We start from the raw sequence: 72,089 nt of genomic DNA, 5'->3' as shown, positions 1-72,089 counted from the left end.
TCAAGATATTTTTCTATTACAGTTCTGTACAAAACTAGGAGGAGATAGCAATGAAAGATGTAACACCCTATTTTGGAAGAAAATAAAGCTTTTAAAAATCAGATTGCTCTAATCAAACACTAAAGGCCTTCATTACAATCGGAGCTATTGTGGGGCAATATGTGCGTGTGAGTGAACATTTTTTCTGTGTTTTAACAGCTCACTATAAACTTTACAGTTCCTGTTTTACAGTTTTTATGTGGAATTAAAAGTATAGATTGTATCTAAATGAATTATACCTGAATAATTGCAATGGACAAATGTTTGCAAATAGAGAAGGTATGCACCTTACATTGATTACATTATGCATATTAATGCATATTAATTCAAGAGGGAAGCAAAGAGATGAATAGATTCCTGGTGCTTTAAAGACACATTCTTGCCATCCTTCGTGAGTTCATTTTAATGTGAATTGAAGTGGATTTCTTGTCGTGGAAGTTTGTTTTTATAAAAAGTTGCTACGAATTAGCATTTTTCAGTATTAAAAAAATATTCCTAGGGAGCTTACAGTTGAAAGCATCTAAGCACAAGAGAAAAAAAAGGCTGAAAACCTGCAGAAGCACTACGTTGCTCCTTCTCGAGTATTTTGAAATGTTAATAGTGTCAAATGCACATCCACCAGCCCCAGACAGGAGGATTCTGATTTCAAGCTGTCGTCTGCCTGCTGCACGGCTCCCCGCACCTCCCTTTATACAACCTGATTGCGGCAGGTCTTCGGGACAAGCTCTTGCCCTGGGTGGGCTGATCTGCTCTCCACAAATACAGCAGTGATTGTATTTCAGGCTTAGCTGCTGGGTGAGCATCCTCACCCTTGCTTTGGGAGATGTACCACACCTCACCCCCGGTGCCGTTCGTGCCATTTGTGCCCCAGAGCCGCTATATGGGGTGACTCGGAGAAGCCTCATCCCTGCCTCCCTTTCCAGACCCACATGTCCAGGCAATACCTCCTCCTCTAGTGCTGGCTGGTGGCCTGAAAGCCATGCCGACCCAACAGGATTAAACTGAGGAACTGTCTTTTACAAGGCATTTGTCTAAGGCTGAAGGCATTATGGGCTTTGTGCGCATTAGTACGTTAACAGGGCCGAGGCTGAGCTCTGGTATGTGCTCACCATCTGCCAAAAGGTTTGCACAGACTTTTGGCCCAGTTCTGGCCTTGGTCAGATAGTGCTTCCCAAATAGTCTCTGGGCTTGGGGTGGTCAGCACAAGCCAGAGAGCACTCCCAAACAGCCACAGTAATATATTAAATTTTATGCGTAATGTTAATATTAGCATATTAATTCACCATCTAGAATATATTTAATAAAGACGATAGATTTATATCACGTATAATTATTAATATATTTACTATATAATAATATTATTAATCATGACTGTATAGGTAACATACTATATGTTCTATGTTTATATAATCATTATATTATTATATAAATTATATGCTATATTGATATATTAATATTAATTATATATAATAATATGATAATATATTAATAATACTCTCTATATAATGCTAATATAACTGCTTTGTTCAGGGCGGTCAGAGGGTTGAGCTGCACACCTGCGCTACGCTGTGCTCTTTGTCTCAGAAGCACGGAGCAGCTCCCGCTCCACTTCACTTACCGATGCGGGTGTGAACACAAAGCCCAGTGACTGATCTGTAAGCAGAGCGGTGGTTTCTAAGCTGCTGTGGGTTCTATTGAGGTAACTCCGGTCGGTTTATGACACAGACGTGAACGCTGCTGTTACCCACCCATAGCCAGCAGCAGGTTTCGGGGTCACTGGGGCATCTTCCCGCAGCCACGGGCACCCCGGGAGCCCGCGCTCGCCTTGTTACTTCTTTTCTGTTGGGATGCTTTTTCAGCTGGCTTTGTTTGTATTATCATTAACATTCTTAGGAGCGCAAATAATAAGCAGCATTTCCATCTACAGAAAAGAAACATGCAGCCTTGTCAGCAGCTCTGTGACGGGTCAGAATCTGCACCTGTGTGCAACACTGCTGAGAATCACACCAGGTCTTTCCATAATCCACAGGAAAAGCAGGGCCAGAGACTAGTAAAACAGTACTTGTTCTGCCAGCTTTCCTCAAAGACGCTTTAATCATTTCCCTTTATCAGGCCTATGCAGACCTCGTTTGCTCAGAGAAATTAGCTGCAACTAATTTACAAGCAGTGAGTAATAGGCGATTTATCTAGAAGCTTACAACTGTTGCCTGGATACGACTCTGTTCAAATGCTTTTATATATAAAATGCTTTTAGGGTATTTGCAGCAATTTGTTTTGATGACAAATGGCCAAAGGGAAAGCCAGGACACGTGGCATTACTACCTTAACCTCCTGTGTGACACAAAGTACCGGCCCTGTGCTACCGCTGAGTAGGTACAATAAGGAACAGTACCTTGTCGAGCCCTGTTTGGTGAGAGAATCCACAAGGCCTGTTAATACGGTTCTTGATTTGCCTCTAGATGATTAGAGATCTGCGAGTGCAAAGAGTGGAATTTATTTTAACCAGCTGACTCCATTTATTAGCAGCTGCTGTTATTTTGCAAGGTAAAACATTGGAGAAAACTATTATTAAAAAAACCAAAACAAACAAAAACCAAAACCCAAACCCCCCCAAAAAATTCCATTGAAATACACTGAGTTAATAAAGTGTACTCACTGTATCTCTTAAAAGTTGAACTCTTAGAACTGATTGCAAGGATGTTAAAAATCTGTGAGCGGGAACTAAAAATTGCAAAACAGATTATTATACAGTCTGGAGAGGTGTTTTGAAACAGCTTTTTTTCTCCTTCTAATATGTGTGTTTGCATTGCCAAAACCAGCCTGTGTAGAGATATGTGTAAATCAAATACTGGAATTCCCGAGGTAAATGCTAAGCTGCATCCACATGTCCAGCTGCTGAACTTCGTCCCAGAAACACAAGACTCTGGTGGGAAACAAGGAAATCTCCTTTGCGGAGATTTGTTGCTCACTCTGATTAGATCCACGCTCTGCTTTTGGTAGAATGAGTAGTCTGGTATAACTGTAACATATCAGGTTATGAGCTAGAAGATCTATTATTTTTTGGCAGAAAAAGAAAACAAAGTGGAAAAAAGAAAGAGGAAGGTAACTCAGATATGAGGACAGCTGTGAAGCTTCTGTTGCATTCTTCCCTCTCAATTGATCCCCTATGTTTTTGAGCTTCATCAAAGAAAGGACACCAGTGTGTCCTTCAAGAGTCTAGGACCTCTGGGTGAGGAACTTACTTTTGGTAATTTGTAATACTGCTCAGGTTCCCTTTCCCTGGCAGCTTCCCGTGCAGAGCATGGGCAGACTGAGTAGAACAAGCTGGTTCCCGTGCCTAAAATCTTCTGCACACTACTATAGCTAAAGAGAATTTATATCAGTTTATCATGATTTTTTTTTCATTTTAGAAGTTTCTAACAATCATGATTTTCACTATTAAAAACCCTAGTTAGCATTTTTACAAACTTCAAGCAAACAAGCAAAAAAATGCAAACAGATAAAGTAATTTTTACTCACTGTATTAGATTGCTTCCCTCTGCCATCGTTGGCCTGTGTCCACTTGGTACACATTTCCTCTAGGTCTAAAGGATCCAGATGGTCACATTCTTAAGAGAATCGCTAACAAATCACTTTGGCCATAGCTATGTAAATATAGGAGAAATTAAGATGTAGGTCAGGCATATGTTGTGCTCCTAGTTCTTTGAATTCCAATTTGAGTTTTGATATCTCATGTTCCTGTTGGTGTTTGCAGCTGTATTATGTAGATTAGCAGCAGCAGCACATCAAGTTAATATGGTGCTTAATATGGTGCATGTATTGTTTTAAACAGCTTTTATTCTGTTGGGGTGTTCTGAGGAGGAAAATGACTGTGCTGTAAAAATCAATACAGCCGTGTAAAAACTGCCTCTCTTCTGCCTCCCAGAGAAAATAAACTTTTTTTGGTGATGTTTAGAAACATTGTCCCAGTGGTCTCCTTTCTTCTAAAATGCAGTCAGCTCTGCACGACTGATGAAAGCGTTGCCACTTGGCACAAATACTTAGCCAGTATTCAGGGCCTTGCTTGGAAGATAAGTTCTTGAAAGATTCAAGTATTTTTTCAGCACAACCCTCTTTATCTGCAGAAGTGCAGCCAGCAAAGCATTTCCCGCAACACAGACGGGAGGAGCAGCAGGAGGCAGTTTTCAGTGTTGTGGGTTTGGTGGGGTTTTTTTTCGCAGCTGATCCCATAGAAACATCTTTACCTGCTTGCCTTACCTTCTATTTTGCCGAATAAAGCTAGTTTGTCAACCACTACTGTTTAATTACTGAACAAAGAGTAACTTTCTTACTTTAACTTGAATAAGAAGAGGCTGCTGTGCCACCCTTTCAAGGATGGTAGATCAAAGGCAGCACCTGTCGTCACTTCAGAGCATCGAAGAAATTGTTCATTGGAACAACAAATTTTGGCCGTATGTCTTTACGGTACGATATGGCTTCCACAGCTTGAAATGAAGACTCACCTCGAAGCTGAAAAATACTTAGCCAAATTTCTAAACATAAGAACACAAGATGTTTTATTACAAGCCAAAGTGAATTATTCAAAAAATATTTTCAAGATAATTTTATGTTGTGTAAACCAATGGCTAAAAATTTAAAGATGAGATATTAAGATGCAAAGCAAAAGCCCAACCTTTTCCTGCAAATGGCAAAAACTGCTAGTGAGTGATCAGACAGTAAGAAATGAAGAGAATAATAAATTGAGAAAAAGCATTACCACTTTTATTTTTTGCTTTCTTCCAGATCTGTAAAGCCCTTAAAAAACCTGTATTTAAAGGACGAAGAAAAGAGGTTTAACCAAGTTTGGGAGAGACAGCTGAGACACCCTGGGAGGGGAGGTGCGGGCGGCACGGAGGGTCCGCTGCCTTTGCAGCGTGTTACCTGGAGCTACGCTGCCTCACCGCCGGCGCGTGCGTGCGTGCGTGCGGAGACCCGCAGGCGTGAGGGAGCGCGGCCGTTTGCTGCTGAAAGATGGTGAAGGTTGTACCGAGATGATGGAGCCCGTCAGGAGCGGGGAAGGGTCAGGAGGGAATCCGGCACGCTGCCAGTCACCTTCCTGCCCAGCACAGCTGGCTACGGCGGGAGGTGGGTGTTCGAGCGATGCTTAGTGGTGATGGTGCAAAATTTCTGGCTGTTTGGTGCGGGTTGGGGTTGGAAGGTGAAAGGAGATGATGGTCCCATTCTTATGAGAATCAATTCACTTTCTTTATGTCTGTAATTGATAGCTTCAAGATTACTGTTGGTATAAAATGAACATTAGGAAAAGGAATCGGCTAAAGTGGATTTTAGGGGCTGTCTTCTTCCCTGAGAATGACTAATTCATGGCCTGTATTAGCACTGTTTCAGGTTTGGGAAGAAAGAGTAAGCTTTTGTCCTGCAGGAATTAAATTTTGTCACAGAAGTAGTTTTGATTAGCTAATAGTCTTTAATATCTTCCAGTCTCATGATAGACTGCATCAGCAAAGGATAGCAAAAATGCAGCTTGGAATTTACAAGTCACTGTAGGAAACTTAAAATGATACTTTAGTTTACTAAGTTTGTTCCCTGAAAGCAAAATATAAATGGAAAATTGACAAGGGTGGACCCTCTGGGACAGAGAAAATCTTAATCCTAGTGGATGCACATTTCTTAAAGTTACATGGGAAGTGCTGAAGCAGACTACATAGATATGAGCTTATTAAGTTCAATTTCATGGCATCAATTCCTTTCTTTGCCTGTAGTTTGATTCAAGTTTCAGGAGATACTTGCTTTGATACTTTGAAGAGACTTCATGACAATACAATGGGTTTAATACTGCACACACAAACCTATTTTCCCATATTCTAAAGCATGTGAGATCAAGACTGAATTTTTATTTCTGCAGAAAAGAAAGCTATGTTTTATGGCTCCTTAACAGAGCAGCTTCAGAATTATTGCTATCACACAACGCTATAAGCAAGGTTATTTTTTCTCATATAAAAAGTATGGAGGACATGACAAATGCCCAAAAGTTTTGTCCTGCAAATATTCTTTCAATGTTTGTATGTATTGTCATGAATGGTCCCATCGAAGTCATCCTTAAATGTAATTAAAAAATAATAATTAATAATTAATGCATTATTAATAATGACTAGTATTAATGTATGCAAAGTCCTTTGAAATCCATTTGAATAATAATTTTAAAGTTACCATAATTACAATAAATTTGTGTCAGAACATCAAATGATTGTAGCAGCTCAGGCCAAAGGTCCACTTAGCCTGGTGTTCTGTCTCCAACAGTGGTCGTAAGTGCAGGAGCATGACAAATGTATATGACGCTTCCCACCTACCCCCTGGATGTATTTTACTTACTTAGCGAGTCTAAGCAGTAGAAAGGTGCCCAGCAGGTGTCTTTCCAATTCACCTCCTCTTGAATCAGCTAGACTAGTTGCACTTAAAATGTCCTCTGCCTAAGTTTCATGAAACTGCCTGTTCTAAAAAGGTTCTACCCACTGCAGGAAACACTACCTCTTTTTGCTTAGTTCAGACATTTGCTTTACAAAAAAATAATAAAAAATGCCAGTAATTTGTTTTCCTCTACAGTATGTACCTATGTATTTTTAATCTGTCTTGATGGCATGACACCTGTAAGATTGAAACCTACCATACACTGCAGATTTGACAACCAATCCAACATGGATCTCCACGGCCAACATAATATCTGAGCATCTCCTACCTTTTAGAAGGAGAAACAAATAGGCCAGGTTAAACTCAAGAGCAAGGCTTGACCCATGTGGAAATAACCTGTATGGCGTATTACACCACCTGGAGCAGGTCTCCATTGGTGGTCTTCTCCCTTCCATGTGCAGATGAGAAGGGCTGGATCCCTCTCTGGCTTTTGCCTTGCAGGTGCTGCTGCCAGCGAGTGCTGTGGCTCTTCAGGGGTGGAGAAAACTTGAGTGCTGGAATTAATAGATAAAATGCTACAAAACATCCTCTTTCCAGGTGGATAGAACTGTAGATCTACAAACTCTCATTTCAGAAATTGTTATTCTTTGGCTACAAGATTCAGATGCAAGAGGAAGGACTCGGCAGCCCATGGAGATGTACTGGGAAATTACAAAGCAAGCAGCAGACATCCTGGCACACACATGTTCTTCTGAAGGTGGCAGCTGCTCTAGTCTGATTACCAGCTGTGAAACTGTTTGGTTATAAGACAGACTGATAAACAAAATAACTCTTTCAATACCAAATCTGCCTTTAGATGACAGAACGAAAATATATTAAATAAATTGTTGTTTATTTTCTAGTCCTACAGCACATATATTACTCTAAAACAAGAGTAAGGCCCCATAATGCTGAAAAGTGCTCTCTGAATGTAGTGGATTTTTTTTTTTTTGGAACTCGGAGACGAATAAGTACATTAGTTCAGACTGTTGAATGAGATCAGGATGACCTTGGTCCAGCTAGTCAGAAGGGATCCTCATTTCCCCTTCATTATGAATATTGCTGGCTGTCAGCAGTGTCCAAAACTGTTTTCATTTTAGCCTTTCCAGCTAAGCTGGGCTGCTGAACAGCTTGATCCCCAGAGCAGAACTAACATGATCCTAGGTACAGCGGTTACCCAGGACTATCTAGGTTGCCTATAGGAGCTGCAAAAGCTGAGTACGCTAAAGAGTGGCTCCCCTAAGCTTTGGCACAGAAAGGATTTTATGAAGGGATAACACTGACTTCAAAGATAAGCAAGTTGCTATGAAAATTAAATCCCATTGAGTATGACGACAGCTGGCAAAATCAAATAAGAAGATTAGTTGAAAATGTAGTAGTAGTAAGATTTAGCAAGTCGGCAACTCCTATTTGATCCTGGAAGGTATTTTTGAGATGATGGAGAAAATAGCAACCCAAGGGTATTCCCTAGGTACCCTCCATTGTGGTATAAACTCGATCTACACTTAAATATTGATGGTAAAGAATAAAGGAGGACACTAGAAAATGTGAAATCTTACAGAAGGGGACAAGCTATCTGAAAGGCAATTTGTTCTCAGTGAAAATTCAAACCAAAAGAGATCATATATAATTAGTGCCCACTGAAACACCACGTCCTGGGGGTTTGCACATTGTCAAAAGCTAAACCCTAGCCCCATCATCCCGGCACAGATCCCTTAGTCTGCTGGAGGTGGTAAGCTGCTGTCTGCTCCTTTTGCCCAAGTGTTACCATGTCTTGTTGATGAGCTTGGCAGCTGCTCACTTGGAAATCATGCTGTGCTGCTGGTGGTGATGTCGGAGGAGAGCTGCTCAAGCAGAAAGGCTCTTTGTGTGGAAAATAGTGTTTATTTGCAGCCTACCAGGCTTCGTAAGGGTAGCTCAGGCTGTCAAACAAGACAGCTTGCATATTGTAACAGCCATGCTGCTAAAATCAGAGATTTTCTTTAAAATCAAGTGTTCACAGTTATTAGTAGTTGTGGGTGTGTGACCCAATGAAATAACTGGAATGGCATATGGGAAATAAGAGGATTTATCAATGACAACATCTTTCTCTCTCTTTCCATCATTTAAGTTATCTGGGGCATTTCAGTCATTTCTGGGCAAATACTGTGCTAATTAGTTTCAGTTTCCCTGGGGAAAGGATCTGACCCTTTTTTTTTTTCTTCCCCTGAGAATGTTTTCACACTTTTAACCAGAATATGCTGAGACTGCTTCAAATCACAGGAGGATGTCACAATATATAAAAAAGCCTGGAAAGTGGTAGTGGCAGGTTGGCTTTTTGGTTTTATATTTCTTGGCATTTTTACCTTTAAGGAAAAAAACTTCAACCTGTACATGAATATGTATCCTGATATACTTACAAATCATGGGTGGATATTTTGGTGCTTGACTTCTCAGACTGAACTAGGAAATGGGCAGATAAAAGCAGGATTTCGAGGCAGCCCTGAGGGATGCTATTGGAAGTAGGATTGACACTGTTTACTCCAAAGAATATAAACTGATATTCAGGCCCTTTTTACTCTACCATTGATATTTCTCTTTCAGGATCAGCAGCACAATCTGAAAACAAAGCAGGGCTTAGTATGGGAGGATTATGCTCTTCCACTGCCACCGATTCAAATGGATGTTCCTAGTTTTCCCTTAATCACACTGAGATGTCTCTAATGCCATGACAACTCCAAAGCCTGCAATAGGCTCTGCTACCCTCTTGTTCTCCAGCCTTTCACCTACTTTTCATTCCTTTTCTTGCTAAATATGGCAATGGGAAGATTTACAAAGGAATTGTAAAAAAGAATATAGTAAGTAAGTATAGTAAGTATCTATGCGTTAGCAAAAATAAGGATTTGTGCCAATTCTGAGAAGCCGTGTAAAAGAATAGAGCACATTTTCTCTTTGCATTTTCCCCTAACTGATGCAGGTACGGGATAGTGCATGGGAGTCTCTCCCATATTTCTGATGTGTTTTGCATCATCATGATGCTTTCCTCCCCTGGCAGAGGCAAAGCTCTGCATGCCATCTTAAAATCAAAGTGGCATTTTTGCAGCCTTAATGTAGTAGAGCTGGGACATGGATGGAAACCTTTGTCATTCTTGTTCCATGTTATTTTCTTTTTCCTTGATGACACATTCTCATCAGTAGCAAAACCAAAGGATATTTAAAAAAAAAGTAATTTAAAAATCTTCCACCAAAAAATATGGATTGCCCGGTCTATACACTCTTGTGTGAACACAAGCATGCCTTTGTACCTATATTATAGTCAGAAATTATAAGCAGGGACACCTGCCTTTTTTTTCATGCAGTGTTGGTGTGTGGAACAGAGAGTGTTTTGGTGTGCTACTACGGGCCACGCCAGTACCCGGGGATCCTGTCACCTCTCTGCTCCTGATGCAAGCTGCCCAGCTTGGAGAGTCCCATTGCATCAGGTAGGAGGGCTAGAGCTGCTTTGAGAGGGAAGCCGCATTAGGTGACCTCCAGAGGCCTGATAGAACCAACATTTCTTTGTTTTTGTGGTTTCGTGATTTGTGGGTGAGATACTAGACTGGCATTTGGAAGATCTGGAGCTTTTTCCCAACTTTCCTAAGGGGATCCACCTCTCTGCGTGGCTCTCAATTTATAGAATAGGCATGGTAAAATCATCTTTCTTTTACTTGCTGGTTGATTCTTCTATTAGATTAATTACCGGGTACGTTTGCAGGGCCCATCACCCCTGCGACATATGTTCCCTTCATAATGGTAATGAAAATGAAGCCAGTGGGCGGTTGTGCTGCGGTTGTGATGGGTCATGGGAGATGGAATTTGGATCAACGTTTGATATTTTGTGTTACTCTGGGCCTCACTCTCTCTTAAACCACTTTCAAAATATGTTTAGGGCATGTTTTATAGTCGCCTCAGGATCATGAGTTAGTTCCTCTTCTCTTAAGTTTTTCATATTAGCGTTATGTTTTTGGCTTAAGTCTTGAATAAATGTTTTCAGTTATAATGCTTTTCATCAGTCCTAAGAGTATTGTTTCCCTTTGCATCAAACATTTAGAACAGAAATGTGTTATGCATTAAATTAAATGTTCTGAATATTTATTATTAACAATTACACGTAGAAGGAATATATTACCCATTTAGGGGCTTTTAAAATAGGCAAAGGAAAAGTGAAATGCCAACATGCATGTTGTACATGGGATTTTTGTGGAGCTGCTCTAAAAGCAAGCAGTTGGCAATAAGGGAATAATATAACTTGTTAATGGTGCAAAACTTGCAGGTTATCTTTGCCAGGATTCCTGTTCTTGTAGAGCTGCATTTTGCATATGGTATTTACGGCAGGTCACTGTTCCCGCTTTTCAAATGAATAAAATGTTTTCACTCTGGAAGGGAACGTTTGCATTTCTTCCTTTAGGAGCTACTTCACAGTGACTTCTTTTCAGCAGCAGATGTGACACCAAACTCAGCAGAGTGCAAATATTTGTCCTTTGCTGGGGTCACTCTGAAGCCCTTTGCAACAAGCTCGGGTCACAGTTGGCTGGGAGGCAGCTTCTGGTGCATGGTGACTTTGCCAGGAATTTTATTTCGTGGGGGATTGCAGGCTCTGATATATCTTCAGGGAGAAGAGGGATGGAGGAAGCACTGAATATATTGAGGCCAATTCTCTTGTTATTTCAGACCTACATAAGGCTTTCATGAGTATAGTGCTTGAGTGCTTTGATACTACACAGTGTCAGATGACAAAGGTGCTAGCTCTCTCTTCTTTATTAGAGGCATTTATAGTGTCTTCCCAGTCCTGAGGCTGTAGAAACTGTGCTACCTTCTCTTAGCAGCTCTTGCTTTCCCTTTCGGGGGGCAGGTTGCAGGGGGACGCACGCCTGGGGTGGCTGCTGTGGCTCCAGGCCACCGGCACAGACCATTAGCCTTGGCACACCACTCCCTGCCTCTGGCCAAGCATCTCAGATCCACTGAGAATAAAAATGATTACTGGCCAGGTTTGTAAAGACAGTGTGATGTATAGCACCTAAATACTTTTAAAAATGCAAACTTTAGTCTTTAGCTTTTTCTTAAGAAATAAAAAGACTTGAGAAAAGGGCAACAGTATGAAAAACTATATATTTGGCGTTACCTACATCTTACTCTGTGCAAGGGGGTTGGGGGAAAGGCAGCGAAAATTTGTAGTCCTTATTTTGCATAAGGGAGTTATTACAGGGCCCTGCATTAGAATCATGGAATCATGGTATCGTAGAATAGTTTGGGTTGGAAGGGAGCTTTAAAGGCCATCTAGTCCAACCCCCTGCAGTCAGCAGGGACATCTTCAACTAGATCAGGTTGCTTGGAGCCCCGTCCAACCTGACGTGGAATGTTTCCACGGATGGGGCATCTACCACCTCTCTGGGCAACCTGTGCCAATGTTTCACCACCCTCACAGTGAAAAATGTCTTCCTTAGATCTAGTCTTAAATCTACACTCTCTTAGTTTAAAACCATTACCCCTTGTTCTATCACAACAGGCCCTGCTGAAAGTCTGTCCCCATCTTTCTTAGAAGTTCCCTTAAGTACTGGAAGGCTGCAATAAGGTCTCCCTGAAGCCTTCTCTTCTCCAGGCTGAACAACCCCAACTCCCTCAGCCTGTCCTCACAGGAGAGGTGCTCCATCCCTCTGATCATTTTTGTGGCCCTCCTCTGGACACACTCCAACAGGTCCAGAATTAGGAAGAACAGCAATAAGTTTCATACGTTGGACTTAGTCTCTGGTGCATCTTCATGTTGTTTGTGGGACTTAACACAGGGCTGCCTGTCTCAGCCTGGCTCAGGGGATTTCTTTCACAACAGAAATGGACTTTTGCTGTAAAGCACAGGAAATGGTCTGTGTGGTGAACAAAGACTATCAGGGTTGATTTAAATTTTAAAAATTCATGACTCTACTTTTGTTTATAGTCTCCACTCAGATCCCTTGAAAACCACAAATCTTCTGGGAAGAAAAGCAAAATGAAAAGGCACTTAATGCTTTTAATATCCCTGCAGTTCTAAAATATTATTGGCTTCTGCTTTTTCTCTAGAGAGCTGCAGAAACATGGACTGTTGCGCAGGTGTCGATATTCATTTCAAATTTGCCATTCACGGCTATAGCTTGTCTGAAAGATAACTTGTTTCTCTTTCAAAAGCCATCAATTTGCTCATTAGAATGCAGGAAGGGGAATTTCCCAGAAGGCTATTGATCCTGTCAAATTTTGAGGTAACGTAAAATAGTTGTTAGAGACAGTCCTGCAAGAAAAGGCAGGACATACTATTCTGTTGTTATTTCACTACTGCTTCATGCTCCACTGTTAAAAAATGTTGTAGAAAAAATAAAATGCATTTTTACCATAAATGTTGGGAAGCAAGCATATGTTGTTTTTAATGCTCAGAGGAAGAAGATGGTAATATATCTGAGACTTATTCTAGCAACATTATTTAAAAATTTTCTTGTTTTTAAGTACAGTATCTTGAGTGTTTTGTGGGTGTGCGTGTGTGTGTGAGAGTAAAAATCCCCTGCTTCCTAATCAGTTCCCATCAGTTCTGCATTGTGTTCATATCAGTGCATGACACTCCCTGCATCAGTTCATCTGCAATGAAACTTACCTTATGCACTCCTATTTTTAATTGTTCTTAAACATACTTATTTAAAAGGCAAAGAAAAATTGTCATGGCTAGCTAAGACATCATTCAGGAAGCTTACCATATTTCTTCAACTGTCAGATTATTTTTTCCTGTAGTATGTAACTAGTAACTAGAAAATTAAACAAACCTTGCAGGTGTTTAGAACAGGCGGTTCTCACAATGTGTCCCAAAAGTTTTCCAGCTTTTAGGGCTCTTATGCTGGGGGCTAGACCAATTATTTCCTGTATTATATTATTTCTACAGCTGTTGATGGAGAAGGGAAATATGTCAATTTTCAAAATCTGTATTTGTCAAAGAAACAGATCAAATAAATAGAAAAAACCCATAGTTGTGTTTTTATTTTTTATTCTTTGCCTTTTATTCTGCCATTCCCATATATTATCTGCTATAAAAAATGTGGGAGATGGAGCTGCAGACCCCCCAGTGGCAGATTATTATTAGCAAAATCCTTTCAGACATAACGAATAGATTCTTTTAAATTGTGGTGGGTTGACCTTGGCTAAATGCCAGGTGCCCACTAAACCTGCTCTACCACTCCCCTCCTCAGCTGGACAGGGGAGAGAGAATATAATGAGAAGCTTATGGGTCAAGAGAGGGACAGGGAGAGACCATTCAGTAGTTATTGTCACGGGAAAAACAGACTCGACTTGGAGAAATTGGTTAAATTTCTTGCCAATGAAATCAGAGTAGGATAAGAAATAAAACCGAATCTTAAAACACCTTCCCCCCACTCCTCCCTTCTTCCCGGGCTCAACATACTCCTGATTTCTCTCCCTCCTCCCCGAGCGGCGCAGGGGGTCGGGGAATGGGGGTTGTGGTCAGTTCATCACACGCTGTCTCTGCCGCTCCTTCCTCCTCAGGGACAGGACTCCTCACACTCTGCCCTGCTCCAGCGTGGGGTCCCTCCCACGGGAGACAGTCCCCCATGGACTTCTCCAACGTGAGTCCTTCCCACGGGCTGCAGTTCTTCACGAGCTGCTCCAGCCTGGGTCCCCCACGGGGTCACAAGTCCTGCCAGCAACCCTGCTCCAGCCTGGGCTCCTCTCCCCACGGGGCCACAGGTCCTGCCAGGAGCCTGCTCCAGCGTGGGCTTCCCACGGGGTCACGGCCTCCTTCGGGCATCTTCCTGCTCCGGCGTGGGGCCCTCCCCGGGTGCGGGTGGAGACCTGCTTCCCCGTGGAGCTCCATTGCTGCAGGGGCACAGCTGGCCTCCCCATGGGCTTCCCCAGGGGCTGCCGGGGAACCTCTGCTCTGGCGCCTGGAGCCCTCCTGCCCCTCCTGCTGCTCTGACCTGGGGTCTGCAGGGCTGTTCCTCTCACATCTTCTCACTCCTCTCTCCCGCTGCAAATGCTGTGTGATATTTTTTTTTTCCCCCTTCTTAACTCTGCTCTCCCAGAGGCGCTGCCACCGTCGCTGATGGGCTCAGCCTTGGCCAGCGGTGGGTCCATCTTGGAGCCGGCTGCACTGGCTTTACTGGACACAGGGGAAGCTTCTGGCAGCATCTCACAGAAGCCACCCCTGCAACCCCCTGGCTACCAACCTGGCCACACAAACCCAGTACATAAATGAAATAGGTTAAAAAGATATCCTGTTCATTAAAAAAGACAACGCCTAACATATTTACATTAGCTGGTGGAAGATAATTCACCTTACCAGCCAAGCGGCAGTCAAAGGAAGCTGAGGATTTCAGTGTAATGAGCCACGTGTGTCTCCATACCCCGTGATTTTATGTGTGAACCTGGGGTAAGACAGAGAGATGGAGGCTGAAAGCAATGCCTGTCACAAGCCACAGGCACCTGGCAGTTTGGCGAGGGCTTTTGCAAGGGAAAGCTGTGTTCCCCAAGTCCTGAAAGGAGATTTGTGTAAAAGGTGAACAAAACCAACAAATAAAGGTAAATAAAGAGTGTCTGCAATCCTTCAGTCCACATAAAAAACTGCGAATAAAGATGTAAATTCATTTCAACTGTTAAATAAGGAATAAAATACCCGATGGTATGCAAATAAAAAAAAATTATAAATATTTTAATTGAAATCTCACGAAGTGGATAATTGAAGAAGTAAATTAATGTTTTTAATGCTGAAGATGTAAAATACAATTTAATTTGGATTCATGACTGTGATCTCATCATGGTGAATTATATATTTAAAAGTTCTGAAATTAGTCATCTGAAATACAGCTGTGGCTGAGCTCAGGTTCCTGTAGCAACTCTCAGATAAGTGTAAGTCTGTAAAATATTTTTAATTAAAAATCTAATTGGGGCTTGTTATTGCTTCTAATTAGTCTACATAAACGAAATGTATTTTGTGCTCATTATCTGCATCTTTCTCTTATTGCAGCATTTCTTATCCCAGCAGGTCTCAGGAGCTTGATTTATTGGTCTCTCTTTCACCACACGAAGGAAATTCAGCGTTTCCGTAGCAGGTGGGGTGCTGAGCCTGTTGGGGGTGAATCGTCGTCCCCCTTTTAAGGGACTATGCAGATAACTGAGTTGTGGAGCTGCTGCATCGCTAGTGAGGTGCGGATGCCTTTCTACAGAGGTTGGTTGTGGCTCTGCCCTGAAAAAAGAGCCTGCTGTTGTACTCACCCTTATCTAGAGGCAGCAGGACATCCACTCTCTTCCGAAAACGCCTGGTCAGCCTGCTGGAGCCAGCCCTGGGGAGGCTAATTCAGTGTCACGAGAGTCTCTCCGTAGGCACCGAGGCAATATGGGGTTGTTGCTCCGTAATTGCCAGGTGCCTGTGGCTGGAGCAGCCTGTTCCTGAAGGTCGGCACCCGTGGGGGGACCCAGGCTGGAGCAGTTGGTGAAGAACTGCAGCCCGTGGGAAGGACTCACGTTGGAGAAGTCCATGGGGGACTGTCTCCCGTGGGAGGGACCCCACGCTGGAGCAGGGCAGAGTGTGAGGAGTCCTGTCCCTGAGGAGGAAGGAGCGGCAGAGACAGCGTGTGATGAACTGACCACAACCCCCATTCCCCGCCCCCCTGCGCCGCTCGGGGGGAGGAGGGAGAGAAATCGGGAGTGAAGCTGAGCCTGGGAAGAAGGGAGGGGTGGGGGGAAGGTGTTTTAAGATTTGGTTTTATTTCTCATTACCCTACACTGATTTGATTGGTAATAAATTTAACTACTTTCTCCAAGTCGAGTCTGTTTTGCCAGTGACGGTAATTGCTGAGTGATCTCTCCCTGTCCTTGTCTCGACCCACAGGTTTTTTTTTATACTTTCTCCCTGTCCACCTGAGAAGCGGAGTGACAGAATGGCTTTGGTGGGCATTCAGCATCCTGGGTCAGCCCACCACAAGCAGTCAGATGTCTCTGCCTACAACCAGTTTATGCTATTCAGGAACAGTGCAGAGCACTTATGTCTGATACGCACCTTGTGAGGATGCTCTGCCGCACCGAGAATTGTGCTATGCACTATGTACTGCATGTACTACGCCTAAGGCAGGCATCTGGTGAATCAGTTTTCCTGCTTGTCCAAATTTCTTACAGAGATAGAAGTGTCTTTCAAAATCTTCAGGAAAAAAGGCTCTAACTAAATAAATGAAATATGTGAGCACAATCCCCTCTAGAAGCTTTGCAAGATCTTCCTCTTGCCACTGGCTCTTCAGGAAATTAAGGCAGAATTTGGAAGGACGACTGTGCCAAGCTCCTTTATATTAGTGTTTAGTCTTCCCAACTTGTCCCTGTCTGAGACTAGAAGTGATCTACCCTTTGAAATACAAGGTGAGATTAATTTCAGGTAACTTCAGGTATTTATATCATTCATATCTATATCTAAAATATTTGTCTAGATCATCTCCGTGGCCATCGTCAGTAGATAAATAGGCATTCCTCAGTTATTTTTTTCTTCTTCATACCGAATATAGCTTAATTGAGGTGCACTGTATGACAGTGGAACAGGTTGCCAAACAAAGTTGTGGATGCCCCATCCCTGGAAGTGTTCAAGGCCAGGCTGGATGGGGCTTTGAGCAACCTGGTCTAGTGGAAGGTGTGCCTGCCCGTGGTGGTGGGGTGGAACTAGATGGTCTTTAAGGTCCCGTCCAGCCCAAACCATTCTATGATTCTATGGAGACATCCAGAGTCAGGCAAGGTACTTCTTTCAGGAGGCTGTGGTGGAGTGGCTGGATTTGATCAGCGAACAACACACTGAACACCACTTTCTGTGTACCCAGAGAAGTTGCAACCCCTCGCCCCACCCACTGTGAGGCTCATTTATGCCTCTGAAGCCAGCGTTCACCCTGACATGGCTCTCTTCACCATCCGGTTTTGCCATGTCACTGTTTCGCATCCCTGTTCCATGAATTCAGATACTTCTAACCTGTACTGTAGTGCCCTATTATTGATTGTATTTTGAAAGTAACACTGGAGTAAGCAAGAAGAAACTTACTTGAATGTGTAGGACCAGCATTCCCCTATTCCAGTGTTGTTTGTATCATCTGAAGTTGTGTATTCTTGGAGCAAAGTCTGTCCCACAACATTTTAAGAGGGGATTATGCCATGCATAAAGCTGTTGTGCACGTATCTTCCCAGTTTCAAAACCACGGCTGCAGTACTTGAGTAGCAAACCAGACACCCTTGATGAAGGGTGTGATTAAACTCACACCATTACACTGATTAATATGCAAATAAGCAATGCTAAACTGTTTATGGGATTCAAACATTAATCACTGACCCACTTCAACAAACGAGGAATGCAATTGTGCTCCACGTAAGGACAGTAAATACACCTTCTTTTGCCACTCACTTGAGCAGAAGGCTCTCGAATTTCATGTTGTATGCTCAGCATATAAATGAGTTTCTTCTTGTCTGACACTTTATTTCTGTAAGAATGAGAACAATTAGACATACTATTTTGCTCAGGTACTTTCTTTCTTTGTTAAAGATACATTTGAGTTGTAAGGAAAAAATCCTGCATAGTTAATCTCTTTGCTTATATTTCAACAACGAAATGAAAATAAAATGCAGGGCTTTCGTCTGACTTCTACAGAGTGATCCAATTGCACCACCTGCTGTTTATAGGAAGGACTGCCGCTTTATAGATATGCGCAATACCGAGATCTCTAAATATCTAAATGTATTTTATACAGATCTATTCCAAAAGCATCTACACAGTTTTACCTCTTAGAATGGATGAGACAGAGGCTTCTAAATTGCTTTTATGCTTTCAGAAATGCCATTCCTTTGGCCATTGTGCTTTGCAGGAAGGGCAGATATTAAAACGGTAGACTTTTTGCAATGTACTCCGTAATTTTTAATAATGCCAAGAAAAAGTCTGTTTAGAGGTCTGACTTTTATTGTTTTATTTCTGGAAAATATTTTGGCAGAAACTCACATTGTCTCTGCAGCAGTAAATGGTCTGGTAAGCTAGAAATCCTTTACAATGGTTTAATTGAAGGAGAAAATAAAGCAGTGATATTTTTATACGATTTAGTGTGACTAAGATTCTAAAGCATTTTCAGAGATCCCTTGAGGTTGCAGAAATGTAAATCAGCTTGTAAGCAGTAAGTCATAAAATTCTCTGGTAAACAAGCAAAGAAAAATATATTTTTTGGCCAAATCTAGGTCAATTTTTAAGTCATTAATGAGCATATAACTTGTCCTTTCCCTTTCTTTCTTTCTCTTCCTTGTTGCCTTGGTGCTGGTAATTCATGCCTCTCCAGTGCATTACTGGGTTTTTCCTGTAGCTTTGAGCTGCGCCAGGCACGTGGGATCCCAAAGAAGGGGCAGTGCCTGCAACTGGTGTTGCCTCAGCAGCACAAAGAGATGTCCCACAAGAAGGCACTTTCTCCAGGCAGCAGCCCTAAATGCCCAAACCCACTCCTTCCTCCCTGTCCCCACACATGACCCCGAGCATCTCTCACAAAGCTCCAGGGTGCAGGTGCCATTTCCCCTCTAGTCTTATGACACGGCACAAGGCTTCCTGCTTGTGGCATTTAGGGAAGTGGAGAAGGTCTAAGTCACACAACGCTGAGCTGCGTCTTACACCTTTCATTGAGGCTGGATGTGGACTTTGTCTAGTTCTGCCTGGATGGTTAAAAAGGTGTCAGCCTGCTGCTCACGGTATCTCCTGGGTTTGCCCAGAAAGCAGGTAGGTCTTTCCTGGCATCTCTTACCGGGCAGATACAATGACTCACAAAAGCAGGATCTGGGTTTCAATGCCCTTCTGTCATTATGAAGTTCAAAACATCTAAGAGTGTAAGAATTTCAGAACTTAGTGAATTTAGAAATAGTATGTCCTGCTGAGCAGAGTCTGCCACTGTCATTGACACAATTAACTAATTATGGCTGTAGGAATCCACAGCGTGCAGGCAACCCCTGCCGGCATGAAGCCCTCAGCTGGTGACGTGATGGGGTCCTTGGGTGTTAGATCATCTCATTGCAACATGGAAGGGTTGGGCTAGGCTCTGCCTAGTGCTTTGCTGAGGCAGCACTGGGTATGGGCTGAAGTTCAGGAGTGCAGATTTGCATGTATGACAGTAACCTGCAGTTAAGCATCATTATCAAGTAAGGGGAGGCATCAAGCTGTACACAAGGCAGTTTGGACCAAAATGCAGTTAGGTATGAAGGAAATCAATCTGTTACAGAAGAACTTAGAAGATGGAAGGAAGTCTGATTTTTAAAATGCGACATGAAGCTTCAAGTTTACAGATGAGAGAACAGCATCTAGCATGACTTTATGAACTGTGTCATTAGAGCCCAGCAGCAATGCACTCAGACAGGGGGATCACTTCTTGGTAGGGTGCCTGCCCATGGCCAAGGTGAGCACAGCTGGACCCGACGGCACCAGCCCAGAGCACCCGTCGTCATAGACTAACTCGAGCAAAAGAGGACAGAGAAAATGAATTAACATAGATAGCATTTTCAGTAAGCCCATGCCTGCTGCTCATTTTTCTAATTTAGGAGCCAAGTTTCAAAATAGGAAAGGGTTTAAGTGGAAAGGAAGAATAATTACAACTTCACATGCCCCCTGAGCTGCAAGATGGGGATGGAGAGCACAATATACTCCTCATAATCCAGGAGGAAGCAGTCAAGGACATGCTAAACTACCTGGACACCCACAAGTCTATGGGGCCTGATGGGATCCACCCGAGAGTACTGAGAGAGCTGGCGGAGGAGCTTGCCAAGCCACTCTCCATCACTTATCAGCAGTCCTGGTTAACAGGGGAGGTCCCAGAAGACCTGGGAGGAGGCTTGCCAATGTGACGCCCATCTACAAGAAAGGCTGGAAGGAGGATCCTGGGAACTACAGGCCTGTCAGCCTGACCTCTGTACCGGGGAAGATTATGGAGCGGTTGGTCTTGAGAGTGCTCACAGGGCATGTGCAGGACAACCAAGGGATCAGGCCCAGCCAGCATGGGTTCATGAAAGGCAGGTCCTGCTTGACCAACCTGATCTCCTTCTATGACCAGGTGACCCGCCTAGTGGATGAGGGAAAGGCTGTGGATGTTGTCTACCTGGATTTTAGTAAAGCCTTTGACAGCGTCTCCCACAGCATTCTCCTGGAGAAACTGGCGGCTCGTGGCTTAGACAGGTTTACTCTTCACTGGGTGAGGAACTGGCTGGATGGCCGAGCCCAGAGAGTTGTGGTGAACGGCGTTAAATCCGGCTGGCGGCCGGTCACAAGCGGTGTTCCCCAGGGCTCGGTTCTGGGGCCGGTCTTGTTCAATATCTTTATAGATGATCTGGAAGAGGGAATCAAGTGCTCCCTCAGTAAGTCTGCAGATGACACCAAGTTGGGTGGGAGTGTTGATCTGTTGGAGGGTAGGAGGGCTCTGCAGAGGGATCTGGACAGGCTGGATTGATGGGATGAGGTCAACTGTATGAAGTTTAATAAGGCCAAGTGCCGGGTCCTGCACTTTGGCCACAACAACCCCATGCAACGCTACAGACTTGGGGAGGAGTGGCTGGAGAGCAGTCTGGCGGAAAGGGACCTGGGGGTGCTGGTTGCCAGCCGGCTGAACATGAGCCGGCAGTGTGCCCAGGTGGCCAAGAAGGCCAACAGCGTCCTGGCCTGTATTAGAAATAGTGTGGCCAGCAGGAGTAAGGAAGTGATTGTGCCCCTGTACTCGGCACTGGTGAGGCCGCAGCTTGAATCCTGTGTTCAGTTTTGGGCCCCTCACTACAAGAAGGATGTTGAGGTGCTGGAGCATGTCCAGAAAAGGGCAAGGAAGCTGGTGAGGGGGCTGGAGCACAAGTCTTATGAGGAGCGGCTGAGGGAACTGGGGTTGTTCAGTCTGGAGAAGAGCCGGCTGAGGGGAGACCTTATTGCTCTCTACAACTACCTGAAAGGGGGTTGTGGTGAGGTGGGTTTCGGCCTCTTCTCCCAAGTAAGTAGTGATAGGACAAGAGGAAATGGCCTCAAGTTGCGCCAGGGGAGGTTTAGATTGGATATTAGGAAAAATTTCTTCACCGTGAGAGTGGTCAGGCATTGGAACAGGCTGCCCAGGGAGGTGGTGGAGTCGCCATCTCTGGAAGTGTTTAAAAAACGTGTGGATGTGGCACTTCAGGACATGGTTTAGGGGACATGGTGGCGCTGGATTAATGGTTGGACTTGATGATCTTGAAGGTCCTTTCCAACCTAGTGATTCTGTGATTCACTGCCGTAAAGGAGAGTAGAATGAAAAAATCCCCTGTAGCTGGCACTGCATTCAGAATGAGTTAAATAAAACTTCACACCCCACCTTATAAAGAAGATGGAAACCCAGGGTAAATGGGCTCCAGTTTATTCTAGATGGAACTATATGGCTTGTAGACACATTTAATAGAATTGGTGGAATTTGAATGAAGAGCTAGGAGAAAGTCAAATGCCAAATTCCTACAATAGCCAGCTGACAGTGGGAAAAAATACAGCTTAACATTTCAAGAGGTGAATTAAGGTAACAGCCCACATCTGTTAAATCTGTGAAGTGTTGAAGTAATTAATTGTATCATTGGAAACAGGCAGTCAAAAGTTAGAAAAATGTTGATGCAAATGCAAAATTGTTGAAAGATAAATAAGAACATTTAACTTGGATGAAGATAAGCTTCATATGTTACAGAAGGAATGATGGTTCAATGTACTACTTTGATGCTGGGCTGCAACTGCACAAAGGCGGCTTCCTTTGGATCTCAGGGAATAATATAGCACCTTCAGGAGTCCGTAAGTTTAGTGAAATAAAATTGTATGCAAAGGCTGTACAGCTTTATGGTTAGGAAACACTGAAAACAACACATACATGTAGCACCTAATTTAGTGGTATGTGGCAATTTCCAACATGGTGCTTTTCCTTCCTTGTAATGATTAGCCTGAGTAATTCAGCCACCAGCATATCATCGAAGCAAAGGACCTAGCTGTATTTTTCTGTAATCAACAATAGCCAGCCATAATACTACATATTTTAAAATGAATACAAAAGGTGTCTGCCTAAAACATTTTATTGGAATCAATTTGCAAGTCCTCTATAGAACATAGCATTAATTCTGGTCTACCTTCAAACTGCTGTGTGGAGTTTCAGACTCTTCATTGCTACAAGACTGGTCCTGAGAAAGGCTACATAACAAACCATCTTGTTTTCAGGCAAACTCTGGCTTTTTTCTGAAGTTTGTGATGCTGTCTGCTGCAGAAACCATGAACCTGGATGGGCTGGACACACCAAGATGGGATGGACACACTATGATCTGACACACTGAGAGAAATCACGACACATTTACTATTAAGGAAAACTAGTAAATTTAAACCTAAAACTGTAAAGCTCTAGTTGAAAACACCAGGTTAATAAACTGTCATGTTACTTAACATCTACTGGTAGATACCTTTGCTTAAGAGTTGTAATATCCTGCCTGGTAAGAGAATATGGGTTACTTTAGGCAGCACCTAGGCAATAGGCTCTGTGAGAAGAGCTAATTGTAGGCTTTAATAATGACCTATTTGACACAAAAACCTGTGTGTAAAGAAAGGCAGAGGGCCTGTTATGTCCAACCCAGGCCCACTGGACCAAATCACCCTATAGCAGTGGAATTTGTAGGCTTAGTGACACGCTTGTAGAGTTACCGAGTTTTTCTGCTATAGTCCCAAGAAACTCCATAAAAGAGGAAAATGGAGCATGTGTTTTACCCCATGTTTAAAGACATCTATGTCACAAATAACATTCTCAATTTTAATACTGGAAATTGTTAGTAAAGGCAAAACTATATCAGAAATGTAAACACCATGTTAAAAAAACCTCTATTTTTTTCAGGAATAGAGCTTTTCTGAGGCAACAGCTTCAAGTGTTGTAACTTTGGCTGTGTCTGAGCTGTCATTGCTATTCAAGACTTACAGCGGACTTTTGAACTGGGTGGTAAGTCTTAAAATACAGTGTTAATAGAAGATTTGTAGTGAAATTAACAACATTTCTAAAATTGCCCAATCATTTAGCAGTTTCATATAGCCTTTTGTAAATCACTTTGAAAGATCTCTTACTTTATAAAAAATTACAAAATGTACAATTCAGAGAGGCCGCCTGGACAACATTTATAAGATTGGACCCTGTATAGCAGCAAAGTTTCTAGAGGATACAGGACAACCCCTTGCGATTTCAGAGCACACAAGACAGAACAGGCGTGTTCTTTTGTTACAAGGACAGCACAGTAGTCAGAGGGGAAAAAAGGAGCATGTCACAGAGTCCCTGTAAATAATTCATCAGATCATAACTGACCTTTACCTTCTTTAAGAATTCTCCCAAGCATATTCTGTGCTTAAAGCCTGAAAGAAGTTAAGAAGTTGAAGGACAAAACAGTGGTTACTGATACAGACTAACCTCTTACAGCACTGCAGACCAACTTCTACGCAACTGCTCTGTAAGTTCCAAAAATTTTCTGAAATTCAGTTTTCTAGTTTGCAACTTGTTATCTAGTTGGAGACCAGCTTTGTAATTAGTGTTGCTTGATCCTCAATTCCTTATCAAAAGATTCCCAGAACAGTTTAGAACGCGTCTGATAGAGAATACAGGTAGCAGGCTGCAAAGGCACCCATTTGCTCCAGTATCAGACTGAACTGGTTGTGGGGACACACCTGTGAATCAAGGAAAATATATCCAAGTCCCTCAAATAATCTAATAATTGTAGAATAGAATAGGCTAGACCAGTTCAGTTGGAAGGGGCCTACAATGATAATGATAATGCAATGTACAGTTGGACTAGATGATGTAATACTAGTTCACTGTACTAGATTGTACAGTGAATTCTAGATGTAAGGGGTGGCATGCAGAAAGTATCTAAGCAAATTAATTTTCCTCAAAATGAATTGTCAGTATCTTTCTAGTGTAGTGGTATCCTGTGCACTAGAAACACTTAATAAAATCAGTACAGGGGAGCAGATTTCTAGTCTTGTAATTCCATATCTTGAAGAGTAAGATATAGAAAAATAACTAGCCAGTTTCTGCTACTTTCACTAGCAATTTGCTCTGCAAAGCATTGTTTTCTTCAGTGTATTATTAAGGGTATATGCATTACGCAGCAAAAGACTGTAAGATGATTGATGCTGAGCAGGTAACACTCATTGAATAGTTAAAAGTTTTCCCTTTTACTAAGCAGCAACACTAACACTATTTAAGATGGTTCTTTCCATTTAAGCTGAATTGCCCCCCAAAAAAAAAGAGATGGACCTGTTCACTGTAACAATATTCTTAAAGAATCTGTCTCTAGAACTAGATGAAAGGAAACACCTTTTACTGCAGAAACAATTTTAATAAGGCCAAACTGTACAAAAAACTATCAGAACAAATGTTAGATGAACAGAAGATTAAGGAGTAATTGTGGCTTCACTGGACAACATGTATTACTCATTTGAAAGAGAACTGGAACACTTTTTTTTAAAACAATAGTTTTATAATTGTCCATCCTACATGCTTATTCTGTCTGTTTTACTGCTGCCTCAAATGCAGGAGCTGCACCTTTCAGAGGAGCCTGCAGCTAGAAAAGTTTAAGTTTTCTTTACTGATTCAGTTAATATACTTTTTAACAAAACTTTAACAGGTTTTATTTTCTTTTAAAGCTTACTTGCAAGTCATGTTCTATAGGCAATGTTCTACAAGCTAGCTTTGGTAGCGATTAATGTAACCTTTTGAATAATATTTGCTATTCACACAATTTGCATTAGATGTTTAAAATACCATGACTGAAACAAAAGTTTATTGTACAGACAGTCAAAGAGGCTAAAAAGATATTTTAGAACAATCATTGAAAGCCTTTACTGAATCATAGTCACTTCAAGTGTTGTAAAGCAGTTTTCTACAATCTTCAGCTTTTCTTCAGAAAGCAGGTTTTCTTGCTTCAATTGTCCAATAAGAGCTTCCAAGGACCTGAGTCTCCCCAAAGTTTTTATCTCCTGCATTTCAAGTAGAGTGATCTTGGAGTGGAGCTTTGAAATTTTTTGCCAAAGGTGATCTCTGTCTATGTCTTGTTTGCAGTATGAATGCTCAGTTTGTAACACTTCACTTCCACCATATGCATTCATATACATAGATTTATCTGTTTCTGTCTCCTCTGTGTCAAGAAACTCTTGCTTAATAGGCAGGAAAGAACTATTAACTATTTCAGACTCTTCTGGACTCTCAGATGGCACAATGATGGCAATGACAGATTCTTCACTTCCACTGAACTGTTCAATAGTTTGTGTGACTGTACTCAGTAAAACTGCATTTTCACCCGTTGGCTGTACTTCAACAGAACAGCCTACAACACGAGAGTTAGGATTTTCAATTGCATAGTCAGTAATTGAACCTAAAGCATTTTTCAGTTTCAGAGATGAATTTAAGTAGTCAGGGTCTGTAAATTGCAAGACTGTAGCTGTACAACCCACTGGATCCTCTACAGAAGTATGAGCACTGGTAGCTTCCACGCTCTGGACTGTTGCTGCCATTAAAACAGGATTAGGTTGATGTATATGCTGCTTAGATGAATTATCAAGAATGACACTGTCTGCCTGGAAGTCTTCTCCATCTTGAAGTTGCAGTTTTTGAATTTGTAAAGGTTTACTCAGTGCAGTTGAGCAACCTACTTCTGCTTTTTCATCTACATTTTCTGCAGTTACAGCATTTTTCTTTGGTGTACAAGGTTCAAGTGATACAGATGCCTTCTCTGACTCTATGTTTGTATTTGTTTCTTGCCAGACTTCTCTCTTCATCTCTTGTGGGGTGTTCTGAGAAGAGTCTTTTCCCTGGAGAAAAAAACCCACCACAAATCCAACCACCTTGTAACTAGGAAATCACTTGAAAATTAAAAAAAAAAAAAGGGGGGGGGGGCAAATCTCCTTCTATAGCATGGTACTGCCTAACTAGTAATTTAGATGAGCACCATTTAAAAATTACACCAGAGACCTGAAAATTTATGTAAGTGTCTTTCATAACTTTGCTTCAGGTCCTAAATGTTGAAATATTATTTTACAGCTCTAAAGGCAATAGCAGTTTTTTGCCTTTTTCAAATTCTAAGGAAGTTTAGCAATTTACACAAGTCATGGTAATTTTAAAAACACTTGAAGAAAAGTGGCTAGAATCTCGATTACCACCTGAAATGTATTAAACATATGTGTATTAAATATACACAGTACGAGATTTTTGCATTAAAGATGCAACAAAGTTGTTTTAGCCACTTTTGGCAAATTTTTAGTCATGTGGTCCACCCCAAAGAGAATTTAACAACAAAAAAGATTATGAACGCAGGCTTGCAGAACAGTGAAAACACAATCATGCACAAACACACAGGTGGATTTTTAAACAAACAATTCAATTCTGACAACTAAACTTCACAATCTGGCAACTAAACTTCACAATTCTTAAAAACTGAGAACTATTTTTACTATTTTTTATTAATAGAAATTTTAACAGAAGGATAAAATTTTAACAGGACTTTAAACAGAAACTGTTACTGAAAAAGGGACAATATGAAGTTTATCCTTTTTTAGCCACCTTGTTTTCCCCTCCTCCACATAAACTACATCACCATATGATTAACATTTAAGATCAGTATCCAAACAAGCTTTTTGGTATGTCAATCAGTGAAACAAAAATACACTAACACTGAGTGTCTTAGTTTTTTTCTAGTAGGCTTGATTATGAAGAGAGCAAGATGCAGAATTTGTACTCATGTGAGGCCTGTGGACTAGGAAGCAAGACCAAAAAAACCCAGAACAAAACAAACAGAACAAGGATGAACCTCAACTTTGCTAACTAAATATAGGTCAGGCAAAAAAAAAAAAAGGCTGGGGGTGGGGAAAAGAGGCCAGGCTGAAGAAAAAAAGATGATGATGGAAAAGATAATTTCAAAGTGTATATTCACAAAAGTATGTATGCAGCCTGAAGTACCCTAAATGCATAATACTTAGTAATTTGATTTTATACAAAACTTCAGTGTTAAAGGGCTGAAAAGTTTATTAAAAAAATAGAATTAATTTGGTTACCTTTATCTTTTCAAAGGTGATATTTAACATCACACCAATCTTAGGGATTTTGAGAGAATGAAGGATTTCCTTTTCTCTGTTCTACCAGCAGCTGGGAAAGGCCTTATCAGACTAAATCTTTTAACTAGAGAAATCTCTTACAAAATAAATTAGGGAAATGTCCCCCAAATCCTTGCCTGTCAAAACGGCCATTAAGGTTGAAAGAAAGGCACCAAAACACGTCTCTGGATAGAGCTGCCTGAAGACCTTTATTTTCATTGAAAAGCTTCCTTGTCTATCTGTCCCTGCCCTCACACTCTTATGACAGTCTTCAAAATAGAAATGCTTGCAAACTAATGTAGAATGGTTGAAATGCAGGCAACTAATGCTGCTCATGAGACAGAAACATTCTTTACTTAGAAGAAGAAATAATTAAATCATTAAGCACTTCTGGGAAGATATCCTTCACTTGGTCCGTAACACAGAAAGCAAGGTGCTGGAGATCAATACACAACTCTCTTTGCTGCTCTCAGTTTTCCAAACCAAGGGTCTATAGACAAGTGTTAAAGGCAGCTTGGGACTTTAGTTTCTTGTTCCTCTACATTAACTTGGGAACGTAATAAGAAGGCATTCTCCCCCAGAATAAGGACAGCTCTCTCCCATGTCTTTGTGCCTATTCAGTCTATGTAGAAACTTTGGTTTTGGAGCAACTACAGAACCAGTGGCCAAGTCAATGCATATTGCTGATGGGCTGAGGTCGTCAATGACAGGGTATGTGCAGATGTTTAGAAAAGCAGACTCAGAAGAAAGTAATGCCAGAGAGAGAAGTGAGACCCCAGGGAAGTAAGTTCACTGTATCACAGATATTAAGAACTGGCATCTCTTTTCTTTTGATAGCTAGGAAGTGATGGATACATTGAAAGGAAGCATATTCTTTTCCCAAACTGCATAATTTTTTCAAGGATTTTCCATATATATTGCTAATGCAAAAATAATTTACAGAAGCCATGGTATGTTCTTGGCAACACCACTGCATAAAAAGTTTACTAGCTTTGTAATTCTACTGTCCACCTTTGTAGGTGGTACTATGACTGGCCTATGGTCACATGCAAAACAAGAGAGAATAAAGAGGTGGGCTCCTGAGCTCTTAGGTGTTAGAGAGGTTACGGGCAGGAAAGAGAAATGTGTGGTTTGAAACTAATACATTCCAAAGCCAGTATTTATGTACAGTTAATAGAAGGCCTTAAAAGAACATTAAAATATTAATTAAGAGTAATTGCACAGGAAAAATATTTAAAATCACAACATTCTCACAGGAAATTAATTTTGTTATGGGAAATTTCCTATAGGAAATGCTTCTGCAATTTCCAATTAAAAAAGATATTGAACCTCCAGTCAAAGTATGGGAAGTTGTTCTTCCTTTACCCTATGAAATCACATATTCATTTTGTGTCAGTCCTGTTGACAAAATATTTTGCTGGACAGGAATTTTATTTAAAAAATAAAATATGAATATATTACAGATAATTAGAACATCTGTATTACACAAATAGTTGGTTAGCTTTGTACTAAATAAAAAAGATAGGAATACATTACCTCATCATCTGGGGAAGAGAAAATTGTTGGTACAGCAGTATGTTTCAAGTATCGTATACCCCATCGCACATCAAGGGAATCGGGGGTAAAATGATCACTACATAGAAGCTGGTGCTTACTTGGAGTCCATGCATCTCGTTTCATATTCCGCAACCATTTCTCAAGTCTCTCTTTATCATGAAGTGGAAATCTTTTTTAAAGCAGTTGAAAGAACAAACAAAAACACAAACAAAAAAACCTGTTATTTTTTTTTTCTTGCTTCTTTTTAAATAAAGAACATGTCATTGTTCCTTACAAGGCAGTCTTTCCTCACAAAAAGATTAAAATAATTGTTTCTAAAAAATTTAAATATGAAATGCCAGTCAGGAAGTCAGTTATTAATACAATAAGTATCCAAATTATTTCTAGTTGGATATTTGCTCCAGAGTTCAGCGGCATAACTTCTATTGATTTCTGCTGGCCAAATGTTTCAGAATCCATGGCCAAGATGTTTTAAAAGGCTTCATCCTGCAACATTTGCTCAGAAAGTAGTCCTGCTGAAGTCCAATGAAATACTCTGACTTCATTTAAAAAGAGTTAGGGCTGGTCCTCATTTTAGAAATAGTATTTGTGGAGCTTTTTTGTCTTACTAGACAAAAGTACTAGCAAAAACTTTTGTCATGATTTTTTGTTTAACAGAGTATGTCTTAATATATGTCACACTTTGGATTATCTTCTAACTTGGAAATATGACTATTTCCACTGCAGGATTTAAATCTTGTTCAAAAAGTAAATACATGCAAATGCAAAGCATTTCTATATTTTGTGTTTCAGTAATTAAGCTTTCTTACAGCATTGAGAGCTCACATAATATTATGTAATCTGTAACTATCTTTTCAACCACCAAACGTACTTGAACAGGAAAATTAAGAGTATACACATTCATAGAAAAAAATTAAATCAGTTTTGAAACTACATGCAAACGGTCAGACAAATTACATGGGAAAGAGAACTAAATTAAAAGAAAGTGGGTGAAGATACGTAATTTACTTAATGAATCACGATACACAAATTAAAGGGAAATTAAAGGTTCATTATAATGCCTGTACATTCAAGTTGTTATGGTAATGGCAACATGAACATTCAGACCACTCTTGGCTCTCATCTCTTACCAGAGAGGTATCAGGGTATTTGTAATGTGCTTAGAGGTTTCTCTGGTGCATATCAAGTTTCTTTCAACTCTAGCATATAACCACATATCATATACATAAACAATAACATGAATTCTGAGCACTGTTAAAAAACTACTGTTAAGAAAGCAATATTCCTTAGAATCATGAACAATAATAATTAAAAATTAATAATCTATGCTTTTGTGTATATGTAATTGTAAGAGACAGATTCATGTGGTCATTAAACCTGACCTGATCCTAACTGTAGGATGTAAGTATTAGCTGTTGGCAGTATGATAGGCAACAGAAACATCCAGATGTGAACAAGTGCCTACAGCCTCTTTTCAAGAGCCGTTGTGTTTTACTCCTGTCATGGTTTAACCAGCTAAAACAACCACACAGCCATTCACACTCCACCCCACCCCACCCGGATGGACGAGAGAATCAGAGAAAAAATAAAGGTAGAACTTGTAGGTTGAGATAAATACAGTTTAATAGGATGGAAAATTATAATGATGATGATGATAATAATAATAACAAGAACAACAACAGAATCATAGAATCATTTGGGTTGGAAGGGACCTTTAAAGGTCATCTAGTCCAAACACCCTGCAATGAGCAGGGACATCTTCAACTAGATCAGATTGCTCAGAGCCCTGTCCAACCTGACTTTCAATGTTGCCAGGGATGGGGCATCTACCACCTCCCTGGGTTACCTGTGCCAGTGTTTCACCACTCTCATTGTCAAAAATGTCTTCCTTTGATCTAGTCAAAATCAACCCTCTTTTAGTTTAAAACCATTACCCCTTGTCCTATCGCAACAGGCTCTGCTAAAAAGTCTGTCCCCATCTTTCTTAGAACCCCCCTTTAAGTACTGGAAGACTGCAATAAGGTCTCCCCAGAGCCTTCTCTTCTCTGGGCTGAACAAGCCCAACTCTCAGCCTGTTCTCATAGGAGAGGTGTTCCATCCCTCTGATCATTTTTGTGGCCCTCCTCTGGACCCACTCCAACAGGTCCATGTCTTTCCTGTGCTGAGGGCTCCAGAGCTGGATGCAGGACTCCAGGTGGGGTCTTCACCAGAGCAGAGCAGAGGGGCAGAATCACCTCCCTCGCCCTGCTGGCCATGCTGCTTTGGATTCAGCCCAGGATATGGTTGGCCTTCTGTGCCATATGGCCATACGGCCCACTGGGCCATATATCATCATCATCATCATCATCACAACAACGACTATGATAAAAATAATGATAAAACAATATACAAAACAAGTGATGCACAGCACACACCACTCGCTGATCAATGCCCAGTTAGTTTCTGAGCCACAGCGCCTCCCCAGCCAACTCCCCCAGTTTATACGCTGAGCATGACATTGTATGGTATGGAATATCCCTTTGGCTAGTTTGGGTCAGCTGTCCCAGCGGTGTCCCCTCCCAGTTCCCATGCACCCCCACCTTCTTACTGACAGGCCAGAGCATGAGAAGTTGAACAGTTCTTGACTGCTTAGCAACAACTAAAAACATCAGTGTGTTATCAACATTATCTTCATCCCAAATCCAAAACACTGCGCTATACCAGCTACCAGGAAGAACAGTAACTCTATCCCATCTGAAACCAGGACAACTCTCTAAACAGAAATGGAACATACCTAACTCCATTTCTCCTCCCTTAGTTCTTTTTTCCTTTTAATTAACAATCAGTTCTTTTGGTTATGCTTATTACCATATGTTTATGGAACTTGAATGCACAAAAAAATTGGTATTCCAATACAACAGAAGCTGGGGAAAGAGCCTAGAGTGCCCAGTGTCATCTGAACACTATGAAAGGCACCAATCAGGCAGGCTATTTCTTGGCAAACCCTAGATCCCACCCTCAAATCCCTGAAGCTGCAGGTTTCCTCCAAGAGCCACAGACAGCAATGACTCTCTTATGTGGGCCCACAGTGTTTCAAAACTGCAAACTTAGCCGATTTTTAGAGAAAGGTACCTGAGATACCCAATAGCAGCATTACATAAATTATACAGCATGCCCCATAAGTAACAGAGCTTAGCCTAGGATGTTACTACATAGGTCCAAAGGTGGCTCTCAGCAAGACGATGGCCTCCTTCAATTGAAGGTCACTCCACCAATGACACCCTCTCCATGTAGGGCTAGAGAACATTTTCTTCCACTCCTGTTACCCTTGCAACACAGCACTCATTGCTTTCCCCACAGTCAGCCAGCTTCAGATGGGAAAACAAAATAATCTGTAGTGAGAGACAATGTATGATAGCAAAATTTATTACTTTAGCTTAAGGGCAACTTTGCCAAAACCTCTTCCTGCTTTAATAAACCCTTACTCATCAACAGAATCTGTTCTCTGGTGTAAATGAGACACAAAAAAAAGTAAAATGGAAAGAGGAAGTGGATGAGTTTATTCAGGAGCTGCCACCAATGCACAGGTCAGAGAGGTGAAGAAATAAAACAAAGGCAGGCAGTTAGACCAGCTGAGGTTAGATCACAGTCAAAAAGTTCAGAAGGGGCTCGGACCCAAAACCACAGAAGAGCACAGGATGTCTCTGGGGTGGTAAGAGGCAAGGGACTAAAACCTGCAATTCACATCAGTAGCAGTTGCTAATGTAGGGCAAGAGATGTCTATAAATCAAATCTCAGCACCCCTTCTATGGGACCGTGGTACTTATAATGCAGCACAATTCAATGGCTAGATAAAACAGTTGTGTTTTTGCAATCATCTTTATACTGATGCCATACAGTTCAGTACAAATATGTATCAGCACTCAAATTTGTTTTGATCATCCATGTGACACATTTTCTAAAGCAATATAAATAATTTATTTCCCCTTGTTTTAATGATTTCTTTTTGATGAATCACACATTAAGAGACACGCCAGGAAAAAAGAGCTTTCCTTCAATTTAACGTAAAATCTCTTTCAAAGCAGTCTTCCTGTGGGTCTTCCTACATAGCCTTCCTGATTTTGGAACAACAATGACTACACAGCAACTGACACACACTGACAAATTAGTTTGAGGTACAAATTTTACCAAAACAGATTTTGAGGCTAGTTGTGAAATTTACTCTTCAGATTTTTCTTAAATGCTACAAAATTCCTTCTGTTGACAAATGCTTATCATACTTTTATTCAACAGAAACGCATTAATATTTAGTTACTTCCACTGTGCTCCCCTCAGGGTTGAGAAACACTGTTTTTAACTCACCGTTCTGGGAATCAACAGCCACGTAACCGCAGCAGTACAGAGGTTACCGCAGGCCTGGGATGGCGACTGATCAATCAGCTGACCAGATAGTGCTGTGCGGCCACCATAAACGGGTGTTTGGCAACTGATCCGGTTATCTTCCAGCTAGCTCAGCTGCCTCCAAACAAACCAGCAATGCCTCTATTGGCAGTGCAGGTAAGATATAAGATAATTGCCACTAGAAGTGGTAATATTTAGTTTTAAAGAATCAGTGAGTATTTACTTTCCTACTCTGTTAGGCCCTTCGCTTAGCTTGCAAGCTGTCAGACAGAGGATACTCATGAAGTCCATGCCTTTGCTGAATGCTTGCCTTGCTGAAACATCTCTTCCACAAAGGCAGCCATGCTTGAAAAAACAGGGGTAACCGGTGCTACTCAGCTCTAACAGCTAAACAGCCTCACGGTTATAAGCGCAGATTTTATTTTTTAATCCAATCTCTTTGGTTTTCACTTCATGAATCCTCTGCACCTCTCCCCCCCTAAGCAAGTACCGTCCGTTTTCGCGGAGGGGCGATTAAATACTCAGGCTCCCGACCCTTTTTCCCGACACCTTTCCCCCCTCACAGCTGACAGCGTTATTTCCCTCTAGCCGCTGGGGACCAGGCTGGGTTCAAAGGCGGCTCCCAGCCCCTAAAGTTAGTTTCTCAGCCATTTATCCCCCGCCCGCCCCGGCTCCTGAGGGGCCGCTAAGGGCCTCGCCTCACTCGGGGTTAGCCCCTCTGGCGTTCGCCATCCCCAGGGCCTGCGCTCACCCAGACCCTGCCGCCCTTCCCGGCCACTCACGGGTAGAAGCTCAGCTTGCGCTGGTCCCTGGCGCTTTGGCCCCCTCGGTTCTTGCAGCAGGACGCGGCGCAGTACCGGGGCATGGCGGAGCGGAGTGGCCCCTGCGCGGGGCGGAACCATCTGCTCGGTGGCAGCGGGAGCGCGGGGAGCGGAAGTCACGGGGACAACGGCCACCGCCTCCTGCCCCCCACCCCTCACATACGGGGAAGAAACTCCGCCCAGCAGCGGCAAGCAGCAAGCAGTGTCCACCCCATTGCGTCACGTCACGTGGGGCCGAGCGACCAATAGCGCAGCGCTTCGTGTAGGAATCGCTGTCGAGACCGAGGGGGGAGCGGTGGGGGAAGGTTTAGCGCGAGCGCCGGTGGTGGTTGGGCGGGAGCGGCGTGCGGGTCGCTGGGAGGCAGCAGCCTCTGTGCTGGCGGCGGCGAGTGAGGACTGAGGTGAGGGGCGCGGCGGGGACCGGCCCTTCTCCCGACGGGGAGAGGGGCGGCAGCGAAGGGCCTGGGCCGCTGTAGAAGGGCTTGGGGGAGGCGGAGGGGTGCCGAGGTAGCTGGAGGGCAGGCGGAGGGACCAGAGAGGTTAGGGGGCGCTGGAGCGACTGGGGGAGGGGGGCTGGGGACGGTGTGGGAAAGGGCGGGGGGACACTGGGACACGGTCTGGTTGATTTATTTGCCCTTTGGGCCACTCTGGGCTCTTATTTCTCGCTAGGCCCATCTGCTGTGGTCTTTCCCAAGCCTGGCCCATTTGGAGGTGGGACAGCGTCACTTCGTGTCGCTGGTATCATCTTGCCGAGGTCTGGCTCGGACTCGCCTTGTGGTACGGCTCTAGCGAGGTTCGTTAGGGGTCTGACTAGGGAGGGTGATACCAGGGAAGGCTCTGTATCGTTTTCCTGTTCTCCAGAGCAAGATTCAGGAGCCGCCTTCTAGATTTGTTTTCCGATCAGTATAGCAGAGGCCAAGAAAAGTACAAGCCCTGGAGTTTGACAGACTTTTCTGTAGCTGGCTGTGGACTGGGAGACTTGCTTACTCATCGTGTTAGTTGTGATATGAGAACCAATGGAAAACTTTGGTAACTTTCTTACTACTAATGAATCGTTCGCAAAAATAATCAGAATTCTACTGGATAGTGTGTCGCAATTCGTGTAATCAGAGCAGTAGTGATGCTGTGGATTTTCTGAGTGTGGGAGACTTCATAAGTATAAGTGTATACCTAAGATCTTTGCTAATTTCAAAGAAGGATGGAAAAGGGCATTTGCATTGCAGGATGGAAGTAGCTCCTTATTTTCTGTATGTGACAGATTTTATTCCAGGTGCATCATCCTTAAACATCATTGTTGATAAATCAATAGAGAACTGATTGAATGTTATCACTTCTATTTTGTGGGATGAGCTTAATGTTAAGAAGTATATAGAACTTCACAAATTCTGGAATGTGTTTTAAATAACTACTGTACATAGCCTGGAAACTGAAATTTATCTGTCCCTTTTTGACTGAGAAAAAAGTTAGGGGCAGCAGGGCGGAGGTGAGGCATTTAGCATGTTAGTTAATAGTAGCAACGCTAAGATGCTGACAGCATGTAAAATAGGTATTTTCTCAAAAGTAAATTCAATAATTGATGATCGTGTCTAAATATAAGACTATGTCTTTGTGATAACTTTAGAAGTTTAAAATGCTGCTTATGTTGGCATTTCATTTGTATTTGATTTTCATTTATGTTTCATTTTATTCTTAGAGTTTCATTGAGTTACTCAAGGAAGGGCGCATTAAATTGTCTACATTATTTAAAAAAATAGCAAAACTTAAGTACTGATTGCTTTTCTTTTTTCTGTTTAGAAATCCAGATAAAACTAGGGACACTATAGCATACAACTGCACTATAGAAATCCTAATGTAAAACTGTAGAAAAAGGAAAGCTTAGGCGTAATTAATTATCAAGAATAATAGAAGTTGAGAAGGTTAGGCACAGCAGAAAACTTCAAAGGACTGCTTTGTTCTCAGGCTCTGATGAGCTTGGGAGTTATAAAAGAGGATTTGGCTCTTAATGAAGGATATAATTTGCTCGTTTTGGCTCTCTTCAGTGTTTAATAGTAGAAGCAGGGAGGTTAGCCTTAAGAGAATGCAGCAGGTGATGATACAAGCATGATGCAGGTGCAGGGAAATAAAGTGAAATAAAAACAATCTCATATGTGAGATGAAGACATAAATCTGTATCTATAAAGTACAAACAGGAAGAAAGCCCTGAAAGTGTGGAAGGATGTACGTGTGTGTACTTCTCGGTGCCCAGGTGGCAAAGTGTCAGGTTGGTGAGAGAAAATACATGGAAAAGCCTTCAAAGACTTGTACTAAAAATATGTCTGCTATCATGCTCAAAGAACATGGAAAAGAACTGTCCGTTTGGCATCTTAAGTGCACTGATCAAAATACAATTTGTTTCAACTGCTGCTCCTTAACACTTGATATCATGCAGGCTGCTAGCCAAATAAATGCTTAAGAGGACATGGGTACATTAATCTTACGAGGTTTTTGCTCTTGCCTCACAACATTCATTTTAGCCCCCTGACTTACCTATTAGAAATGGTATTTTGTTCCACTGTTGGTGCTTGGGTGTTAATTTTCTTTAGAGGGTATCGGCTTTCTAGTAAAGGCTTAATTGTTGTATGTACCTTATATTCAAAGATTCTGTAGTCAGTGTGACGTTTGGGTCACGTATTGTCTAAAAGTATTCTAACTTTAATGGTACTCAGACTGTAAGGTTAGTTTATTCACTTTTCAGGAAAGTAATCCCATTATCTCTGAGTTGTGCTTATGGTACACTCAAATCAATGTAATCTGGTGAGGGGGACATGTTACTTCTGGCATGTTTCAGGGCCTTGTCATTCATCCTGCTGCTTAGGTGACAGCCAGCATTCTGTCTTTGAACATTCACATTTCTGTACTCTCCGTTTTAAATATAACGTGCCCGGGCCTTGGGCGGGGAAAAAAAAATGGATTTTTTTTCTGGTAGAAGGAGCTCACCCTGTCCTTCATAAAAATCATGAGAGATCATGTGGTTACATGGAACTGATTTTTCTTATGACTTAGTGAAGCCACAGCTTTTTCCCTGAGTTCTAGCATCAATTTGATTAAAAAATGTAACTTTTTGACAAATATGTTGCTGAAAAAAAATAGTTAGAACTTTAAATTATTGTCGAAGCTGCTTGTCTTGTATAGAAGGCTTCCTTTTTGAGTTCAGTTCTGTCATTGAGTTTCATATGCAAATCTTTGTATGCAGTGGTATTTATCAGATGAATTCTTTGATATCAAACATATGGTGTTTTTATTTATAGTACAATCCAATATGAAAGTAAGCTAAGCCTCGCCCATTGTAAAGTACAGGAACTTTTGTGCTCTACTTGACTGAACTCTGTACTCTAAATGTTTTATTCTTTATCATGTTCACCTTAGGTCAGTTAAATGACCTTCTGAAGCTGAGCATGAGTGTCTAACAGTCTTGTCTTCCTTCACCTCACAGCTGATCTCCAGGCTGGTTGTATTTTCAGGCTCCTCTTGTTGCACAAGCTAATCAGTGAATTGATCTTCCAGTACTGAGTGGGTTTTTTGCAACCTGCACTTACTTTGGACCTGCTGTGTTTATGGTCCTAGAACTCAAGGATTAGTTTAAAGCTAGTTGAGGTATGCCAGTCTGAACTGCTTGATACAGTGAAATGTATTGTATATTTACTTTGGCAGCTCTGTGGGAGAATGTACAGTTAAGGATAGGTGTAAAACACAAATGAACACTGAAGCATGCTTGTGATGCATGCAAAATGCGAATTTGCAGTATTTTCATTTACATAGTCTGTGATTATGAAACTAGGGGAACGGAGTTTGACACGTGTGAAACAACATGCATACATGTCTGTCACTGAGTGACTCCTGAAACATACAGGTCTTCCTCTTTCATCTTACAGTTGTACCTTTAAGTTGTTGTTGCTCTTCAAGTGTGTTTATTTTTCTTTCTAGGAACCAGAGAAATGGCCACTACGCAATCTGTCTTCACATTTGCGCTCTGCATTTTAATGATAACTGAATTAATACTGGCTACAGAGAGCTATTATGATATCTTAGGAGTTCCAAAAAATGCATCTGACCGCCAGATCAAGAAGGCATTTCACAAGCTGGCTATGAAATACCACCCAGACAAAAATAAGAGTCCTGGTGCAGAAGCGAAATTTAGAGAAATTGCTGAAGGTAATATATGCTAACCTTAGTCTTAATAATTTGATACATTGTTTATATCCGTGAGCAAATGTGGAAACTTAAGTACACTCTGTTTTTACTGAATATGAGGTAAAAAGATTTTTTTTTTCTTCTTTCTGGTTCTGTGCTGTCAAATGCCCAATATCAATATCTGACTTGTTTCTGTGTCCTTGCACATAAACAGGCCTTTTACACAGTGTATGCATTGCTGGTTATTAGGCTTTTTAGCTCATGCCTCTTGTCACAAAAAATACGTGGCAGTATGACAACTTTAGCCCTAGGAGGTTAATTCTTACCTGTCTGGTAAGATCCAGCTCAGGATTACTAGGGCTTTAGGGGGACCTAACATCAACCTTCCAGCGGCTATGGGTAGATTATAAAAACAAACAACACACAGCAGGGTGCTTCAGTGGTTCATGGTGGGAGGGAGTACAAGAGACAACAGGTACAAGAGGTTCTGAGTGGTTATAAGGAAAAACTTTTTTACCTTCAGGGTAGGCCAGTGTTGGAACAGGTTGCTTAAAGAGATTCTACAGTCTCCAACCTTGAGATTTTTCACAGATGAGTGGGTAAAGCCCTGAGTAACCTGTCTGATTTCATAACTGACCCTGCTTTGAGCAGGAGGTTAGAGTAGAGACTTCTGAGGTCACTTCTGACCTGAATTATCCTGTGATCCTAGGAATACACCATTCATAAGTGTGTTGTGATAAAATATAATGGTAGAAATGAATAATCAAGAATAGAAAAAGACATACTGAAAAATAAGGTGTTCCCACTTCTGCTCCCCATAGACTCTGTTATAACATCCATCTATTTGTGTAGTTCTTCTAACTAAGCTAATAAGAGATTTCTGGGTTTTACCTTCTTGTCTGCAGAAGAGTTCTTTTGAAAGAAAGGTAGTTATTAATGTAATGAAAGGGACAGGCTTGTTACTTCAGTTGTTAGCACCTATTACAGGAGGAATTGGGAACTCTTAGGTAAGTGTTGAAGTATATAGAGTAGTTGCAAGCCTTTGACAGATTAAAAAAATGGAGGCATTTAAAATGCTTAATGTTATCGGAATGGGTATGTTATCTGTCAGAGTTTCTGCCTGTTGCTGTAGTTCTGGACCAAAGATCAGATGGAAACCTAATTCCATTTCAGGTATATCCAATACAAAATCTGGGTTTATTGTTGAACTTTTGAAAAATTGAGAATTTGGACATAGGGGAATTTAATTCTCTTTATTTTATCTCCTTGATGTTTATCTTGTTGCTTAGTTCTAACTGCACTGTAGCTAGAACTTGCTGGCTGGCAAGCAGTTTTGCAGACATTGCACTGTGTTTCTGTGATAGGAATGCAGCAGGCAGTTTGTTTTTTTAGGTAGAGCTCCTAACTCATCCTGTCTCCTTCAGTCTTTCAGATCGCCATGTGTCATTGCTATTTTCTTTCAAATATGAATATTAATCTTTACTGCTAAACTATGTTGTGCTATGTGAATTTAACATTTTGAGGGTATAAACTATCCTCATAGTATACCTAAATTTATTATGATAAATAAATATTTATTTTGAAACAGCTTATTTTGGTTTGGAGAAAGTTGAACAAAGGTTGAGCTTAATTGGGCTTGTGTGCCCAGTGAAAGTCTTGCTTGAAATTTGTCCTGTTGAGGGAGTGGGAGAAAGCTGTTCTTTTTTGGTTTTGTATATGTTTTTTCTTTTTTCTTTATTTACATTCTTGTTAAAAACCCAAAGTTTTGAGACTTCTTTTTTTTTTTTAATGGAAATAGCATATGAAACATTATCAGATGAGAATAAACGAAGAGAATATGATCAGTTTGGCCGTCATGGAGGACAAGGAAATAATGGAAGCCCGTTCCAGCAGTCGTTTAATTTCAACTTTGACGATCTGTTCAAAGACTTTGACCTCTTTAGTCAAAACTCACGGTCAAAAAAGCACTTTGAAAATCACTTCCGAAGTCATCGGGAAGCTCACAATCGGCAAAGACGTTCTTTCCAAGAGTTCTCATTTGGAGGTGGACTGTTTGATGATGTGTTTGAAAATATGGAAAAAATGTTTTCATTCAGTGACTTTGAAAATGCACACCGACATGCGGTGCGAACTGATACCAGGTTTCATGGATCCAGCAAGCACTGTAGGACTGTCACTCAGAGACGAGGAAACATGGTTACCACGTATACAGACTGTTCTGGACAATAATGTTTCCTTTCTTTTCATCTCTCTTCTTTCAATATCTTCATAATCTTTCTTGGTTTTGTGCTAACATCAAAAAAATTGTTTGAACTGTTTGCTCTAAAAACACTTAACTGCTATAAAAAAACTGTAGGTGAAACTAATCTTCAGAATAGAGCCAACGTGCATTTGGGAAGTAAATGTCTCGGTAGCTACTTAGAATGGGAGAGAAGTAATCTCGTGTGACAAAGAAAAAAATATATGTATTTCAGTTTAGTAAACACTTTGCCTAAACTTGAACTTCAACACAAAATATATATTTTTATTTTCAGAAATGTGATACAGTTTTTTTCATATATGCCGATTGAGGACTGTTTGAGTTACTGGTGCATGGATTGCAGCAGAGGAGATACTTTAATTTTGAAGTGCTGCTTTTTTTAATCACGTCTTTCCAAGTTTTCACTTGCAGTTTTTACCTGATACAGACCTTAATAGCAGCAGAAATATGACTTAGCTGGGTGTTTGTTACTCTGTCCAGCATTGCAGATGTATTAATAAAAACTCCCACTTTTTGAAGTTGGAAAATAACGAGGGAATATGTTAAGATTGTGCTTCACCTAGGAGAGTGATGTAGGAACTAACTTTTATTTCCAAATAGAGTTTTTTTGGTCTGAAAAGATTTTGGGATTTGAATAACCCTTGTCTTAATTAAGGGCCGTTCAACTATGTATGTTTGTGTGCACACAAGGTCTTTTTTTTTTTCTCCTTCCAAAACATGAGTATCTCTTTAATGAGGTTTGGAAGAGCATACTGAAAACACTCTTGTTTTATGCTTATTATATTGCCACGTGTGCAGTGTAGTTTCTGTAGCTGTTTATTGAACTTAAGTACTCCTCTCTGCCCTTGTGAACTTAAACAAGATAAGCTTGCCTGCAGATTCCTAGTGTCTCTGGAAGAGTTTAAATAAAAATAGGTTGTGTTTAGATTGACAAATTTATTACCTGTCAGCAGGAATTTTTGGCGTTGCGGTTTGAAAGGTAAATTCTTAGCGTAAACACAGAGTAAAACTGAAAATTACAATTATTGTATTCATCTAATGCCTTGTGGTGCTGGAATCTGCTAATAAGCACAGTATTAATGTTATCCATTTCAGCACCGTGGAAATCTATAACCGGTGTAAACTATTAAAAACTAAAGAAAGAAGAAAAAAACCCCACCCCAAAACGCCACAACAAAACCCGTGAGTATTTTAACTTATGTCAATCCAAAAGTTCTGTTTTATTTCTCAAATAGAAACACAGGTTTAATAAATGAAATTTGTTCCCCTTAAGAATGCAGTCACCCACATATTGCTGTCTCTTCAGAATTGGGAGATAAGAATTTACCTTTCAGACTGATTGCATGAACAAAATGAGTATTTTAAACAGCAGTGTTCTAAATAGGCTTTGAGTTCTTAAAATCTTTCTCAAAAGGTAACTAACCCTTTGCTTCTCAGATGGATTTTGAAAGCTGCCTATTTGCTAAGTAACCTTCCCCTCAAGGGTACGTATTACTGCTTGTTCAGTTTTCATTCACTAAGTACTTGGAATGGATTATTGCATTATATTAAGTGCTTTTCCTTTTCCATGTCCTTCTTTATTTATTAATAGACTAATACCTCATATATGGTCTTTATAAAAAGCCAGTAATTTGTGCAACATTATCGGAATGTGCAATATTCTTATAGTAGGAAAAGTGCTGGAGTGAGTGTGTTTGTGTTATTCCCACTCTTTTTCTGTGTAAGTAGAGGTTTTTAGTTTCTTCTAATTAATATATGATTCAATCGAAAGTTGTGATTCATGTAGGCTTCTCCATTTTTTTCTTTAATGTACTCCATCAGTCCTGTGCATGAATCAAATTATCTGTCTGATTCCTGTCATATGGGCATCCAAATGACTTAAAGTTCTGAATTACTTTCTCTCACAAATACTAAGTTTTTTAGAAGGCATTTCTGTATGCATTTGAGGAGAATTGCTCACACTGATGAGATGTTGGAAGGGTGTGGCCTTTAGTATTAAATATAAGAGAGTATTAGTGAATATCCTTTAGGGATGATGACTGGTGGAGCTTAGAGATGGGAGGCAACTCTAGAAGCAGGATGCAAAGATAAAATGTTAATGCCTTTCTTAGTCTAGTGAATATTTTCCTAATTAAAAAACAAAAATTGGGAAACAGCAGAATGAGCAGTTCCTAAGTGTGTGAGAAGGAATCTTTAAAGTTCTTACTAGACCCCAACGATTGACTTCTCCAAGGTAGTTTTCTCCAGTTATGAATTTGAGTCCCTTCCTTAATCTTGAATTAGAGGAATAAAAGCTAAAATGAGCACTGTAAATTATAGGAAACACAGCCACCCGCAAAACTTAAGTCTATTTTAAGTGATTGTATCAGTTCACCATTGTTCAGGATAAGCGTTTAGGTAAAAATCAGGGTTCCTTGGCTGCCTCTAGGTTGACTTCCCCTCATTAAGGATGCGCCGAACTTTATTGATACAAAGTGTACTTGTTTTCCTTAACTCTTTAAAGTCAAAGTATGAAACTGATAATAAAATGGTAGGGTTGCTAGTTTTCTAGCTGATAGTACCTTAAAAAGACTTCTGCCTCATCTATTTTTATCTTCTTCCATATTAGTTCTCTTAATTACTTGTCATAGAAAAAACAATAAATATTTCTTATTATTGCTATAGCTTCTGAAAGTGACCTTTCTGCTTGTTTTTGTTGTTGATCCAATGTAAAATCCAAAGGAGAGCTTGTCACCAGTATCACAGACTCTAGTGTATTGCTATCCATATGACTTTCTATGATGGATTTGCTTTGAATGGGCTTTAGCTGAAGAAATTTGGGCAGGCTTTCCTCGGCCAGCAGTCTTCAGTTCCATGGCTATCAGAACACAAGCTTGCAAAACATGTTGTGCTACTCACTTATGCAGAGCTCTTTGCACATTCTTTTCCTATTTATAGTGTTTGCTTCATGGCGGGCTCTCCAGCGGAAGTTGTGATATCACCTTATGACACCCCTGACTTCAGAAGTTTAAGTGCCATCTTTGATCTCCATATCTTGTGAAAAGACCCAGCAAAACATTTCTTTTTGTTGTGTGAGGGTGAAAAATACAATTCTTAACAATTTTTGGAAAGGTATTTATGCTTATATAACTCCAAATGGTCGAGTTTCTAAAACTTTACAAAAAAAATAGTGGGGTTTTTTCATGTTTTTTTTTTTCCTCCATTATACTTTTGAAACACATCATCTAGTGGAGATGAAAGTACTGTAAACTTAATTAGGATGCCATTTCATTAAACATGTGAAAACTCTGTGTGTCAAGTGTATTATTTATTTTTAAAATTTTCTTTTCCTGTTCTTCAAGGTGTAGGTAGAGGCTGTATTCAGGTGGGTTGTATGGCACTTGTGTTTTATGGAACACTTGGACCCCACTGCATTTTCCCTGAATGGGGTGATGGGGTTGGCAGGGAGAAGGAAGTGGGCTTGAAACAACTTGATTTAATTTCACCTAGTCTGTTCTTCTTAGAGATGTTGAGAACCGTTTGGAGTTTAGGCACTGTGCCTGTAAACCAAGGCGCCAAAAAAGCCCCTGCAAAAGACCCTTTTCCCAAGAGGCAGAGAGCCACAAAAGCCTGCTTTGAAGTGATATGCTCTAAAGCTTAGGCACGGTGGAAAACATTTTATATGGGGTGTGTTACGTATTAAGCAGTGGTGTTTAATTTAATAGCATTTATTTTAAGAACTTTGGTAATGCTGAAATGAACGTTACTGCTTGTGTTGTTCCTACTGTGCCTGTAGTTGCACCAAAACATGCTGTGGAGCAGCTCAGGTCACTAGGGATGGCTGCAGTATTCTACCAAGACTTTGAGATGCTAACTGGAGATGGTGGACCATCTCTTCCAAGCAGTTCTTCTGGGACAGTCCACCACAGAATTAATGTACACCTGCTGTCAACATATACATATTCACTGGGGTTTTTTTTGGGTTTTTTTTTTTTTTTGGCTTGTGTTGCAGATTCTGCTGGGAGTCTTGAGTTGTGTGTTTCTTTAGGCTGGCAAAAAGCAACACACTTCTCAAAGGTACCCATGAGGAGAAAAAGGGAGGTGCCTGACCCATCTTTGCACAGCCTGATACCAATTCTCCAGCTGTAGGCAGCTAGGAAGGGCTGCTGACAGTAATCTTGAGGAGTGGTGCTGGTGTCTGGTGGCTGTGGGAGTGCAAGCCTGACCTCAGAGCTGTCTACTCCGGTGGAGATGCATGGGGTGTTCCCGTTGTATGGGTCTGATGCTTGGGCTTTGCAAATACTGCCCCAGGCTCCTTTGACTTGCAGGTGCAAGTGAGACGGAGCTGAGGAATGTTCAGGGAAATTGATAATCTTGGTTGGGGGGGGGGGGTTGGTTTGGTTGGGTTTTTTTGTGGTTTTTTATTTAACTGCATGGGGTATTTGGACAAGGAAAGACAGAGCAGACAGAGGGGAATGAGGAAACCAGTAAACCAGTGCTTGTCTGTGTTAAGGTAGAAAGGATCTCTGTCAATGGCTCATTGCATAAGCATGTTGTCTGTGGGACTGTACTGTTCCAAATCTTAAGCTGAAGAATTGTGGCGAGCATGCATCTGGAAGCCAGAAGCAGAAACAGTAACAGGCTGGATATAGAGGAACTGGAGGAAATACTGTTTGCAATGATTGCTCTGGTGTTATGGTTCACCCAGCTCCTTATGCCTTGTAGCACTCCTCACTGCATGAGGATGGCAACCTTTACCTTGGGCCTTCTTCAGGAAGTAGTCAGGATGAGAACAAGTGTTTCAATTGCTGGTAAGGAGGACCTAGATGAAGTTTTCATGTGATCTTCTTTCCTCCAGGTATGGCTGCCTGACTAGGGAGTGTGTGGTGGTAGTGGTGGGGAATTGGCTTGGCTCCAGAGAAAGATGAGAAATTGTGGAAGATCTGGGTGACATAAGCACTGGTGGTGTAGCTTGTCTTCCAAAACATGAATCTCCTGCAATGCAAAATGGAGCATGGTTTTAATAATACGAACTATGGGTCAGGCAGTGTATGGAGGTGTGAGTCCTGGAGTGACTTTGGGGATGTTACAGATGTGCCGCAGGATATTGATGAGCTGCAGAATGGTGTCCTCAGCCTGATCTGGGGTGTGTGTGCGGGGGTAGGGTATTGTTTCAGAGTCCAGAACATCTGCTGTTCACGGTGGATGAGGTCAACCCGCTCCAGAAGCGCAGAATATTGAGTAGTCCACATCGGCTGACCCTGGGGCTATACCTGTGTTGCTGTCGTCTGAAACTGTAGTTTCGAGTTTCACATCGAACCCTCTTGTTAGGCACCACTTGTTACTAGACTTTTATCTAGACATGAGAAAGAGAGAGAATACATTTTAGGTGGTTACTTGTTGATGATATTCCTATCATCTGTTCTTCATCTCCCACTGGCACGGAAGTGAATATGCTAAATGGAGAAATCGGAAAGATGAAGCAAGCGTTGTCTGAGGAATCCCACTTGACTTTAATCCATTTCACTTTAGCACCTGGCACTTGCAAGGTTTTTAGCCTTGAATATGCAGATTTTGAGTAGTGATCTAATAAAAAGTTGTGTATTATGCCCACAGGGCAGGAGTAACATACGTTTCTCTTCTGCTGTGCAGCAATAGGCACTTTAGAGAACTCAAATTATAAAGCGAAGCCGAAACATTCCCAGGGCGGTGTTTGCCAGACTCCACCTGGCTGAAGTAGGGGAACCCATTGACATGCCATGATTGTAATGCTGAGCGTGCAGAGCTCCAGCTGAGGAAGAAGGTACTCTCTTCCTCCCCCAAATTCCTTGATTAATCCAAACAGAATCACAGAATCACTAGGTTGGAAAGGACCTTCAAGATCATCAAGTCCAACCATTAATCCAGCACCACCATGTCCCCTAAACCATGTCCTGAAGACTTTGATTCAATCTTTCTGCTTTAATATGTAAATTGGTGACATGAAAGTTGTTTTAAAATAGTATGTGTCTTTGGCCTATCAGGCATCGGGTTGATGGTTCTGCTACCTCTTGGTAGCTCGAACTTGGAGACAGGGGGGGAGCCAGGGCAGAGAGAGTGCTGGGTGTGTTGCTGGGATCAGCGTGCAGATGTTACCACTTGTGTACAAATAAATGAAATAATTACCTGTGCAGATGGAGCATATATACATATAGCTTGCTTCTGCTAGGAGCTGAATGCAGAGCTCCTGGCTTCTTCATAGAAATGTTACTAAGAATTACACATTCTCTCCTCCTCTTATTACACCCCCCAGCCACTTTTATTTTTCTCCTTTTGGTGTCTTGGGCTCTACCCTACTCCAGCCCTTCTACTTTTCCCATTTGGCAATGGCTATAGTTATTGTGTTTCTACCTGCTTTGCCAGTCCCTATCAATTCATTTTAGTCTGTGCATATGAAACGTTTTGCAATCCAATGATATTTTGTGAAATGGTACAAACCATTTCAGTGCAACCTAATTTCCTCCTGTCTGTCTTTCCCCATATCCTGTTGAGTTGGCCAAGTACACAGCATGGGGTTTTGTACTGGTTTTCTGCTTTTATTCTGTCTGTGGGAGGACAAATGATACCCAATCTTGCATGAAGCTGGACAGGTGCTGACAGATGATATCTTACATAAAATCTGCTGATATAAATTTAACCTACAAATGTTTTTTCGGAAAAAAAAAAAAAAAAGATGACCTGGCAGAATGCATTTATGTCTGATCAGCACTTTGCATCATAACCTTGAAGTTTAAAAATAAAAACAAACATCCAACCCAAATGCCTGCCCCCAAATCAAAACAAAAAAACCCACCTTGGTGAGTGTGTAGACTAACTTGAGCAGTGTAGCTGTTTTCTCTTATAAAATTCCCTCTGTGTTGAAGGAAATGAAACTTAACACATGATAAATAAACAGGAATCTGTAAGAGGTACTGTAAGGAAGTGGCTGAAGCACTTAGACCTCCACAGTTAGCTTTATGCTAGCTTAAAAATGATTTATTTCAACTTATGGGCACCTAACAAAGCCAACATATGGCAATTCATGAAGTTATCCCCTTGTCAGCTGAGTTTTGTTAACTGTTTCTAAGTACTGTCTTATGTCTGCCCAGGTCCAAGGTATTTGGATCAAGTTACATGTCCTTCACTGGCTAGGAGAATGCAAGTAGTTATTGTGAGTTATTGCTGCTTAGACACACAGTAATTTACTAGATGCTCATAATTCAGTCCTGCATTTGAGCCCTGACCTGAGTTACCCGTGGTTACATAAATAATCTGAGATAGAGCCATGAGGAGAGGCAAAGTTTCTTGGCTCCTGACGTTGTACCCTTATCATGAGGTTATTCTGGCTCTACTCAATCCGGTCCTGCCTGAATCAGAGTCAAATTAACATGCTGCATCAGGTAATGTTTTTTGGCTGTGTTACAAAGCATGTCCTGTGTATGCAGTGCTTCTATTGAAACATCTTTCTTCTGTTGTGCTAAAGGTGGATCAGGAACTACCCCTGTTTTATGTTGATAGTAATGTATTTTTTTTGTAGGTGGATCTTTAGTGGAGAAGACATAGGTGGTTATTTTCACATCTGTGGATTTACCAGTAATTCAATCAGTCTGCGTTTTAAAAAGGATGTGGGTGGGAAAAACTGCAAATGCAACAAGACTGTACATTTGAAAAAGGGTGGGTTGTGCCATAAAGAATCAATGGAGAATGGGCAATTTGTCATGGAGCATCTCAGCTGCCCAGTAAAGGGTCTCAATGTGCCAAGGAGAGTGCACTTGAAAGAGGGAATATGGCTACGTTATTGTATTTACATGCCGCAGGAATCATGCGGATACACATTATTTATGCCTGTATGTACCGTTTCCAGTAGGTGGCTGCCTGTCACTTCACACTGACTTAAGTACTATAAAGTAACAGCTGTCACACCTCATGAGAACCACAGTCTATTCTAACAATATCATAAATCTGTTTACTTGCTGTCCATGAAGCTTAAAGACCACAGAAATGCTACCTCGCACAGCAGTACTTCCCTATGAAATAAACAACAAGCCATCCTTTAGTGCAATTTTGTAAGCCATACAATTCTTTTCAAGGCAAATAAATACATAAATTAGGTTCAGAAAATGTATTAGTCACCTAACAAGAAATACAGGCTTGTTTCCTCTGGACATGCTTGAAGGTTTTACTCCATTTCAAATTTCAAAAAACAGCAAAGAAACATGTACCTAAAATGGTGACTGGGAGATTATTCTGCCTCAGAAAGGTGTTGGGTTTTTTTCAGGAATCCATTGGCATGCTGGTCTTTATGTATCACAGAATCACTAGGTTGGAAAGGACCTTTAAGATCATCAAGTCCAACCATTAATCCAGAACCACCATGTCCCCTAAACCATGTCCTGAAGCGCCACATCCACACGTTTTTTGAACACTTCCAGGGATGGCGACTCCACCACCTCCCTGGGCAGCCTGTTCCAATGCCTGACCACCCTCTCAGTGAAGAAATTTTTCCTAATATCCAATCTAAACCTCCCCTGGAGCAACTTGAGGCCATTTCCTCTTGTCCTATCACTACTTACTTGGGAGAAGAGGCCGAAACCCACCTCACCACAACCCCCTTTCAGGTAGTTGTAGAGAGCGATAAGGTCTCCCCTCAGCCTCCTCTTCTCCAGACTAAACAACCCCAGTTCCCTCAGCCGCTCCTCATAAGACATGTGCTCCAGACCCCTCACCAGCTTCGTTGCCCTTCTCTGGACACGCTCCAGCACCTCAACATCCTTCTTGTAGTGAGGGGCCCAAAACTGAACACAGTATTCAAGGTGCGGCCTCACCAGTGCCGAGTACAGGGGCATGATCACTTCCCTGCTCCTGCTGGCCACACTATTCCTGATACAGGCCAGGACGCTGTTGGCCTTCTTGGCCACCTGGGCACACTGCCGGCTCATATTCAGCCGGCTGTCAACCAGCACCCCCAGGTCCCTTTCCGCCGGGCTGCTCTCCAGCCACTCCTCCCCTAGAGATTATGTAGAGATTATGTTTCTTCTTGCTGGAACGGTGAGAAAGAACTGTTGTAAGAGATGGCGTAAAAAAAAAAGCCTCCAAAATATTGTGGCATTAAACGTGTGAAAGAACAGTTATAAGATCTCTTCACAGTTATTTCTTGTATAAGTAAATTAGCAATATGAGTGAATATTGTAACTTCCAGTGAATATAGTGGTGTCCTAGGGAACAAAATCCATCATGTTTGCTCAGCTGATCTATAGAGCTCTGTGAAGCAAAAGTGGACATAATCCAATATTGAAATCTTGAAAGAGTAAGAACAAGATTTGCTGTTTGAGGCACATATATTGTGAAAAAATAATTTCAGTTAGGCATTTTCCCTGCACAAGGTTCTCAAGTGTATCTTTGATAATACACTGAAACTAATAACATCAGTGATGCTGTCAGATTTATCTTGTCATTATTACATGGCAAGTAATTCTGATGCTTCACTTACGAGTGTTTTTGAGAAACTTTTGCGAAGCCTGGGTGACTGAACAATAAAATGGCAAATGGAATTCAAAATAGATGAATGTAAAATGGTGTTCATGGGTAAAATGAAAAAAAAAATGAAGAGCCTACCCTTGACCATTACCATTAACAATATTTTTTGTAGTTATAGGGAACAGGTCCAGGACAATATCAGCTTTGTGCTCAGGAGCAATGAGCAAAGCAAAACAGATTTTAGAAAGGAGTAAACAACAAAGAGCATACAGTTACGTCACCAGGTAAATCCATGGTTCACCTTCCCCTTGACTACTGTGGTCGGTTCTGATCCTTTTGTCTTCAAGACACTCTATTAGAACTGCAGTAAGGATAATTAGATGGAAGGGCATCCAGATGAGGACTGACTGAGTGGATTAGCATTCTTCAGCCTTGAGAGGAGGTATCTATGGGGTCATATGCAGAGGCCTACAGAATCATCAGTGGTAATGAGATAGTGGATAGGCATTGACTGTTCACTGTCTTTTGGGCTACAAGGACCAGTCCGTTCCAGGAAATTAAACAAAATAAGCAGTTCTTCATGCAAGAAACAGTAGATGTATAGTACTCGCAAAAAAATAGAGTGGTGACAAGACTGAGGCAGATTCTAGGTGAAACTGGGCAAATCGTGAAAGAGTTTTCAGTTGGGGTTCAATAAACAGATAAACCTCTTCATGCTCTGGAATTCCCTGAGCAGAAAATACTTGGAGATGAGGGGAGCAGAAGGGAAAAACACCAAATGTGCTTACCTTGTGCTAACCTTCCTAGGTATTCACTTACTGGAGTGGTTAGAGACAGAGTACAAGACTTGAAGGACTTTTGGTTTGAGCTAGTGCAGCCATTTTGATGTTTTAAGACTTTTAAAATCTTGTACTATATTTAAGTTTGTTAATCATTCTGTTGCTTTTTGTGATCACCTTCCAGTATGATGGTGATCTTCTTCTAGCAAGCATAGTCCTACAGGTGCATTCCGCCTCAGCTTGATGTGATGTTGTTTGTGCAGATACAGTTCTAAGTCATTTCTTACAACCTCATCATATGAATTCAGGTTTCAGTTCTGTCTTCTGTCACTCCTAATTCTCCTTCAGTACTGTGATTTTTCAGGGCAAATCCTGACTGTGCAGTTAATGTTACTTTTAATTAGAAGAAAGAACTTCAGTCTTATTCTCTTTTTCACCTGTATTGGTAATTTCTTATGACCTAGACTACTATGCCTGCTCTTCTGAGAGCTAGGTTATAAAACCAACGGCTAGCTGTAAGTTATACAATCTGAATTATACAGGGGAGAATTAAAGAGAGAATTAAGGAATTAGATCATGATAAAAGAAAGGCAGATATATTTAAAGGAACAGCATAAGAAATTGAGTCTTATTTGCATTCCTCATCTTTTTTTACAGTTTACTATGAAAGGTAAATATATATATACACACTATATGCAGGAGTATAGAAAATCCAGAACAGAGATTTGTTATATATCATGTGCCAATTTGGCACCCAGTCCTGGCTTGTGGAGTTAGACTGTCATTTGAGAAGGTTTGGTCAATGGCCTATTCCTCACCTAAAATGACTTCAGCTAATTTGCAGAGGCCAGCAGTTAAGATGAAATGCAGCTGCCCCAGTTAGGGTAATGTATTAGATATTTTCAGAAGTCTTTATCATTTTAGAATTGCATGCATACTATATTCTCCCTGAAAAGCCAAATATATGGATAAAAAAAGCTGCTCAGAAAAGATACCCTGGTTTCAGATCCTCTTTTATAAGTCATCTTCTCTTCTATCTGGTTAGGTTTATAAAGCCTGAGGATTGTTCAGGGACATCTGAGATTGTCCCCACTTCTTCGCTTGCTGTTACACAAACTCGTGCACACACAGAGCACCTTGTGCTGCTGCATGGCTGCTGTCGAAGGCTACGGTGCAACACTCTGCTCTCTGGGTCCGCACCTCTGTGGCACAGAACTGGAAGCACAGATACGGTCGTGCATGGCTGTGAGATATGTGGAGTGCAGGCAGATTAGAGGGTGTCCTGTCCTCCCTGCTGTCCAGAATTATTGTGTGTTTTGAGAGAGCAGCAGAGCAATGGTGAACTGAGTTCCCAGAGATACAGGTATGTCCTAACCTGGCAATGCTGGAAAAGCGCTGGGGTGGAAAAATCCCAGCTCCCAGTGCAATAAAGCCATGTCAGGGAGGATTTCTGACAATTTCTGACAACCTGACAGATTTTTTTTCCCCTCAAGTTTCAGTTAGTTATCACAAGCTGCAATTCTTAGAAGTTAATCCTCTAGGCGTAGGAGGGAAGTCAATGTTTACCAACCCTGTAGCTAATGATATACTGGAAGGGCTCAGAGTATTTTTTACTCAGCACAGAATAGCAGAGTGACCACAGTACAGACCTGGAAGACAGACAGCAAACTTTGCTTTAGATATGCAGCCAGCTCCAAGGGAGAGATTCTGTGGAAGTTCATTCAAGGTGACTATTGCCTGCTCTTTACTGTCTTTTTAAGTGACTAAACTTCAAAGTCATCATATGGACTAGGGGAGGAAACAACAATGGTTTCTAGAGGGGTTCCCTAGCAGAGACGAAGAGGTTTGCTGGAAAGAGTGATGGTCATCAATGTCTGCATGCTGGGAGTGGGTTTGTGAACTCTTCAACTCTACTTATCCATGAGTCTGCAGCTATTTACAAGAACAGGTGAGAGAGATGACTGCCAAACAAAACTAGGCAAGGATCCAGTAACTCATGGTGACTGCTAGTTCTTCTGGTTACTCAGAATGAGATTGGTACAATTTAAAAAAAGCCCTGCAATGTTGGTCACACACAGAATGACACAGAATCATTAAGGTCGGAAAAGACCTTTAAGGTCATCAAGTCAAACCATCAACCCAACACCACCATGCCCACTAAAGCATGTCCTGAAGTGCCATGTCCACATGTTTTTTGAGCACTTCCAGTGATGGTGACTCCACCACCTCCTGGGCAGCCTGTTCCAATGCTTGAACACTCTCTCAGCAAAGAATTTTTTCCTAATATCCAATCTAAACCTCCCCTGGCACAACTTGAGGCCATCTCCTCTCATCCTATTGCTAGTTACTTGGGAGAAGAGACCAATACCCACCTCACCACAACCCCCTTTCAGGTAGTTGTAGAGAGCAATAAGGTCTCCTCTCAGCCTCCCCTTCTCCAGACTGAATAACCCCAGTTCCCTCAGCCGCTCCTCATAAGACTTGTGCTCCAGACCCCTCACCAGCTTCCTTGCCCTTCTCTGGACATACTCCAGCACCTCAATGTCCTTCTTGTAGTGAGGGGCCCAAAACTGAACATAATATTCAAGCTGCGGCCTCACCAGTGCCGAGTACAGGGGCACGATCGCTTCTCTACTCCTGCTGGCCACACTATTTCTGATACAGGCCAGGAAGCTGTTGACCACCGTGGCCACCTGGGCACACTGCTGGCTCATGTTGAGTGGTCATAGCACTATAAGTAACTGGGGGGGTCTGGAAACTCTTCAGAGTGAAGAAATGGGTGATGGCTTCCTTGACTTTCTTTAGTTTGACAGAGGAAGCTTTATGTGAAAAGACATCTATGATCTAATTTTTCTTTCCTTGGACGAAGGGTACAGGAATAATTCCATGTACTGGAGGATTTAAATACAACGAATGACTTATTTGAGAGTTTGGGCAGTTCAGGGCCTTTTCTCAAAGGCATTGTAGATTTGCCAAAGTTACTTCTGTGTAAGGTATGGTGGAAAACTCTCAGGTCATTGCAAGCTGATGGAGCCAAAAGATTTGTAAGTCACAGGGAGCAAGGTTGGGAACTGATAAATCAGCTGAATATCATAGCCTCTGTCTCATCAACAGGAGCGTATATATCTACGAACACTGTAATTCCCTGGAAATGCAAGTAGGTGATTAAAAGTATCTCCTTACAGTAAGGTTTTAGGGGAATGATTCTGTTAAAGAAGATGAAAAATGGAGGTGAGGGTGGCAGTAAATGTGATGAGAAGGGGCTAGAGCCTGACTCATGTCCTCACTAAATAAATAAACTGTTCAGGAAGGAGTCTGTGTTCTACCTGTACTTGCTGGTAGGTCTCAGATTAACTAATAGTTAAACCACCTCCTTGGCACCATATTTTTCTCCTTGAATGGCAAGGAAAGTAATTTTGTCTCCTGTCTGATTGTCTTTTAATGAAGAAAGAAACATACTTTTTAGGCAGTACAGCTCATATGGTGTCCACCTAAATAGAAGTAGGCACAGGAGCCCCTGTCTAGGGGCAGGTTTGCTCCAGTAGCGCTGTTGCTGGACTTACTTCCAGAACTTCTCCAGAGCAGAGGAGACTGTTCTCAGGTGCCCTCATCTGGCTGCCTAAGGTGGGCAGATGTCCCTCATCACCTATCGTCTTCCTCAAAGAGCCAGCAAAACCAGACAATTGCAGCCTGAATGCTTTCCTTGACAATGGAGCCTCAGGGTGGGAGGTGTATGTGCGTATATAGCTGGTGAGGAAGAGAAATGGAAAAATCTCTGAGACTTGGGGAAAATTTTTTCAAAAGGTCAAGTCTTTTTGAAGAACTGGATTATCTATTTTAAAGAAATCTGTGTGAAATAAAAAGGAAGATTGTTTAATTCTTAGTTTTATTATAAACTAATGCTTTCCCAAGGGAGGAAGATTTCCTTACATAAAAATTAATAGCTTTCCCCAGCACTACAACAATGAAAGGAGAATGATCCTCAGTACTTCCAGATTTGCACTCTGGCCTAATGAGAGATTAAAACTAGATTCTCATCATATTTTCATACATAACTTCGTGTGCTCCCAGCAGCTTGCCGATCCTGTTCGGTTTAGAAGGACCATTTGAATGAATCAAGTTGTTTGCTAAGGCTGTAACCTAGGAACTGATCCAAAACAAGGAGGTAGTCCAACTCCTGAAGTTTCTGGCAAGAACTAATTTCAAAACTTTCTGGAATCAAGGGTATGACCTGGCAGCCGATGGGAATAGCAACAGAGCATTCAGCAGCAAACTCTTCAAAGGTCTCAGGCACAGCTTTACTGCCAGCTCCTTTTATCAACTTCAGAACTATGATGCCTTCAAAAAAACAAAGGACCATACGTGAATTTAAAATTCTGAAAGGTAACTTTGAAAAAATTGATTTCTTCCCAATCACGTACTTCAGCTTCACGCACACACAGACCATACAGTGCATCTGCACAGGCTTCAGCAGTGTCCTCAGAATATAAAGAACCCCAGTCTGAACTGTGCCAGCACTGCCTTGAGGGTAGTCCAAGGAGATGGATTAGAAATCGAGTCGCACTGTTTTTCTGCTCCTGGTTTCTGGAGATCAGCCAGACCTTGGCATACTTGAAAGCAATTAGGGAAAACAAAACAAAACAAAAAGCAGGTCAACGTAACATTGCTGAGAGCCTGGCACAGGCCATTTATTGTCTGAATTAACCTTTCACACCATTTTTTGATAAAGTTGCTGTTGCTCTACTGAGACGGCATCATTTTTTCTTTTCTTTGTGAGGAGAATCTGAGACCAAATGTTTGCCGAGGCCATGCCAAAAACAAAGAGAAGGGAAAACAAGAATATATTCCTGGAGGGCAAGGTAAGAGTCAAGCTGGGGCATCCTGTCTCGCAAAGACTTAAAACACAAGGTGCTGCAGTGAGGAATAATCCTGGCATGCCTTTGGGTACTGACAGCCGACTCTGCGTTTTGTTCATTTCTGTCTGTGGCAGCTAAAATCAACACGGCATAAGAAAGGCAATGAAGCAGGAGCTTAACTAATTACTGAGTCTCTGCTGGTGAAGCCGTGTTAGTTCGTCTAACCCCACACGCTCCACAGTGGAGTTCTGCTGCTGCCACGTCTGAAAAATGTGGACTGCCAGGAGCTCTCTTCTGTTGCCTTAGCAAGGAGGAGGTTATTGATGTAGGTGTATTAAACTGGAGGAGGAACGGGAGAGGGAGGGGGAGAGACTCCGCTTTCTTGTCTCCAGACACAGTTATATTGGCAGAAGAATATCAGCTTCCACATTTGAAAGCTGAAAACTGAAGGAGGATAAGAATTAAAACACACAGCATTTGCTGTTGAGATTTTTATGATAAAAAATACCACATTTCGTTACAGATGGAATGGGCATTTTTGGGTCTCATATATGATCTTTCAATGTCATTATCCAGTTACTAGTTGTACAATTTAAAATCAGGACATAATGTATTTCATGTTTTGCAAAACGTCTGAACAGCTGAAATTCCAGGAAAGCAGCATTTTCAACGTTTCCCCGCTGGATGGAGACAGCACTCTAAAACTTGTGAGCAGTTGCGACTGGGACTGTAATGAAATCCCTTGTGATAAAGAGATTGAATATATTACCAGACGCTGCAGCAACAAACAGTGGAACACCAGCTAGATTTATGGCAGAAAATGTATTGAAGGAACATCCTTTAGATTTGTGCTTGACCTATTTTTATGGTGAGAAAAGAAGAGATTTAGTTTAAAAAAATTAATTCCAATTCTCTCTACATAGACACAAAGCTGCAATGACACAGATCAGCAAGAAACAAGGGAAGATAAAATGAAGCTTTCTAGGATCCTCTTTATCTTTTCCCAGGTCACAGTATATTTCTCCTGACAAGAGGATCCTTCAGCTTTGTGGATCTGGCCTTGAGGGCTCGATGCTTCTGTGGCAGCTGAGGTTGCTCCAGCAATGGTTGCAGAGGGTGTCTTGTTTGCACTGGAGATGCTTCCCTCACTCAAGGAGAGCAGAGAGGAAGTCACTGGGTGGGAAGCAGCAGCAGAAGCAGTTCCCACCAGCCTGCAGGTTGGTAGGAAGATCTTCAGAGATCACTGCAGTTCAGGGACGAGCGTACAGATGGGGGACACCCTGCCCTATCTGGGTTAATGTCTCTCCTCACATATGTGAAGGCATTTTTACACATTTTCTTCCCTCTTTGCATGTGTGTATGTATACGTGCATGAGAGAAAGGGAAGGAGGGAAAACCACTGCCTGTGGTGGTTTTTAGCCCAGTCCCTTATATAATCGCACTGTGCTTCTTTGTTGCCAGCAATAACTTTTGAATTTGTTGGATGAATTAAAGATGAATTAAATGAAGTCAAAGATAATTATAAATTTTGTGGAAATAGGCAGCCAGATAGACTGGAGACTCTTGAAATGCCCTGACTAAAGGAAAGGCTGAAGCGTGAGCTCATATGCTAGAGAACCCACTCTGGAGAGAGCTCTTCTCAGTGCCCTTTCCCCAGAAGAAGCTTTAATCAGAGTTTACAATCAACCACAAGATAAAAAACCATAGGCAACCACACTTCATCAGTTCAATAAGCACTAGAACTTTTTCTTAAAAGCAACAAACAGAAAAGTTGACCTACTCCATTACCATCTCTCCTCTGCCTCCAGGTCACAGAGTCTGCACAGAGTTTAAAAGCTGAGAATTTTCACAAATAAAAGCAGCAACAAGGAAAATAATATCCACTGAGGCTGATTTTTCATGTATCTGCTTGTTATATTCAGGAGACATAGTTTCAGACAGCTCTGACATTGCATAGTGGTTAGTGGAGTGAAGCTCTTTGGGGAAAGGACATGGGGAAGGAAGGTTGAGCATGAGCGTGTGACAGCTGCTGATGTATGTCTGTCGCTTTTGTTTCTCAAATACAATAGATGTTGGATAAGTTATATGCTGATTTACATGAAAATGTCTTAACTTTCTCTGAAATCAAGGTTTCAAGTGTAATTCCTTTGTGTGCACCCAAGTTTGATATCGATCTCGAAGGCTAGATCCTTAAAGGTATTTAGGTGTCCTGCTCCTGGGTGAAATTCCTGCCTAACGTCACCCTCCAGGATTCCCAGAGAAGTCTAATGCTGACAGGAGAAAGCGGATTAGTTTGATAAGCAGAGTCCTGAGCTACTACAGAGGAAGCCACAGAAGGCAGCTGACCTTCTGCAGGTAGGATTTATTTGCAGTCACAGACAGGTGTTTGCAAGCATGTGCCTTGCAATTTACTTATTTGACTACTCAGCTATTGGATATGTACCCACCTCATCTGTTATTCATCTGACATGCTGTTGTTTGCAGAAAGAGGTGAATACAGAAAGTCTCAAAAACTAGTTTTCCTTCACTATGTTGTGGGAGGTCTCTGGCTTGCAGAAGGCCTAGATCCAAGGGAACCAGACTCAGTTTTCCTGCCCAGCATCCTTTTTTCTGCTTTGAGGAAAGCCCTAATGTGGGAGCCGGTCAGGGAGGGGATATACTGTTACATGGCCAGTCAGTGTGAAATTATGGACTGTGGCTTTGATCAGGGGTAACAGACTTTGTTTCAGAGGAGAAGCTCTCGGAGGAAAGAAATATGTCAAAAGCCAAAATCTGCTCAAGGTGCTTGACATGGGAGCAGGAAGATTTACTGGATGGAATTAAGAGGCTAGATTTAGACATGAGAAATGGAAGGAGAGGCAGTGCCAGGAACATCAGGAGTACGTGCTTATAGTGGTGATGAGCATAGATGTGCAGTAGATACATTAGGAAAATTATGTGCAGAATTGGTAGAGGTAATACCAAAGCCAGGGCTCTGAGCAGTGAACGGCAGCACAGGCTCAGCCCTGGGTGATGCTGAGACATGACCTTCAAAACAGCTTAGGAGCTTGTGGGTGATTAGCCATGACAATTAGCATGGATTTGAACGTTCAAAATGTCTTCTTTTCCTAATGTCTCCTTATTGCCTCTGTGGTTGTTTTATCGGTATGGGTGACTTGACCAACCAATCTATCAGTGCCTTCTTGCACTCCGCTTCAAGCATCAACTTGCAGCTCCACAGGCACCATGCAGGGTGCCACAGGGTGGTCAAACGTGCTGGTTTTGCTACATGGGCTTTGAGGTGACCGTGGGACAATATCCTGGCATCTCTTGGAGTGTGCACTCCACCATTGCTCCCCAAGTGCCAAAGGCAGAGCTGAATGTTCTCTGAGTTCTCTTCTATTGGATGTCCCTTCATGCCAGGCAAGCATCACAAACCTTCACTCTGACAACTGGCTTTGCAAGTGGTTAGCCAGAGCCAAGTAATACTCTGGGCTAACCAATCTGTGTAGAGGAGAGCATGTACTTCTATACAGGCATGGTTTCTTTGCTGATCTATCCCTGTACTGTAACACTGGTATGAGTCCCACATACAGGCTTGTGAAAGTTTCCCTCCTGATAAAGAAGATCAAAGGCCATGTATAGAAAACAGTGGTAACTTGCCACTCACTGCTCTTTCTCCTGATGTAAAAATGCTAGCAAATGCTTGAGAAGAAGGAATTTTCCACTAGTGTCATAATCTCCTAACCCATAAAGTGGGATTTCAAATCAATCATATCTCGTTCCTTCTCAGCTTCTGCTTCCTCCAGCCTGGCCCAGATCCATCAATCATGAAAAGCTTCCCAGTCTCACCAAATGACCACTCCACATGATTAATCACTCAGGCTGCAGCCATAAAGATATCTGCCAGATCCATCGTTGTCACATACCTTCCAAACTGTCTCAGCCAGGCAATATGCCAGACTGATTAAGAGACGTGCTATGGCAAACAGGAAAATCTCTGATATTAGTGCTAGGGGAAAAAAACAAAACAAAAAAGGAACAACAAATTTTCACGTGGAAAGTTAACCACAGGTTTTCTTAGAGCCTCGAATGCATTCACATGTATGGACAGCTAGAGTATCATGAGTTTGCAGACAATACTGTATGATATGAACACCTGCCAGAGCAGTCATACCAATTACTTGCAACTGCCTTTTCTGTTCATCTCCACTGTTTGACCTAGATACTTCAGCCCAGTTTTCCTCTCAGTAGTGGAAAGGGAGAGTGGGAGACCCAGTAATATCTAATAACTTACCACTCAAAGCATTCTGAGCAGTAGGGTAGGTCCTACTGATGACATCCAGGCATTTTATCTCACTTAAAGGCCCTCTTGCTTTGCCTTGCACTGGATCTTCATGTAATTTCTTAAGCAATGTTGTAACTTCAACAGTTTTCAGTATGATGAATGATGAAAACATAGGCTTGACTGTGCCTAGTGACCTGCGTGACATGGTAACAACAGGACAAGGTTCTTGAGAACCTCCATGGTGCAGCAATAGTGAATCTGGATGCCCAAAGAGTACTATTGTATATATATATAGTATGCCCAATATCCCCGAGAATCCAGTCTTACTACACAACGGGTGAATATATGGTTTTGTTTCAGTTTGAATCAGGAATATAGTTTGGATGCACCTGTTAAACTTGCTCTCCTGACCGGGTTTTAGAGCCATCCCAAATGTTAAGTAACAAGTTTTGGGTTGATGATGAACCTCCGAAGTGAGATAGTCATTGTCCCTTGAATTGTCCTTAGACACTGGAGAGTCTCAAACGACCAAAGTATTTTTCCTAAACCCACTTTTTCTCTCACTTGGAAGCTTTGCCAGAAAATATAATTCAATTTTATTAGACTTTTGTGTGAAGTCTTAAAAAAGGCTGATATCAAATTATGAACACAGCTACATTCTGGAATTTTTTTGTAAGGAAGCAAGTTGCAGGGTTGAAGGCAAATAACCCAAAGCAGTAGATGGGGTTTTGGTTTTTTTTCCCTAGAGTGGGCACTTGCTTCCTTTAAAATAAAGGATTTAAAATTAAAACAGAGATAAATCTTGAACTGTACCTAGAGAATAGCATATATAAAAAGAATCATAAAGATTATTGTAAAGTGTTTCAGTCTGGCTCACAGCAAATTCCTGTGCTTTTTCATGAACCTATTAAATGATTTCATTTGTTAAATATGCTTCTACTCGTATATAAATTACTGATCACAGGGGGGGATTCCTCTACTTTACCTAAACCTATGCAAAGCGCAAATGCAGGCACGTTGTCTTGTGTGAGGTAGGTTTTCTACTGATGCCCTATTTGCTTTACGTTGTTAGGTTCCACTGGGTGTCATTGCTTCCTGCCATGACGTGGGAAATGCAAGGAAAACAGCAGCCTGTGTGTGGGGGCCCAAAGCAGTTGCAAAGCACCTGGTCCTTTGATAATACTTATTTACTAAGAAGTATTTCTCTTCGGTGGAGCTGGGCGGTTCACAGTGTGCTGAGGGAAGAGGTGAGAAGAGCAGGGTGTGCTCAGCGCACACATGCAGCTCTGGAGCTGACCTTTATCAGACTGAGGGAGCACGACCTTGGTTGCCTTAAAGACCCTCTTTCTGTAGGCTTTCTGCTAACAAGAGGTAATGACAGCTGCCCCTGGGGTAAATGGCGAAGAGTGCTTTAGGGATGCAGCAGGTATTGAACGCTCTTTTCTGATTAGTGCCATTAAATAACCCAGAGAGATTTGTAGCAGTGTTATCGTTTCCACTTGTCACTCAAAATTACGGCAGTATCATTGCAACGTAGGAAAAGTTCCTGCTGTATGAGCGACTCGTAGTTCTGCTGCAGGAAGAGGAACTAAATGGCCAAGCTCACCAGACGTTCTGCCCCTGACCAGGCATGTTGGTATTCAAAGAGTCCCAGGCTGATAAGATGGTCTTTTCAGGGACTGTGACACCCTCTCCTTTCCTGACAGAGCCCGCTCGTCGTGAAGCCCGCTCAGAAATGACTCACTGGTTTAAAACTATTTTTAAGTAGTCCTTAACTCAAAATAAAGCACTCTAATGTGTTTTTAGCCAAATTAGCCAAATTTAATTAGCCAAAGCCAGGTAGATTTGATGATTCTATGAGAAAATCAGTGGGGAGCTACGTACATAGAATAGAAATATAGGGAAAACTTCCTGCTGTGCCAGACTGACAACAGAAGTAGAACAGAATAATGCCATGGGGAATGTTGCTGCTTCCCATCTCGCCCTGCTCCCTTTTGTACTGTATTTTCCATACGTTGTCTTGTGAAGTGAATTCCTAAATAATGACAATAACACAGCCTTTAATTCAGTGACTTTTCTTTACAGAGCAGGAATTAAGATTCCAAACTGCAGGTGTAAGTGCTAATTTTGGAAAATGTAAGTACCTCGTTGAGGATTGCAATATAAATGATACAGTCATCGTCCCTCTGGCTCCAATTTAAAAGGTAAGTAAATAAAATTTGCAAAACACTAGTTTTCCTATTGACAGTATTCGGATCCCGTTGTATAATACATACCGTAAAAAAACAGTATGTCTTTGTACATGTGAGTGTCTGAACTGTGTGCACGTATATATATGTGTGTGTGTATGTATATACACTTTCTGTCACGCATATATACAGCTTCCTCTCTGGGGCCATTATACTTTAATGGGTCACAGACACACAGAATGTAGTAATTAGGCATGGAGAAAACAATTAGAGAGCGTTCGCTCCCTTCGCAACAGCACGTTATAATCCTCAGCGGAAAATGTGTGTGCTATTAAGCTGATACCTTAGAACATACTGGAACGGTTTCCCATGTGAAGATACTGACAGGATTATTTGGTTTTATCATTCCTGTGCAGGATCTAATAACCCAGGGTGGAAGAACTGTCTGGAGAGGAAGTCACAGTTCAGCACAGTTTGCTTCTTTTCTTTATACTAATTATGACTATTTTATTTTTGCCTTGCCTCCTTTCCTCTCTTCACTTCTTTCTATTACGTACTAAGACCAGAGCAAGATCTCCCTTTTTAAACCTCTGTAGATGTAGAGGACCTACTACCCTGGAGCTGACATTAGAGCTTTTATGTTAAGGTTAACCTATGCCTTTTCAAGAATTTAAGAGAGGAGCATGTGGCATGGCCAGCACCAGAGTAGCGCTGGCTTTAGCGTAAGCCTGACTCAGGGGGCAGCTGAGGTCACTCAGTTGCACACCTTGTCCTGAAAAGGACAAGTGAGACCTCAAGGGAGTAATTGTCACCCCCACCCGTAAGCCACACGTGGCATTTCCCTCATCACGGTTCTCCAGTGTGTATGGTATTTGCATTAAAAAATTTTGGCATGCCAAAATGGCCTTTTTGGGGTCAAGAGGGACTCCTGCTCTCAGATGGAAAGTGGAGAGCTACGGCGGGCGGTGCTCAGAGGCAGAGACTGTGCCCTGTGCCTCCTGGGGAGCGAGTTCCCAGGCACTCAGCAGGCTCTGCTAAAAACAGACGAAAGAACCAAACTTGTCTGAGGCCCCTCAGCTTGCAGGGACTCAAGAGAAGCTGCCAGAAGCACAGAAGCAAATGTCACCAAGAGGGAAATAAGTGGTATTTTGTCTTTGGTTGTATTGCTAGTGCAGCCAAAGCCTACCTTTTTCCTCCTGATACTCTGGTGCTGCATACAAATATCAATTTCTACTCCAACAGTCCAGTGATTTCTTTGCAAAATGAGTTACTTACTTCTAAAGTTGTTTGTATTCATTATTCATGCACGCATTGCATTTTCCATTAATTTCTTCTCCAAAAATTGTTTGAGAAACCATACCAGGTATCGAGTATAATCTAGGAACAATGTTTTATCTAATTTAATATTACATAGGAACATTTTTTGAAAGTTTCAAGATTTCCATATAAAGGCTATATTATATGTTTCATTATAAATTAAGCCATGGGTAAGCTATTGTATGTGATAGTATGCATACAATGAATAAAAGCTACTTTTGACAACTGTCTAAAAACCACTGTTAGGAGCAACAATGTTTGAAATCATGGAGATTTAATCTTACATGAGCCAACTCCCACTCCCCAAACACTGAAATGAAAATTACACAGATCAAAATCCGATGAATATGGTGACATAACCTCACTGATATCATTATATCTATAAAATATGGTCTGTAATTAGAAGGGATTGGTGCTGTAGACGTGCTGCTGTCAGGAAATACACAATTGTCCTTACTCTGAAGTTATGGAGAATTTTATTTTTATTTGAAGTATATTGTCTGTCTTGGAATTGTCAGTCTGTGCAATATACGTTGGTACACAAATGGTATGCATTACACTGAACATCATCTGCAGTAAGACAACTGGTCCCATCTGTATTTTTCTAAAACTAGATTGCAGGGGATGTAGTTGCATATCTGTAGATTTTGATGTGTTTGGTGTTTACGTATCTGGAGCTGTTAAGTGGGGTTTTCTGGTACGTTTGCCTGAAACTAAGAATTACCTTGTGTGGTGTGCATCCCCCCACCTCGCCTTGTACCTGGGCTGCTATAAGTTGCCTGACAAGCAGTTCTGAACAAAGGGTTTGGCGGTTGAGGACCCCTCAACTCTACCAAGCACTCTTGTGTAGCCAGGGAGGAGAATGGCACTGAGTGTATCAGGGATACGATGATCTAAACAAGGTACAGAACAAGAACAGAACTAATCAATTCTCTCCAGACAATCCTGGCAGTGGTACCATTAAAACTGAGAAATCACCTGCCTGGATTGTGGAAACTCACTGATGCCTAAAGTCAATCATCTCCCAGACCTATAAATAGTGGTCCCAAGTGAGACCCTTTGAGCCCTCCCGGACCACGGCCTATATGTGTGTGTGATTAAGGAATCTTAGTAAGTTTAGGTTGATTATGCTGCTAAGTTTTATATGATTTGATACTGTGATTTATCTCAATATCGTTAGTAAATTTAATTGCTGTTATTTTGTATTAGATTGTTGCCATCCTAAAGTTACACCAAGCACAACATATGTCACCACACCAGAATCTCCAATACCCTATCCCTTTAGTCATAAACTGTTGACCAAGTCTGGGACTAGGAGTGGATTCAGCTGCACCTAGACTCCTCTCTGAGAAGGAGTTTAGAAAAAACAAGGGGGTCCACTCTGAACGTCGTGACTCAACAGGAGGACATTCCTTTACTTTCCTTACCTTACCTTAGTCATAAACCTTTGCCAAAGCCTGGGACTAAGGGTGGGTTTTGGTCCATTCTGAACCTCATGACTCAATGGGAGGGTCTCCCTCATTTTCTTTCCCTTTTCCCAATACTTAGACATAAACCATTGACCAAGTCTGGGACTAGGGATGGGTTTTGGTCCACTCTGAACCTCGTGACTCAATGGGAGGGACTCCCCTACTTCCTCTCCTTAATTTCCTCAATATACCCATTAACTCTATTCGATCCAGGAGGAAATCATTCCAACCTAATTGTAATTTGGTTTCTTTTTGTATACCTTTTCCATGTTGAATAAGTAACAGAGTGGACCTTGCCATTGAATTCTCTTAAGTTGTGCTTTTTACAAATTTATATTAAAAAAATTTGCTTTCTGAATATCTTTGGCGGTGATTTTTTAAGCAGCCTAAATTACTCATTCACGACACCTTGTAAGACAGAAGACTTTGGCAGAAGCAGACTGACAAACTGAAAAATGTAAATTACATTCACTGCCAAAGACCTGCACCCCCTCCTGGTGTGTTAAAAACCCAGATTCCATCCTGATTCACTTCCAGCTGTATGTATCACGTTACATTTTATTCTCTTTGGTGTCTAAGACCACAAGCAGGACCCCTCCCCTCCCTCCCCCTCCCTTCCCCTTCTCTCTTTTCTTTTGCACTTCTCTTCTTGTCTTCTTTTCCTTTTTTCTTCTCTTTTTTTTTTTCTTTTTGTGTGTGTGTGCAGAAATGGTAATGGAACAGAAAGCATCAATACTGCAGGGTTTGTTTTCTAATAAAAATGAACCTGTCTTTGAGTACGGTAAATGGTTGAAAAATCAGCCTAATACATCCTTTAAGTAAAGAGACAGAATCTGATTGCCTTCCTGTGCTTGAAACTAGTGGTATAGAGTGAGATTCTGTTAGACTAGTTCACGTTAGATTTGCAGTCAATTAATGGATGACTTCATAGGGTCACAGAATCCCTGAGGCTGGAAGACACCTCTGGAGATTGCCTAGTCCAACACCCTGCTCATCGCAGGGTCAGCTAGAGCAGGTTTCTCAGGGACAGGTTTCAGTCAGGTTTTGAGTAGATCCAACAACGAAGGGTGCACAACCTCTCTACACAACGTGTTCCAGTGTTTGACCACCCTCACAGTAGAAGTTTTTTCTACGCTTAAATGGAATTTCCTCTGTTTCACTTTGTGCCCATTGCCTCTTGTCCCATCATTGGGCACCACTGTGGAGTATCTGGGCTCTATCTTCTTTGCTGCCCCCATCAGGTGTTTATATACATGGATAGGATCTCCCTGAGCCTTCTCCACACTGAACAGTCCCAGCTCTGTCTGTATGTTAGATGCTGGAGACCCTTTATCATCATTTTGGCCCTTTGCTGGACTTACTCCAGTATGTCCATGTCTCTCTTAAACTGGGGAACCCAGAGCTGGACCCAGCACTCCAGATGTGTCTCACCAGTGCTGAGCAGAGGGGAAGGATCACTTCCCTCCATCTGCTGGCAATGGTTCCCCTAACGTGGCCCCAGATGCTGTTGGCTGCCTTTGCTGCATGGGTACAGTGCTGGTTGATAGTCAGTTTTGTGCCCACCAGGATTCCCAGGCCCTTTTCTGCAAAGCTGCTTTCCAGCTGGTTGGCTCCCAACCTGTACTGGTGCCTGGGGTCATTCCTGCCCAAGTACAGGACTTTTCGTTTCTCTTTGTTGAACTTAATGAGATTCCTGTTTGCCCACTGCAAAGGGAAATGTTCAACCTTCACCCTCCTTTCAAGTGGTAAAAATGACAGTCAAGGAGAAAAACCCCAAACACCTGAAAATTTGTTGTTCTTGACAAAGGAAGATTAAAAAATAACCAAGGAAATGCAACCCATCTCTTTAGCTATAATAGGATTTACCACATGTACTTTCCTTCCCAGTATTAGATGTCGTTGAAGTAAATCCCATTATAGTTAATAACTGTACAGATTAGAGAGCCTTCTAAAAGGGACTGACCAGTATTAAATAGCACAATTTGGATGCCTTACATGTATGCTGAATCTGAAAAATGAATAAATAAAATGCATTCTTTAAAAGGAACTTTCTGTGCTCAACACTGACCTCAGTGTCTCTTGTTAAAAAAAATACCTTTTTTTCAGTGGAAGACAAGTGGAAAAAAGATTACTGCCTACATTATTTCAAGACTTGGAAAAGAAGGCTGAATAAGTAATCCCTGAGGAGAATCAACTAAGAAGATTATTTTGCTGTGTGAAAGACTGGGTTATTATAATATGCACAATGTCTTAAGACAAAAAGTCAGAAGAACAGGATAAAGTTGTTAGGCTGAATCACAGGAGACCTCTTATAAGATATGCTTGGAATCAGTGTGGAGGACACACAAGTAAAAGTAGCTTGAATGTGTATTTTCATGTAGGAAATACTGGCAGTGCAGCCTGTGTAATACATTACTGTCGACTTGCACTTATCTTAGTAGCACCCATACAACCTCAATGGCTTCAATAACACTTTAGGTACCATTTCAGAAACATCAAACCCTTCATCTTTTTTTTTGGCTTTTTCATCTTGACATAACCCTTTTTTGTTACATGTCCTGAGGTTGTAAATTTTTTTTGGTGTACTCATCCAACCTCACTGAAGAGAACTGATAGTGGAATTTGGCCCTAGGTATTTTGTACGTTTACTTTTATTTTCCGTGTTTCATTTGTAACTACTACTTATAGAAATTTCTTTGGTATAATGCTGGCTTATTTCAAGTCAAAATCCTACAGCTAAAATCTAAAGGGAAAATGTGTGGAGAAGATGCCTTTATCGGGAACCATTGCTTGTCAAAAATCAAACAAAAAGAAGTGAAATGGAATTACAACAGTGTCCTATCCTGCAACATCATATTTTATTCAGGCACTGGTGGACACTAAAGAAATTGCTGTCTAAAGAACACATTATGTTTTAAAATCCTTATGTCTGCCTGGAAATTGGATATAAAGAAGGCAATAGCGACCTAGGAAGAGAACATGGACTGGTGTAAATTGATTTAGCACTGTGGAAGCCAGTAAGAAATATAACAAACTGAGCATCAACCCCCATAACTCTCAACAGTGTGGCTTTCTGTTCAGGAAAATGAATTTAACACTTCGAGTGACTGCTGTATTAAAGTAGACATGCAGCCACTCATTTTGCATAAGTAAAATTCTCTGGTATTTCTATACGAGTCTGTGTTCTGTTAGTTATAGCAAATACAAAAAAACTTACTGGGCTGACATATCTTTAAAGTGTATGGTAACTGCCACCTTCAAATTAAAATGTAATTTTTATGAATTTACAGTTTATTTTTCCCATTCAGGGATGTTTAGAGGGCTAGAACAGACCAAGGAGTGCATGGTGTAGATGATGGTATACAGGCAAGGGCAATGCAAAAAATTGATAAAAATAGAAGAAAAATAGGTGGTGACTGAACTGAACAGAAGGCTTTATTGATGCACATGCTCGATACCATGTCTCTAGGAAGAGCAGGCATAGAAATCTCAGCACATAATTAAAATTATTACTTAATTGGCATAGCAGAGGCTTTAGGGAATAACTCACATGACTGCAATATTGATATACAGGAGTAGAGCTGGCTCAAGAAGTTTGTGCTGATAAAAGGAGGAAAATATATTGCTTTACATTTAAGAATGTATAGAGAAAGAGGAGACAGAGACATAAACAAACACCAGTGAAAGTGTCTGCTAACAATAAAAGGAGGAGCGAATGAGACAACAGTCCTTACAAGGATCAGATGTGATCATCGTTTTAAAGAGGTAAAGCAGTTGGTCCTTTTCTTCTAAAACTAACGTCTCCAAGAAGTGAAAGTTGCACCTCTCTTGGTGAAGGAGCCCACTGGATATGCAGGTTGCTTCTACTCTGCTAAGCAGGAGAGGCTTCCAGGCTGTGCGAGAGGCCAAATTTGATTTGTAGCAGGCAGCTTTGAGCTGGTACAGCCCAGAACAGCAGACAGGTGAAAGAATATGTTTGAATGTTTGGATAGGTTAGTGCCTTCACACTAGATGGACTTGAAACTTCTTTAGGAGTTTTTCCAGGACAAACAGAAACAATGTCAGAGCCATTAACTATCATTCTGTAAGCTTATTCAGAAAGGATGACATTTTAGAAAGGGCAAACATATGACCTGTCTTTAAATGTAGTAAAAAAGAAAAAGGAAATTACAGACCAGTCAGCTCAAATTTTATGTCTAGAATGGTTACAGAAGAAATAATCAAAAAGCTTGGGAAGTAGCTAAATACAAATGACAACCAGAATAGAGATGGAAAAAAAAATAATGACACATCAACTAAATTTATTTCTATGAAGGTAGAGGAAAAAACAACTGACTTTAGTAAGCTTGCTGGCTCTCTGTCATATACTGTTCTCCTAAAAAACCCTAGGCAAAACCTGTCTTGATCAAATTACTGTGACATGAAAAAAGGGACTGGGAAACTATGCTCACAAAACGCATCCAAAAGTTCCTGGTCAAAGTGAGAAAATATTTCAAATTGTGTTCTAAACAGATTTTCCAGTGTCAGTCACTACTTCCATCAATGACATTATTAAAGAGTATATTTATTTCATGTGCAGATGGTAAACTAGAAGCAGCTGGAAGAACTATGGCGGACAGTATATAGAATTCAGAATAACTGGCAAATTGGATGCATTGCCTGAAAAATACCAAAGGTATGGCTTGATGTGAATAAATGCAATAAGTCAAGGGCAGAGCAAGAAGAATAGAAAATGTGACTCGTAAGGGAAGAGTTGAGAAAGCTGCAAATAGGTGGTGACATGGTACATCACCATGCAAATATGCAAAGGAAGCTACAAAGAAAAGAGTCTCTGTGTATGTTAGTAGGAAGAAGAGAGGTGGTGGTTTTTAAATGGTAGGAAGGGGGTTTCTGACTGTGCAGCAGGAAAAAAAACACCCTAATTACCCTTGTTAAGCAATGGACCTGTGTACTAAGAAGATACTGGACACCACAGCCTTTTAATGCAAACATGGGTTAGAAACACTAAGTATTGTTAATCTTGTGTGAACATGCACTAGGCAACCTCTGGAAGTCTCTTCCACATGTATTTTGTATTAGAGAGCAATCATTAACTGTTACCAAGCTGTAATTTCATTCTAGTTGAGGTCCAATAAAACTTTTGTAAGACACGTAAGTGTTCGGTTTGTTTTAAAAAATGTGCAGTATTCTTTTCTGCATCTTTTCTTCCATAACTTTAGCTAGCTCAATTCCTCTGATTTTACCTGTAGAGAAGGTACAAGAGCAAAATAAAACCTGAGAGGTATGTAAAATGTCTCTAAAAACATTTAAATAACTTTCCATGTATAGATACTTAGTCACTTCACCTAGGAAAACAAATGCTATAGGTTGTAGTGAAAGGGGAACTGTGTTTTTGGTGGTGTACATCTCCTGTATCAACATGTATGTAATGTACTGAACATGAAACCCCTCAGCTGGGGCAGGATGATTGTACTTCTACGATCTAAAGCTAGTGGGTGGAGAAATGTGTAGACTGACTTGGAAAAGGCAGCTGCTCCGCTCAGCTGGTGAGACTATGGGGCAAAAGCGTATGTTTGGGCAGAAGGTGAAGGAGGCAAGGGACTGTGCGTCGCCTCTCCGAGTGTGATGGTATCCCACTGCAGAGATGAGGTCGGGCGACGGCTGGGGTGGCCGCAGCACTGCCGGGCAGGTTACTTGGGTTAAATAACACGGCGTTAGTGATGCGGGGAGAAGTCTGGAATGCAGAGGATATAGGCTGAATGACCTAAGCTTATTTTTCTGACATGATCTTCTGCAATATACTGAGTCAGGATTCTCCTTTGAGCTCTGCGTAGCAAATTTTGACTGACTCTTCCTCCTGAATATGCTGAGCACCCAGCAGCATTCACTTGTTCCCGGTAGATCAGATAGCAGAATTCGCTGCAAATTATTTTATAGTAGGAAAAGGAACTAAAAGCAAAAGATGACATTTCTGGTTTGCTTTAGGTCAATAAATTTACCTTTTTTCAGAGCTAAATTTTCACAATGTAAAGTATTAAAAGACCCCTTCAGAGGGTAAAAGAGGAAATATACAAATGCTCCCATTTTATTTACCATGGGACTAATTTATACACGCCTTACCTATGATTTTCAGTGTCATAACAGTATGGATAGTAGATATACTTGCTATGTTTTGGTAGCTGCACTAGAATATAGTGAACAGGGTAATCTCTAGAGTCAAACTGCTCCTATTTCCACTAATATCATAATACTATAACTTTTGTTATGTCTGAACAAAAGTCTTGTCCTTGTCTTTGGTCTTTATGGATATTTTTGTAGTTGTATATTAAAGTGAGCAAATAGTTTCAGAAAGAAATAGTCTCCTCTCTTCCAGTGACTAGGATAAAAGATATAAAATGAGACTGAGGTAAGTGGAGATAAAATGCAGGGGTGGCAGTCATGTCTAACTGATCAAGACAGAATGATTTAGTTACTCTGTTCCTTCGGATCTTTTGATTCTTGTTATTTAGATACATTTTACCACCTTTAGCTGCCATTGAAAATAGTAGGCTTCTGTGCTGAGCTTCTGTGCTAAACATCCTTTAAGAATCTTTCCTTGAATCTCTGCATCAGAACACCTGAACATCTGCTGCAGATGATGAAATAAAATTAACTCAAATTCCATTTCATTTCCTGCTTTGTAGGCTGTCCTGGCCAACTCAACAGCTTTGCCACAGCCAAGGCTTAACAAAATTCAGAGCAGCTGAGTGTATTTCAGACCTCCATCATCTGTCATTCTACTCGTATATTCCGTGCCTTTATTTAATTTCAAAGACCTTCAATCTCACTAGTTTTGGGGTTTTTTTGTGCACAATTAAAAACATGGATAAAGAAGTGTTTTGCACATTCTGCCTGCAAAAAAAAGAAATGTTTTGCTTAGTACTGTGGTCTGGTTTAGTCAGCT

At 41.4% G+C, this 72,089-nt stretch overlaps 2 protein-coding genes across 2 annotated transcripts; one reads left to right on the top strand and one right to left on the bottom strand.

The window, feature by feature from the left end:
• Positions 1 to 25,360: 25,360 nt before the first annotated feature.
• On the bottom strand, positions 25,361 to 34,409 carry THAP5 (THAP domain containing 5; the record flags this gene model as incomplete). Its single annotated transcript, XM_082012321.1, has 3 exons — positions 25,361 to 26,329; positions 29,144 to 29,333; positions 34,327 to 34,409. 3 exons carry the CDS (start codon positions 34,407 to 34,409, stop codon positions 25,361 to 25,363), a joined length of 1,242 nt encoding a protein of 413 aa, XP_081868447.1.
• Positions 34,410 to 38,339: 3,930 nt separating this feature from the next.
• Positions 38,340 to 40,789, top strand: DNAJB9 (DnaJ heat shock protein family (Hsp40) member B9; the record flags this gene model as incomplete). Its single annotated transcript, XM_082005499.1, has 2 exons — positions 38,340 to 38,556; positions 40,334 to 40,789. 2 exons carry the CDS (start codon positions 38,340 to 38,342, stop codon positions 40,762 to 40,764), a joined length of 648 nt encoding a protein of 215 aa, XP_081861625.1. The 3' UTR covers positions 40,765 to 40,789.
• Positions 40,790 to 72,089: the final 31,300 nt, after the last annotated feature.

This window comes from Phaethon aethereus (genome assembly GCF_964289735.1).
Source record: "Phaethon aethereus genome assembly, chromosome: 1".
In the NCBI taxonomy this organism is placed as follows: Eukaryota; Metazoa; Chordata; class Aves; order Phaethontiformes; family Phaethontidae; genus Phaethon; species Phaethon aethereus.
The sequence above is the reverse complement of the archived record's forward strand: the minus strand, read 5'-3'. Positions and strand labels throughout refer to the sequence as shown.